General features: G+C 40.8%; 2 protein-coding genes across 4 annotated transcripts; both read right to left on the reverse strand.

The window, feature by feature from the left end:
- Positions 1–20,042: 20,042 nt before the first annotated feature.
- Positions 20,043–25,572, reverse strand: PENK (proenkephalin). 3 transcript variants are annotated; one of them, XM_058668379.1, is made up of 4 exons: positions 25,348–25,572; positions 25,204–25,263; positions 24,626–24,820; positions 20,043–21,046 (listed from the first exon to the last, which is right to left on the reverse strand). In XM_058668379.1, exons 3-4 carry the CDS (start codon positions 24,761–24,763, stop codon positions 20,381–20,383), a joined length of 804 nt encoding a protein of 267 aa, XP_058524362.1. In that variant the 5' UTR covers positions 24,764–24,820; positions 25,204–25,263; positions 25,348–25,572; the 3' UTR covers positions 20,043–20,380. The 3 variants fall into 3 exon arrangements, with proteins under 3 accessions (XP_058524362.1, XP_058524363.1, XP_058524361.1); XM_058668380.1 differs by having other exon boundaries at positions 24,626–24,765; positions 25,207–25,263; positions 25,348–25,571; XM_058668378.1 differs by having other exon boundaries at positions 24,626–24,766; positions 25,348–25,571.
- A 23,104-nt stretch (positions 25,573–48,676) lies between these two features.
- LOC101535678 (hepatoma-derived growth factor-like) lies at positions 48,677–59,249 on the reverse strand. The gene is made up of 2 exons (XM_012925659.3): positions 58,539–59,249; positions 48,677–48,966 (listed from the first exon to the last, which is right to left on the reverse strand). The coding sequence occupies exons 1-2, from the start codon at positions 59,210–59,212 to the stop codon at positions 48,945–48,947; spliced, it is 696 nt and encodes a 231-aa protein (XP_012781113.2). The 5' UTR covers positions 59,213–59,249; the 3' UTR covers positions 48,677–48,944.
- Positions 59,250–72,089: the final 12,840 nt, after the last annotated feature.

Consider the following 72,089-nt stretch of genomic DNA (forward strand, 5'->3'; position numbering starts at 1 on the left):
AGACACATTTCACCAACAAAAATCAGCAGAAACTGTATCTCATAAATTTTAATTTTTAAAATTTTTGTTAGTGTCATCTCTTCAAAACACTTTCTTCTGATGAAATCATTCAATGACTTATGGATCATAGAGTAGCATCATTTTCTTCAAAAAGGTTATTAATTTTCTTTTCCATTTCTTCAGCAACATATTAGTCATTCAATGGCATGTTATTTAACTTCATGGTTGTGTTCATTTCTTTTTTCTTCCTGTTGTTGATTTTGTTTTGTGTCTTTTCATTTAAGGGGATGTATAGTAGCTGTGTAATGGAGACTCTCATATCTAGTAACATGTTATTTAACTTCATGGCATTGTAAATTTCTATTTTTCTTCCTGTTGTTGATTTTGTGACTTTTCATTTAAGGGGATATACAGTAATTTTGAAATGGAGAGTAACATATCCAGATGTGAGAATACAATATAGTATGCATCGCTACTTCCAGACAAAGATGGACTCCCAATGAAACTCTATATCTTGACAATAGGATGCTGGACTCTCTGCCATTGTCCACGCCCACAATGATGGACATATGACTGTGTATGAAGAACTATACTTTAGTAATGACATAGGTGAACTAGGTGGGTTAGGGGAATTGGGGAGGGATAAGGGAAATCCCAGGAGCCTTTTTAACTGTATCATAAAATGATAATAATAATAATAATAATAAATAGAATAGATTTAAAAAGATTTACTGATTTGTTTAAAAGGCAACATAATGGGATACCAGAGGTGACAGAGTTGGAGAGGACATAGAATAAGAGACAGAAAGAGAGATCTATCCACTGATTCACTTCCTAAATGGCTACAACAGGCAGATCTGGGGCGGGCTGAGTCAGAAATTTGAAACTTTATCCAGATTGCCCATTTGGGTCGTAAGGGGCCTGACCACTTTGGCCATCATCTTTTGCCTTCCCAGAAAAATTAAGAGATGAAGAGGAAACAGAGCAGTCGGGACTCAATCTGGCACTTCAATACTGGATGATGGAGTCCCAGTCACAAACATAACCCACAATGTCACACACAACAGACCTCATTTAAGGCTATTTTTATGGTGTTGCACAACTGTGCAGTGTGAGGTCTGTTTGTATGTACTAATGTCTTATTGTGTGTTTTTTAAAACTTCTGAAAATATTGCAAACTTACAGAAAAATTTTAAGAATAGTATAGTGTATCTCTTCCCCTTGATTTTCTCTCGCTCAGTCTATAAATAGCACACACGTGTATATACTCGCTTATTGTTAAGCTGCTTTTTTTCTTTTTTCTGCATGATGATGATTCATTGTTATCATTCCTTAATCCTTTAGTTTTTATTTCCACAAAACAATGACACTCTGGCATATCCGCAATACAGCCATTTAAGTTAGAAAATATTTCAGTATCTGACTGAGGTTAGTCATGATGGTGACAGAGAAGAGATCACATGGTGAGCCAAAAAAAGAGAGGGAGACAGAGAGAGAGAGAGAGATCCTAGGTTCACCTTGAACTCAAACAGTGATCAACTCTCTTACAAGAGCCATAAAGACATCCCAAGTGCCCCATCAGGACAATTAGATCAAGTCTTCACCTTTAATCCATCAGTCATTAACATTCAGATACCAGGGTCTAAATATCTGTGTTTTGGGACATGTTCTACTCAGTCTGTAACACTCCTCAGTTTATAATTCTTATGGATATGAGGCAAAATGTGGGTTCACTTCTACTTTTTTGAGTTACCAGATTTTACTATTATCATTTTTTTCTAAGTTCTGTTTTTAACATATGCCTTTATTGTGTACTAAATTCTCGTGTATATTTGTGTGGGGTTCTAGCTTTCAATTATTGCTCTTGCTTCATCTTTTTGTTTATGGGCCATGGTATTTTAAATATTGAGACTTTATATTTTTGTTTCGTTATCTAGCAGGGCCATTGTGTTCTTACTTAGTTATCAGATTGTTCTGTTCCAGGAAGAAATAATGTTGGTATTTTTATTGGGACCAAATGTATAAATTGGCAGTGGAGGGACTGACCTCTTTATGATGTTAGAACTTCTTATCCAGAGACCTGGCATCTTCTTTTTCAAATTTATTTTCCAGGTCTATCTAGCTTTGTATCTCCTAGTAATAATTTTAAATTTCCATTTACAGATTCTTCACTTTCTGCCAATGTAAAAGGTTAGGCAGTGCTGTGTGAAATAATAAAGACATACAACTCACAAAGTACCACCAGGCTTTGTCTCACTCTTGCAGAGACTGATACAGGTGAGGTGATGGTGTGGTGCATTTGTCTGTTTGAACATTTCCTTACTGTGTACCACCACCAAGAAAGTCATTTTTCAGTTACCCTTGAGTGGGAAAAGACAGCATGAGGATGACTCATTGCTCTCAATGTCTCTAGTCAACTCTAGTCAGATTTTGTCTTGTAGAATTCAGCACATGTTCTTGCCTACCTGCAGGAAGTCTGAAAAATAGAATTTTCATCTGTGTTCTAGAATGACGTAAATACCAAGTATAGGTAAGTGATGTGTTCCTTTGGTTATATCTTTTGATGAGTAGTTTATAAATGTACTATAGTATCACTGTCTGTATGTCAGTGATATATCCTTTCCCACTGTGATTTGTCAGTTGATAGCATCAGCTTTTGTAAATGTATGATATCATCTAAAGATATGTATTGTTTTACTTTTTCTTGTTAAATTCATTTTTAAAATATTGATTGACTCATTTGAGATACAGAGAACAATAAAAGGATTCCCATCTACCAGTTCATTTCCCAGAAGACCACAATAAGTAGAACTGCACTGGGTCAAACCAGGAGCAGAGAACCCCATGCAGGACTCCCCTGTGGGTGCCAGTGATCCATCTACTTGAACCATCACTGCTGCTTCGCTTCACAGAGTCTACATTAGCAGGAAGCTGAAGTTAGAAGCTGAAGCTATGTATTGAACCCATGTACTCTGGTATGGAATGTGGTCAAGCACAACTAATTGTCTCAATCTTCAAGCCAAACACTTGCCGTTTACTCTTAAGTTCGCGCATGTATGATTTTTCATGTCAAATAACACTGCTGAGTACATTTAGGGACAGTGCTAAATTTCAATGGGAAGGGCAGGCATTTTTGCTTCTTCCTTCCTGCCTTTCTTCTATATTTTCCCATTTGACCGGATGTTTTGCCAATAGCTATCACTCATGGGTCCAGGTACTCTTCTGTTCTCAAGCAGGGATTCTTTGCAGTCATTCTCCATCTGATGCACAAGATAGATATTGCTATCCAGTATCTGTTGTTAACATAATGAACTTAGAGACACTTAGATTGAGATAATTTCACTCCTTGGATTCCTATGCAAGCTACCTAAATCTAAATCAGAATGAGTGGTCATAATCCACAAGCTTAACCAATTAGTCATAAGCTGCCAACTAATTTCTAAATGGGAACACTCTACCTTAGCCAATTGAATATTCTCTTTCTCTTGTTTCCTGTAATACCTACCTCTACCCCCAGGAGTAGACCTGACCTACTTGTAGATTCTGCCCTTCTCGGGAACTGATATCTACCCATATAAACTCTTTAAAACTTTGATGCACCTAAGTGTACTTAAATTTATCTAATGAGCCCTGATATAGCCTTTCTTGTCAATCCTACCTTGAGATATATCACACTTGGAAACTGGGGCAACATCTGGACCATCTCATATATGAACAAAGCTGTGCTTCATTTTGGCCTTTCTAATAACACTGGTAACCCCAGAGGCTGTTGATCCAGCTGTATCAGCACAAGATGGGGCCAGAATTACTTATCAACCTTATTGCAAGTCCCAGGTGTGAAGGAATGAAATAGTTGCCTTGTTTTATTTAATTGTAACCCTTAGCATGCATTATGTGCTCAGTAAATATTAGTTGAAGGTTTCTGTGAACAGAAACCTGGTGGCTTGGGAACAGCTGCTATGTCTTTTTTTTCAGTCTGCATGTTCATCACACAGCAAGAAGCTCTTTGCAAACACCAGAGTGAGTCTTTAATGCTGAGATTACCTTGCTTAACAGTCAATTTAGTTTTCTGGCAGTAAACTCAGTGACTGCATATTTCTTTAAGAGATATCCAAAATGAAAACATGGGGGAAAGAAGGAGTAGCTAATCTAGTGATTTTCAAAGTATGGTCCCAGAACCTGTACAATCAGCATTTCCTAGGAACTTGCTGTAAATATAAACTATGGGACTCCCAACCCATACCTAAGGAATCAGAATCTCTGGGATGTTGTCCAGCAACCTGGATTTAGAGAAGGTCTCAAGATTATTTGATACATGCTCAAATATGAGACTCATAGGACCCATAATCTAAAGAGGACTGAGGGAGTGAGCCAGATGCAGAAAGAGAAAGACATATGGCCAGCACCAGAGCACAGATGTACAGTTAGGAGGTCTCAGGTCTTTGGGGTGAAGTGCAAAGGAAGAATCTCAACTTTGGAGAGGACTGGAGAGAGTCAAGCTTCCTTGCACCTGGGAATATACTTGGCATGTTAGTAGTAATGGACATTCAGGTGGAAGGATAGAACACAAACAAAGTCTCAAACAGAAAACATTATGACCCAATTCTTGGATCTGAACTGTAACATCTGGTTGGGTTAGCTTGGCATGCTACCTTTGCTTCAATTGAACCAGGTAGCATAGCGTGGGTTCTAGGCAGGTATTGTGTACATAATACTAAGGATTCCTTCTGATGTAGACACAAAATTTTCAAGTTACTCAATCAAACATGAGTCAAGATACTTCTGCAATGTTCTGAAGATCCTACATTATTTGCTTTATGTAAAGGGAAATTATCCTTGGTGGATTGGATCCAACTAGATAGGCCCATTAAAGGGAGATGAACTCTTGCTGCAAGAGACTTGAGGGTGACAGGGTTTCAGCATGAAGGAAATACCTCAGGCTGCTTTGAATATGAAGAGAGCTGTTGACAAGATAAGAGGGTGGGTGGCTTTTGAGAGGTCAGAGCTCCCCTGACTCACAGCCAGCTAAGTAAGAGAACCTCAGTCCTACAACCACAGCACCTGAAGCCTGCCATCCCATAAGCTTGGAGGAGGGCCTAGAGCACGAGTAAGAGTGCAGCCCTGCCAACACCTTGGCTCTAGCTTTGTTAGACCTTGAGCTCTCACTTATGTCTGATATAGTATGAGATTCTAAATAAGTGTGTGTTAAACTGCTTAAAGTCATCTCTCAGGCTGCATTTTGTGGCAGAGATAAGAAACTTCATGACAAATGCTGCATTTGATGACAGAGATGAGAAATCCCTAGTTTAAGAGAGCCGAGGATGGCCAGGATGCTGTTACACAGCCTGATACTATATCCTTGCCTTCATTTTGGTAGGAACAGGTGACCCTGATTTGCACCCTCTACCAGGTACGAAGACCAGCTTGAACAGGCCAAATAACTTGTTCAAGAACGGAAAGGAGGCAGATACAAGAGACATAGAAAGTAGTGACAGTGTGAGGTTACTGTGTTGGGGGTTACAGCCTAAATGTCTTGGCTTGACATTTCCATGTAGTTTGCTTCTAAACAGAGTTTCTGAAATCTTCCCTAGCTCTCCAATCCTGTGCCAACCTGGTTTATCCACAATCCCAGGAATAAGCTGTTATAATCTTAACTTTGACCCTTGCTGATACTTTCCACATCCTAGGATGACCTCTTTTCTCTTCCTCCACAAAATGAGTGACAACATCACCTGATGAGTTAGTGACAAGACCAGGTGACTTGTCCATGTATGCATCTACAAATGTAGACATGCCAAAGCAAAGCTATTAAAACTATGGCTTTAAAATATACATATTTAAGCAGTTTTATCTTAAATCCAGAACACATTCTTGTTTGTTTGTTTTAAAATATATGTATCTATTTTATTGTTCCATGATATAGTTCCATAGGCTCCAGGATTTCCCTTCCCCCCCACATACTGATTTATCCCATATCATTATAATGGTATAGTTCTTCATAAACAGTCATAAGTTCATCATTCTGCCATTTAAGTGTATCCAAACATTGTAGACATGGACAATGGCCGAGAGTCTAGACTGTTACTGTCAAGATACTTTCAGCAGTTTCATCGGAAGCCCATCTTTGTTGCAAGTAGAGATGCACACTGCACTGTATCTTCACATCTGTATGTAATTGTCTCTACTACACAGTTACTATAAATCTCACCGAATGAAAAGCCATAAAACAAAATCAATAACAGAGAGAAAAATAGAAAATTGAAAAAAATCATGGTCAAATAACATGAAATAAATGACCAATGTGTCTAAAGTAAAGAAAAAGAAAACCAAAGACCTTCCTGAAGCAAATGATGCCATTGTGTAATCTATGAGTCAGTGATGAAATCAATAAGGAAAAAAACCTTTTTTTTTGAATGAATGAAAATAAAAGCAAGGGCCCGGCGGCATGGCCTAGCAGCTAAAGTCCTCACCTTGAAAGCCCCGGGATCCCATATGGGCGCCGGTTCTAATCCTGGCAGCTCCACTTCCCATCCAGCTCCCTGCTTGTGGCCTGGGAAAGCAGTTGAGGATGGCCCAACGAGGTTCCAGGTTCCTGGCTTTGGATCGGCGTGCATCGGCCCGTTGCGGTTCACTTGGGGAGTGAATCATCGGACGGAAGATCTTCTTCTCTGTCTCTCCTCCTCTGTGTATATCTGGCTGTAATAAAAATGAATAAATCTTAAAAAAAAAAACAAAAATAGAGGGTTTGGGGAGGGATGGGGAGAACCCAAGTACCTATGTAACTGTGTCACATAATACAATGTAATTAATGAAGTAAAAATAATAAATAATAAAAAAAAAACAAATGGGAAAAAAACCAAAAATACCAATTCCCTGCGATGTAATAAAAACAGTACTAAAAGGGCTATTGAGCTTATATGTTAGTTTATATCAGAAAGAACATATGATATTTGTTCTTTTGGGATTGACCTGTTTTACTGAGCAGAATGGTCTCTAGTTGGGTTGCAAATGGTATAATTTAATTCTTTTTAATTGCTGAGTAGTATTCCATGGAGCAGATTTACTCCTCCTTTGATGGGCATCTGGGTTGTTTCCATGTCTTTGCTATTGTAGACTGTGCTATTGCAAATACAGGATTACAGATCCCTTTCTCATATGCAGATTTCATTTTTTTATATATTTTCAGAAATGGTATGCCTGGGTCATAGGGCAGGTCAATTTTTAGTTCTCTTAGAACTCTGCATATTGACTTGCAGAGTGATTATACTAGCCTACACTCCCACCAACAATGAAGGAGGGATACGTATTTTAGTCTAATTTTGATAAGATATGATTGCTAGATTTATTTAAAAAATATTAAATGCTTACTATCGAGGTGATGTGCTGTATAGAGTAGTTACTCTGTTTTATTTTAAAATTTTTATTATTTTATTAGTATGTTTGTCCATGACACAATTTTGTGCATATAGAGATTCCCCCATATCATCACAGTAGTACGGTTCTTTACTGACAGTCCCAAATTTAACATTTACCTACAATGTCATGTTCACAAAAGTAAGTTGTACCCAAAATTTTGAACCATATTTTTTCCCTAATATCAGATTTATTTTGTTCTTGATGATGTTTACATAGTTAAGAAGAATGCATGCTCCTATGGACCACAGGTTAGGGTGGGGAAGGTTGACAAGACAACTGTTTCAACCTCCTTTTGTCTTTCTGTACATGTGGAAAGTGGGGAGAGAAGTGGAGAGGGCTGCTTCCAACAACCCAACCACATCAGTGCCTGGGGATGGGGGATAGCTACCTGATGTCATACCAGGGTCCCCAATGTGGATCATCTTCCGAGAATATCTTTGGGGACCCTCCAACTGGATCACTAGATTTAGAACTCCAGCTATGGGGAAAACTACAGGATGTGTGGTCTGGCTGTAGAGTGCACATGTCAGAACTGAGTCTCCTCAGCTGTTGAAGCCTGTGCAGCAGAAGGCATGTACAGTTTCACATGGGTGCCATGACAACCAGTTCACTGAGGACATCTAGTACCAGGAGGACATCTAATGCCATGGAGGGCAGAACAAATAAGGCAACTCTCCTGGCCAAGCTTTGACAGCAAGTATCTGGGCAAGTGAATATTTTAAGGTGGACAGAATTAATCAATGGACCTTGTAAGGATGTTCTCCACCTTGAAGCAATGAAATCAACAGTACCTCAAAACTATCAAAACCACTTAAGCAGTACCCCCTGGGTCATCTTTTATGACCAAACATGTGGAAGAGGCAGTTATAGTGAAGACAAATCTCCATGCCTCCCATCACCCCTGCCTTGACCATGTCCAGAGGTAAGTGAGCAGTCTGTTCAAGAACATAAGTTCATTGTAAGGCACAGTGACACCTTTTATTTTGAGTTACTGTTTGGCATGTTCATCTTCCATTTTGATATGTATATTTATTTATATATGAATATATTTATTTTAAATATGTATCTTTAGTAGTAGGCATAAGTTGTTAAATGAAAGCTAATATTTTTTGAAAGTAAAACAGCGAAGAAAGCTGGCCCAAACAGATATTTATTTATATAAAAGAAAACAAAACCTTTAAATTAAAAACTTACATGTGTTAAAACAAGTAATTGAAAGATCAGAATCTATTCACATTTGTTTTCTGTTAACCCAGTAAAATATTTAGTCTACTACTCATAAAGAAAATGTTCATTTGGCTCACAAGTTTGGAGAATGAAAGTTCAAACATGAAGCACAGTGTGTCACCCCATGAAGATATAATAGTGGGAATATGTGCAAGAAGGACAAATTACATCTGGAGACAGAAAGTCAGAGGGTAGGAAAGGCCAGGTTCCACATTTAAAATAATTTTATCCCAAGATTGAGATGATCTTATGGCTTCTATTTTTCAGTTTATTGATATGGTATATCACATTTATTAATTTGAGAATGTTGAACTATCCCTGCATGCCAAGGATGAATCCCATCTGGTCTGGGCGAATGATTTGTTTAATGTCCTGTTGGATCATGTTGGCTAGTATTTTGTTGAGGATCTTTGTGTCAATGTTCATCAAGGATATTGATCTGTAGTTCTCTTTTTCTGTTGTGCCTCTATTTGGCTTTGGTATTAAGGTGATATTGGCTTCATAGAAATAGTTTGGAAACATTGCCTCACTTCTTATTCCTTGGAAAAGCTTGTGGAGGATTGGGGTAAGTTTCTCTTGAAATGTTTGTTAGAGTTTGGCAGTGAAGCCATCTGGTCCAGGGATTTTCTTGGTTGAGAGGCTTTAATTGCTGGCTCAATTTCAGCCTATGTTGTAGGTCTATTTAGATTATTAGTTGCTTCTTGATTCAATTTTGGTGGATTTTATGTGGCCAAAAATCTATCCATTTTTTCTAGGTCTTCTGATTTGTTGGGATATAGTTGCTTGTAATAGTTCCTAATAATTCTCTGTCCAAGGTATCTGTTGTTATATTTCCTTTTTCATCTCTGATGCTATTGCTGTGCATCTTCTCCTTATTTGTTTTTGATTAGTTGGGCTAGTGGGGAATGCATTTTGTTGATTTTTTCTTTTTCTTTCTTTCTTTTTTTTAAAGATTTATTCATTTTATTACAGCCAGATATACAGAGAGGAGGAGAGACAGAGAGGAAGATCTTCCGTCCGATGATTCACTCCCCAAGTGAGCCGTAAGGGGTCAGTGCGCGCCGATCCGAAGCCAGGAACCTGGAACCTCTTCCGGGTCTCCCATGCGGGTGCAGTGTCCCAATGCGTTGGGCCGTCCTCAACTGCTTTCCCAGGCCACAAGCAGGGAGCTGGATGGGAAGTGGAGCTGCCGGGATTAGAACCGGCGCCCATATGGGACCTCGGGGCTTTCAAGACGAGGACTTTAGCTGCTAGGCCATGCCGCCGGGCCCATTGTTGATTTTTTTCAAAGAATCAGCTCTTTGATTCATTGATCTTATGTATTATTCTTTTGGTCTCTATTTGGTTTATTTCTTCACTTATTGTGATTATTTCTTTTTCCCATAATATTGGGATTACTTTGCTGTTGTTTTTCTAGGTCTCTCAACTGTAAGGTTAGCTCATTTTCTTGATGCTTTTCTAATTTCATAACATAAGTGTTGACTGAGATGAATTTTCCTCTTAACACTACCTTGATTGTGTCTCATAAGCTTTGATATGTTGCATTAGTGCCTTCATTTGTTTCAAGCAATTCTTAAAATTTCTCTTTGATTTCCTTTCTAACCCATTGCTCATTTAGTAGCATCTTATTTAGTCTCCAAGTACTTGCATGTCTTTCTGGGTGTTTTGACTTCTTGGTCTCTAGTTTCATGCCATCATGGTCTAAGAAGATGTATTATGCAATTTTGATTTTTTTGAAATTTTGCTGAAGCTTGTTTTGTGGCTTATAACATGGTCAATATTGGAGAAGTTTCCATGTACTGCTTAAAAAAAGTATATTCTCTGTCTGTAGGATGAAAGGTTCAGCAGATTTCAACTAAGTCCATTTGTTTTAATGTCTGGGTGAGTTCTGTTGTTTTCTTGCTGAGTTTTAGTCTCATTGATCTGTCGATTAATGTTAGAGAGGTATCAAACTCTCCCACTATTATTATATTGGAGTCTATTTCTCCATTTAAATGCATTAATATTTGTTTCACATGCTAAGGTACCCTGGTACTGGTGCATATGCATTTATTATGGTGATCTCTTCTTGCTGAATGTGTCCTTTGATCATTATATAGTGCCCTTCTCTGTCTCTTTTAATGTTTTTCACATCAAAGTCTGTAACATCTGATGAAAGAATGGCTACACCACACATTTTTCCTTATCATTAGCTTGGAATATCTTTTTCCATCCTTTCACTTTCAGTTTTTTGCTGATCTTTGTTGGTGAGATGTGTCTCTTGTAGGCAACAGATAGATGGGTTTTGTTTTTTGATCCAATCTACTAATCTATAATGTTTGATGGCTGAGGGTATAAGGGAAATCCCAGAGTCCTATGGAACTGTATCATAAAACGATAATAACAACAACAAGGAAACAATTAAAAAAGTGAAGAAGCAACCAACAGAATGGGAGAAAATTTTTGCATTCTACACAAGTGACAGGGGACTAATATTTAGGATCTACAAAGAGCTTCAGAAACCCAGGGATAGTGAAAAAACAAACCCTGTAGCAAAATGGGCAAAGGAAATGAACAGACATTTCTCAAAAGAACAGATTCAAATGGCTAACAAACATATGAAAAGATGCTCAGGCTCTCCAGCCATCAGAGAGATACAAATGAAAACCACCTTGAGGTAGCACCTAACTCCTGTGAGACTGGCCTACATTCAGAATTCGAAAAACAACACATGCTGGCGTGGATGTGGGGAGAAAGGTACCCTCCTTCACTGCTGGTGGGAGTGTAGGCTAGTACAATCATTGTGGAAATCCATATGGAGAGTGCTTGGAAAATTGCAAATAAACCTGCCATATGACCAAGCAATCCCGCTCTTAGGAATATACCCAACAGAAGTAAAATCTGCATATGAGAAGGGAATCTGTAATCCTATATTTACAGCAGCACAATCTACAATAGCAACGACATGGAAACAAACCAGATGTGCGTCTAAGGAAGAATGGTTAAAAAAACTGTGGTACATCTACTCAATGGAATATATTCAGCTGTCAAGAAGAACGATATCATTCTATTTAAAACCAGGTAGTCCCAACTAGAAACCATTGTGCTCAGCGAAATGAGTCAATCACAAAAGAATAAATACCATATATTCTCTCTCATATAAGGAAGCCAACATGGAAAGAGTAACTCCAATAGTCCAATCCATACTGTTTTTTTTTTTTTTTTTTGAGCGTCTGTTGGCTGTTTTGGCTGTGTCTCAGATGTTTTGATGTTTTTATGTTGGTTTGTTTGCTTCCAAATAATTTCTTTTCTCTAGTGGAGTTCATCAAGTGCCCATGGAGTATGCAATGGCAACATAGTTCCTAAGAGACTTCTGTGTTTCCTTTTAGTTAAGCATGTGCTGCCTACTCAGTGGCACATTACTTAATCAAGGTGCTACAATTTGTTGTTGACGTTGTTGCTGTTGTTATTCATGCTGTGATTGATGTGGCTGTTATGAAATGATGTCAATCCGAAAAATAGTTAAAAAAATGTTCCAGATATGAGAAAAAATGTCTTTGGGACATTTTGAGATTGCAACAAGCTTGTAAATTGCTTTAAGTACGATGGCTATTTTGATGATATTAATACTTTCAATATATAGGAATTTGATTTTAACAGATAATTTTGTACTATGAATGTTTACTGTTAGTACCAGGTGTGAAATATGGCTTTTTGTTATTGTTATACTTTTGTTTTCAAAAGATTAATTTTTCTGGCCGAAAGTCTTAATTATTTTAGAGGTAATCTGTGACTACTTTGCCATGTGTGTGTTTTTCCTTTCTTCCTGTGTGTTCCATGAGGAAGATATTCTGACTTTGTAGATGAAACATGCTTATGCTTTATTGTACAAGAAGTCTTATGTTTTTAAAGCAAATAAAGGTGTTTAAAAAATGATAACAAAAACAACAACAACAATAATAGTTTGAAAAAGAAAGAAAATGTTACTTTTAGCTTTCCTGTGATATTCTTTTAATATTTGCATTTAATCAGGAGTGAAGTATTTGCTAGATACTTTTCCTTAATATTATTTTCTGTGTGTACTATAGAATTTTATAGTATTATTTACATCAAACAGAAATGCATTTCTCTCTATCTCCTCATTCTAATTATTTTTTTTTCAGAAATAGCTGTTTTTAGTGAAGATTCATGAAAAATTTCCCATAATGATGTCAACAATATTGCAAATCGAATGGCTAAGCTGGTAGGTAACTTGGCTCAGATGCTGCTTCCTTTACTGCACCTTCTTTCTCCAACCACCTTGAGCAACCTGCTGTCTAGGTAAGTCATTACGATCATTTTACAGCCTCTTTCAATTGACGGTAGAGATCTACCCCTATCTGAGGTCAATGGCAGTGGACCTGGTTCCTTTATCTGCCTCTTGTCTGCAGATACCATGATGAAGTAAAGGAGATGCCTCCAACTTGCTTTTGACCTAGAGCCCAGGACCTTAACATTTCAGCTCCTGCCCAATGCAGTGCTTATTGTCTGTTGTTTCTTTGCTGTACATAGGGTCATGACTTTTTGTAATCACGTCATTTAAAAAATTTAAATGGTTTGCATATTGGTAATATTTTATATATTACTTTTCGGATGTGAACACAGACTCCTTAATGGTATTTACTGAATGCCTAAGGCAAGCAAAACAGACATGATCCTAACTTTTCTGGGGTGGTCTACGTGTTAAGGCAGAAATTAATTGTAGTAATTAGCAAATAGTTAAAAAATGAAGTAAGTACTGGATGGCAAAACCACAAGAATTTGCTAAGGAAGAAAACTTTTCTAGGAGCACTATGTTAAAGAAATCATACCAGAATGGGGGAGTCTTGCCCCATTTCCTCCTGTATTATCACAATAGTATAAGTTTCAAGTTTAGCTTTCTAACATTTAAATGTATCATGACATGATAACTTTAAAATTCTCACTAGGGACAGGTGTTTTGATACAGTGGGTAAAGCTCCACTTATGACATATAGAAGTGCTGCTACATTTCTGATCCTGCTCTGGCTTGGTGCACCTGGGAAGGCAAAGAGATAATCCAAACCCCTAGGCATCTGACATCCTCATGGGAACCTGGATGGAGTTTCTGACTCTTGACTTTTTTTTTTTCTATTTTTTTTTTATTATTTAACTTCATTAATTACATTGTATTATGTGACACAGTTACATAGATACTTGGGTTCTCCCACCCCTCCCCAAACCCTCCCACCATGGTGGATTCCTCCACCTTGTTGCATAACCACAGCTCAAGTTCAGTTGAGATTCCCCCATTGCAAGCATACACCAAACATAGAGTCCAGCATCTTATTGTCCAGTCAAGTTCAACGTCTTCTTAGGTATACCCTCTCTGGTCTGAAGACAGAGCTAGCAGACTTTTGTCTTGCCCAACCCTGGGTGTTGTGGTCATTTGGGAAGTTAACCAGCAGATGGCTTCATTCTCTTTCTCCCTCTTTTTCTCTCTCCCTCTATCTCTTTTGGCTTTTCAAGTAAATATATCTTTAAAAATGAAAAGTAAGAAAATTAATGAATGTTGAATATATAAAATAAATTTTGATCTAGGAGCAAAATTGTGACAATCAGCTCCTTTCACGTAGCATAACCTTTAGGAGATTAATTGATGTTGCATGAATCTGTAGCTTATTCCATCTCATTTGATGACCCATTGACTGCTCCTCCATTCTTTTTCTGCTATTATTATTATTATTATTATTATTATTATCATTATCATTGATTTTAGTGTGGAAGTCTGGCAAATGAAAGTTGTCATGGAAATTTCTGTAAAATTCTTTGTATGGACACAGGCTTGCCAGAACGTGATAAAATAATATTATAAATAAATGCTGATAAAATCTTTTGACTTTCTGCCCTTGCTAGAGTATCTAGAAAGATCCTGAATGATATGTAGTCAGTCATATAAAATTCAGATGTTGTATAATTTGAAGCCATTCAGGCATAGTAGATGATGGGACTTGGCAATTTTTCATCTACTGATGTTTCAGAAAGTCTCACAGGCTACAAATCAAAGAAGTCTTATTGTACAGACCATTTCTGACCACTTTTGCAGCTTGGTGTTTCTCTGTTGAAAGCTTCTGTGTCTTCCATTTGCTATAGTAGCCATTACTAGACCATGCTGCAATCTGAGAAGATGCCTTAGACAATCAAACATGGCTTAGTAGCAGATTATTCTGTAAGATAATTTATTGGTGAAAGAAGTTGACACCAAAATCTTCTACTTCATACTTTATCATGCACAGGATAATTTAACGTTATAGTTGTCTCCGTCAGGAGACATTAGGCATGTTTGTTTTTGGAGCAATTTCCCACGTGCCTCCCAATGATGTGATTCCTGACATTGAGAAAAGTAGAACTCTAGAGCTTTTCCAAGAGACTTAAAGTTTGCAGCAATTCACGTGCACAGTGATAAAAAGCATGAGGTACACGAGGAAGAAGAACTTCAACTTCCTAGTCACAGAATCCAATAATATTTAAAGAAGAAATCATTATTTGATGCTCCATGTTAAAAAGTACCTGTGCACTAGTTTTAAAAAAGACAATAAATAAAACAACAAATTTAGAACAGAATGTTCAATAATCATAAAATGAAGCTCAGACTCACCAATGCATAGAGGCTTGACATAAGGGAACATATTATTTTACTTAGTATAATAGCAAAGTTAAGTGATTAAAACTATTTCACACTAGCAAGAGGGTGGAAACCTATTGGCTCAGGGAAGATGGAGTCTCACTGCAGAATGGCATTGAAGTGTGTATTTTAAAATACTCTGATAATGCTGTGGCATAATGGGTTAGGTCACCACCTGCTGTGCTAGTACCCTTCCCATATGGATGTTGGTTCATGTCCTGACTGCTCCACTTTTGATCCAGATCCCTGCTAATGTACCTGTTGAAGTAGCAGACGATGACTCAAGTGCTTGGGCCTATACTTCTACCTGGAGGACATGGATGGGTCTATGCAATTCCTGTTTTTATCCTGGCAACCAAACACCTGATAATGGTGAAATGAATTGGTGGTATTTCTACACAATGGCTATACCATATGGCAATAAAATAATAAACTGCATTTTATATACACAAATATGGATGAACCCAACAAATAAAATGTAGAGCCAAACAGATATTTAAAAAGTATGTTTCTGTTTACGTAAAATTTAAAAATAAGGAAATAAATCTGTGACTTTGTGAGTCACAAGAGTTGTTATCTCAGAAAGGTATAGGAGAAGAGAAAAACTAACTGGGAGGGGAAGGGAGTGTGTGGGACTTCTGATGTGCTGATGCTACTCTATTTCTGCATGCTGGTTCAAGACTCAGCTTGGTCTGCAACAAGCCTTTGAGATACACACTTATGATGTGTGAAATTCTCTGTTGTGCTTGATAAAGAAAGCAAGGAGGAAAATGGCGTGCTCAGAGCACGCATAAACATGGGAATATCATTGCCAGGCTCCTTCTCAGGGTGAATCTGTCTCACAGTCTCCCTGCAGAGACACGCTTTCCCAGCCAAGAACAAAAGAATTGTGTGTTTTGTCTTATTTATCTTCATTTTTCAAGGCAATGGAGTATAAGTTTTGATTCTTGGTGTACAAATTATTAAAGGACATCTATTCATGTCATTGAATTATAAAACACTACAAATTTCACGTAACTTATTTTCAGGTGAATACAGATATCTTGATAGTTGCAAAGTGATGGCAGGTGTGTAATGTGCTTGTCTTCAGTAGGATGAGGAGAGAGAACTTGCTCTTCATGGCAAATAGAAAAGTTGAAGCACATCAATATTTTATATCACTCACTGCTCTTAGCTTCAAATGGTTTTCTGTCTGATTGAAAATAGAACCCTAAACCCTAATCATGGCCTATGCCAGACCCCACAGGTCTGGTTGCTCCTCCAGGAATTCTTAACATTTTCATTTCAAGGTACTGAACTCATCTTTCTCTCCATGCACAATGCTTTTCCATCAGATAATCATGCAGCATTTGAAGTGAAAGGATTTATGGGGGGTGGGGGTTAGGAGGTGTTTCTGTACATCTCAGGGAAAAAGGACCAAACTCCCATAAAACGTATGTATTCAGAGATTTACAACCCTACTGCATCTTCTCCTAAGAAACAATCATTGAAACTCAAAAATAAAATGCTACATGCTCTTTATTTATGCATTTTAATTTTTATGTAAGTGAAGGATAAAGCAAGAGAGAGAGAGAGAGAGAGAGAGGGAGGAAGATTCCATTTGTTGGTTCACTCCAAAATGCCCACAAGAGTGGGTGCTTGGTTAGGGCATAGCCAAAGCCCAGGCAGAGGAGAAGCATGCTATGTCATCGTGCTGGCCCCATAAACACTTCATTTTTTTAAAGAGTAATTTAAGGTTTGCAACAAATTTGTTTGGAAAGTATAGGGATTCCCCTTCTGCCAGCCAACAGCTCTCCACCTGTGACATCCCTTATAGAATGGTGCAGTTGATGAGAATACCTAACATATGCAAGCCTCTATTTCACATTATGGCTCACTGTTGGTGTTCTGCTGTGTATGAGTTGGGTCAGATGTATAATGTAGGTTATACTTCGATTGCAATTGTTCTATAGATATTTATTAGAAAGTTGAGAAAGTGAAAATGAGTAGTAAGGGGTACTGCCTGAGGAAGGCACTTTCAGGAAAATAGCCCCTACCTGATGACCTGGGCAGGATTTCACAGTAAAAAAACAAGGTGACCCACAGCAGTCTGGGGAGAGCCCAAGATCTAGCTGGGGGAAGTTGGGGTAGAGAAATGGTGGCAGCTAATCCTCCAAGTGCTACCTGTGGCTTAAAGCCTTTAGTGCACCTTTACATGCTTGCTATTTACACAACCGGAAGAAATGCGCGAGAAGACCGGATGGCAAGGAGTGCTTCTGGTCCCTAGTTCACAGGTGTTAGCTGTCAGTAGAATCCTGTTTGGGGACTGGAGCTCTGAGGCGGCACAGGAAGGCCCTAGAGAACAAGGCCAAAGGGGAACCGAAGTAACCAGAACAACGGAGGGATGGAACAGCAACGCCCTCTGCAGGCAGCATGCAGCTTCAGTCACTCCTCAGCTGGTCCCATCCTAAAGTTTCAAAACAAAGCTATGAAGTGTTAGAAAGGCAGGATTTCACTTTTTTTTTTTTTTACTATCAATTGAATGCTTTATTTGCTAGAATATTAAGAATGTAAATGTAAAATGTCATTTCAAAAATAATAAACGAAATATTAAGTCTTAAAACAGAGGCAAGCTTTTATTGGTGGGTTTTGACTGAAGGCAAGCAGCGTGGAGATGTTTGGGGACGAAAGGAGGCCACAGAGCACCATGTCACCGTTCATGGTTCATGGATTGCTGCTCCTTCTCACTGTCGGGTCGTTTGGGTGCAAGCACCCGTGTGGCGTGATGTGAGCCAAAGGAGACATCGCATTTCCCTGCCTTTTCCTCCTTCCTCATTGCCCTGCCTCCACTGCTCCTTCCTCTCCTGCACAATTGTGAAGATCCCTTTGGGTTTCCTGATTTTGCACCAGGAAAGAGGAACTGTGGAACTACAAGAAGGTGAGACACTGTCCCATGCCAGGCAAGCTGTGCTATCAGGGTCTCTCAGCCTGGCGAACAGTGCTGAAGTGTGATGGGGATGGTGGTCACCAGGCCCGAGTGTTTACAGGGATACCTTATAATAGGAAAGAAATGATTCCTACACAGACTAAAATGCTTGCTCTGGAAAAAATACTGTCTAATGGTGTGCTTGTATTATTTTCTAACATACTGTAGTATGCATATTTATGTTAATTTATAATAAGGAAAAGTGTATTATTACCTTGTCAAGAAGAACAACAGTATCTTCCCTTCAGCAGCTCATCCTGGAGGTTGGATTTCTTGTGTCGGACGTTTAGAATTCCGTGTTTTTTTGGAGAGAGAATGAAGTGACTCCTATTTCCCAATGCCTAGCTATTCTTCATCCTACAGCTTAAATCTAACTTGAAGATACATTTTGTTCAACTCATTCTGTTTTTAAATGGAATAAACAGTCTATATTAGAAAAAAATGCTTGAAATATTATCTTTAAAAATCTCAGTTTTCTTTGGAAAAGTCTGATGACACTGGGCTGGCTTTTGAAAAGAAACAACAGGTTAAAGGTGAACAGACTTGGCAGCCCCGTGTGCCATGGGTTCAGCACTCCTCATTTCTTCTCACGTGGATTTCCTAGGGCTTGTCGCTGTTCACCATCTTGTTCCACACCTGCTTTACTTCCATTGTTTCCATTCAGTCTAGAAGTTATTGGGGTGGGTTGAGAGGAGGGGGTACTTTGTGAGGGTAAGGGGCTGTGATGACTTGCCCTGATGAGGAGACACATCTTCTAAGGGAGCATGGCCATGCAGGTGTCTGGATCCTGAAGGTATGAATTACTGACACTGCAGCTGACTCACAGAGCAGAACACATAGGACTGGACAAGCTCCGGCTTGCTCAGAGACGCACTCTCCACTTCCCTGGTTCATTTGCACAAGTTTTATTTTTGAAGAACCATCAGGACTAAGCTGGTGCTGATCATTTATATTAATCTGGACTTAGTGGATAGGAATTGAGCTGCATGTAGTTTCAATTAGAAATAAAGAGATATTACATTTCTTATATCTCTATGTTTCCCAAATACTTTTCAATATGAAGCAGTCATAAATGAATGCCTTGTATTTGGGGGCATTTGTTTTACAGAACATTCACAATCTCTTTTGTGATTTTACGGTGACCGAGAAATTCATTCATTCACTCCATGGACTGATTCGTGCATATATCCATGTGTCAGATATTGGAAAATCTATCACAGGCATGGTGTAAGGGTGTACCATGTGAACAAGATGCAGCCCTAAGTTCCTTCAGTTCTTACTGGTGACCTGAGTGGAAAATAAACGGACTGGAGTAGAAAGGACATTGAGTAAGAGGGGAAAAAACAAGGTTTAGAGCTTGTGTCCACCCTTCAAATGCTGGGCAACCTTGTGCCACCAATGCCTTCTTCATGGGTAAAATAAGGCAACAGTACCCTCGTTTAAAAAATCAGATTCTGAAGTACCTGGCTAAAGAAAAGATACATCTAAGTGTCATGCAAACACAGGTTTCCTTAACATCTGGGCACCGTAAGTGCCCTAAATGGGCTTTGCTTTTTGTTCATCTATCTCATCTCCAGAAACTGCCCAGAGGATCTGGTTATCCACGATTTTACATCTGAGGAATGGAATCAACATGTTTTCACAGTTTCTGGAGGAAAAGAGGGACGCCAGCGGCTATGCTGTCAAGCGCAAATGAGTTTACAATCTCTGAGTCCAGGACTGGCTATGCAAAGGTGGGTGAGGGCCTTGCAGAGGAAGAGACTCACACCAATGTTATGCCGTTGGGGTAACAAGTTTATTAGGTTTATATACAAGGAAGCATTGAGTGAGGTTGATCAAAAACAAGGAACAGAGTAACAGAACTATTTTGACAGGAAAAACAAGAGAGCGAGAGACAAAAGCCAAGCTTGAAGACCTTGGGGAAAAGCCAGCACGGCCAATGTCAATGGTCGGACGGCAGAGGTAGCCAGACAAGGCAAACACAGGGAACAAGCAACACATGATAACACCACACGATCCACGAGGTGGCTTCCCAGGCGGGAAGAGGGGAGCTCGGGCGCGGGTAGGGATGAGGGTGGGAAGAGGCTGGGGTCACCCACAGGAAAAGGGTGTTAAAATCGCATGAACCCTCCATATCGCTTTTCCATCTCGGGGACCTCTTTGGAATAAGCCTCACCTTCTTCGTCCGAGGGCAGGGCCTCGGCGAAGCGCTTGAGGAAGCCCCCGTAGCGCTTCTGGTAGTCCAGCCACCACTCGGGGCGGCCCACCCTGCGCATGAAACCGCCGTAACGCTTCTGCAGCTCCTTGGTCTCGTCTTCCACTGCGGGGCTTCTCTTCACGCCCCGCATGAAGCCCCCATACCTCTTGCTCACCTCTTCTTCGCGGTCGCCGCCCTCGTGCTGGTGGCCACTGTCGTGGCTGTCGCCTGTGGCCAGCAGCTCCTTCAGGAGGTTCGAGGAATTGGCCAGGGTCTCCTCCTCGTCCGCGTTCTTCTTCATGAAGCCCCCATACCTCTTGCCCAGCATCTCGCCTGTGTTGGTCTCGCCTTCCGGCTCCAAGGGATAAAACTCATCCGTTTTCTTCATGAAGCCCCCATACCTCTTCATGAAGCCTCCATACTTCTTGGCCAGCCAGTGGCCGTCATCCTGTCGGCTGCCTTCTCGGAGGGAGCTGGCTCCCTCCTGGGGAAGCTCGGGCTGGGTGGCCTGCAGTAGATCCTTGCAGGTTTCCCAGATTTTGAGAGAAGGCAGCTGCCCTTCACACTCCAGCGTGCAAGCCTGGGGGAAACAAGTGAGGGGAAAAAATTGCTCTGGGTTTCTTTTAGCCAACTTGTGTGTGTGTGTGTGGGGGGTAGTGGTGAGGGTACCCGATTCTCTTTGACTCCCATAAAATCAGCTCATCTCCACTGTCTCCTTGCACTTTTCAATCACCCGGAGTACAGCGAAAGAGCAGTGAAATCAGTGAAAATCAGAAAGGGGGCAGGAGGAACCAGGCGATGAACTGAATCCAATCAGAAATGTCATATATACGGTGCCATTTCCATGTTTCAGAAGCTGTTCCCCACTTGGTTTTAATTTGGATAGGCCGCTCTTCACAGGATAATGCCCTACTGCTGGAGTCATATTGTCAGAAGTTTTCTCAGAAGTTTCTATTTAATTTGGAACATTTCCTCAAATTTCTATCTTCTTTGTCTCACAGGTAGAATCATTATTAATAACATGATTAATATGATTTCTTGTGTCAATATTTATAAGAAAGCTATCCTAAATCAAAATTCTAGCAAAACTGTTCGAATACCAGAGAAAAATGATACATACAAACAAGTTTAAAAACCAAAGAAATTCTGAAAACTCAAATCTTATGAAGTATTTGATCCTAATAAGAATGATTTTCATGAAATGAAATTTTTGTATTTTTCCTCTATTTTCTTGAAATCATTTTTTCAAAGAAAATCCTATTATTTGATGGCATACCAATGATTAGTTCAAACCTGTTTCCTTTTGATTACGCCATAATAAGATCAATCCACTGGAAGATTTAGTACATTCTAATAATGTGATATTAAGATTTACTTGATTAGACAAAAATATTAGAAAAAGTACTAATATTATATGAACAATTATAAACTCTATTTGCTGCTTCTCAGCATTTTAGAAATTTTTGAAATGCATTCATGGAAACTAGGCTATTGACCCTTGCATTAGCAAGAAAACTCTGTCTCTTTACTGGTATTTAATAATATATGGGTATATTAGCTCATATTAAATTCATGTGCAATTTCACAATGAAAGACAACATAATATTCACACACCAAAATGTCTAGGACATCTATTGAAGCAGCTCTGAATGGTTATTTAAGTTTTATGTCTAAGAAAATTAAAGGCCTAAGTATGCAAAAGATTATCTAATTAAAATGATCCTGTTTTAGTTCTAATGTCTGATTAAGAAGTCAAATATCATTAAAAAGCTTAAGATGTTCAAGGGGTAAGGATATTTCCATTCCAAAGGCATATTTACATGATCTTGTTGCCAAACATGAATGGTGAGCATACTACCAGCAAGGCTTTGAATTTCTTATGATTTGGAATTCCATCAAAAGTGATTTATGACAATCAGAATCACACACTCAAACGAAATCAGGGATTTTTTTGGTATGACCTCTACATCCTTCTGCGTGTCTTCTCCCATGTGGTGTTTACTGTACTCCGAATTCTAGAAATGGAAGATTCTATTTGGATGCAAGCCATGGCATGCCTGCTCATTTCTGCGTCCATTACAGCATGAAACTCAGGTGTCTTCCCCATGGTAAAAGCCCCATAAGTACCTCTTACATTGATTTTTACACAGAATGTTTTTCCTAGTCAAGCTCATTTCTGTTTTGTCTACTGCATCCAAGCAAAAAATTCCAGAGCTGCTCTAATTCTAACATAGTCTATAACTCAATCTTTTTTCATTGAGAAAATTACAACACCAAATGTAGTTCCAACACAGAAACAAATTATTTATTATTCAGAATGCTAGATTACTTTTTAAATTGAGGGTTGCTTATTGTTTATGTCTTTGCAAGTTGCTTATACTACATCTGCTCTCATCTGTATCGAAATCAAAGCAATAACAAAAATTTTCAAAGAGCCATTAGCTTTTCTTTGCATTTCCCCAACACCAACTCCTACCATCCTTTAAAAAGATGAGGGGAGAATGGGAGGAGGGAGAGAAGACACAATTTCATTCACCCCCAAACTGCTGCCTAATGTGTTCTGCTCAAGGACAACAGTAAAGGAAGATTGGCAGCATTTTGGGAACATGGCGAAGTAAGCAGATTGAGTATATAATGGGCATGAGAACAGGCATCGCCAAATACCAGTCTGATAGCACTTTGAGGCCAGACGGTGCAAACTGAAAAATTTTGCTAGAGCACACATAACCTATATGTAGATGACAGAGGGCACTTGGTATAGGGCTGAGCCACATGCTTGTCCAGGAGAGGGCAGAGGCAATTACATCACCAGGCGTGGCATCAGCTGCATGGTCTGTATAGAGCTTCCCTCCTTCTATATACAGAATTCTTTCCACCTAGGGTTTCTCCTCATGGTGGAAGTACTCCTTCCGTTTCTAGACATGGTTTGAGAGCTCCTGACTACATGAGAAAGAAGATGGGAAGAGGGGGGTTGCATCTTCTAAGATGGAACATTTTTCTCACTGTTCAAGTAAACAATTCTATCAGGTAGGTGCCTTCTCTGTGAGTCCAAGTTCATACACATCAAATTCTGAAACAGATCTGGTGACCCGTATATTCAGAGGAACAAACATTTCACTTGCACTGGAGATGGTGGAATCTGGCTTTCCTTAATTTTTTTTTTATCTCCGTGACAAGCAGCTACACAATGCAAAATGTTTTTAAAGGTTCAAGTAATGCCACAGTCAGTTTGGATTAATATGCCCTTACTCCCTACTGAATTTTAAAGTCGTCACACACTATCAACAGCAGTGCAAAGGAATCCTCCAGGGTGCTCGGTAAAAGGAAGTTTTCCAGGTCTCCAGTTCTGGTTCAGTGGCACACCAGGGAGGACTCAAAGGGCCCCTGGACCGGGTTTAGAATCAGAGTTGCTTGTCCTCACCTCGCACTCCAGATTCCTTTGCAGTATACTTGAGCTTTGGACTGTTGTGCCTCTTTGGATGCTGGCTATCTCTGCGTGTCCTTCTCACACCTCGATTAATTGCAATTCATTCTTATCACAGAAGTGCAGTGGAGACAGGAGCTGCATCTCTGCCTTCACTTGCCTGTAGGGCAGGTACGCCGTTTCCTCCAGTCAGCTGGTTTCCACCTCCTCTCCCCATCTCCGTTCCTACCCTTTGCCCACTCTCATGCCCTGGCGAAGGTAAAGCTGCGACTGAACCTGGGTTAAGTGTGCCAAAGAAATACAACACCCCGAACAGAGACGAAAATGTTACTAACATAAAACTTAAAAACAGTGTTGCAGAGAAGGCAAGGGAAGATGGTTGCGTGTTGGGGGCCCCCCAGGTTGGCTGTGTTGGGAGTCGCTGCCAATGGTGTCTGAATAGAGTCCAACCGCGTAAAAAGAGCACCTTTCGAGCTCCCGAAGCTCCAGGATCAAAACTTGCCTGGTACGGGGGCACTGCCGCCCCGAACGATTTCTGGATGGTCGCGGGTCGCCGAAATTGAGAGCCCGGGAGGGACCCGGGTCAACGTTTTGGAGCAGAGCAGAGCCATCAGGGGTTCCCGCCGCAGCAGCTCAGACAGCGTGTAAGAACCATAGGCACCGCGCGACCAGCCCCGGGCTGCTCCTGGACTGTGGCACCCACTTACTCCCTCGGTCCAGACGCCTAACACTCACCAGGAAGTTGATGTCCCCCGGGCGCACCAGGCGGTAGCTGCAAGTCGCGCAGTCCTGGCTGCATTCTGCTCTCACGGTCGCCAGGAGCCCGGGGCTGAGAGCCAGCAGCCAAGTGCAAAGTCTCAGGAACCGCGCCATGGACTGAAGAGAGAGAAGGACGCGCGCTCGCAGCCGGTCCAAACGCGGAACCTGTCCCTTGGAAGCAACAATTGTCACGACAAACCCGGCTGGGGGCGTCGTTGAGCAAGACCCCGGAGGGACGCTCCTTCCAGATCCCTCGACCCCCACCCAGAAGACCATGTAGGGAGATCTGAGAAAGGCTCAAACCACCTCTCAGGTCTCAGGGAGGCACGGCTGTTCCCTAGGCACCTGCTCTCCTGCGCGTCCGCTGCCCATGGCCGGATTCTGGTGAGCACGCACGGGATGGAGGGCTAGTGAGCACTCCTGGGCAGACATGGCATTGGCCGGGATGAGAGCAACGAAGTTGGGGAGCTCGTGCAAGAAAACGAGGAGTAAAGCAAAGCAGGTAGACACCCCCCAAAACCCACGCCACGAAGGTGACCTTTGGGCAAACTCACTTAAGCTGACGCTCTTCGAATGGAGCCGGCGGGTTGGAAAAACGGGTTCCAGACACCACTCTAGAAGGAAGACAGAAGGCAGGTGTAAGCAGGGCAGGCGTCGGGGGAAAGCTGGCTGGGGCGTGCCGCGCGGCCGGGCCTCACCGTCGCGGGCCACGGGCCGCGCTGCGGGGCTCGAAACGCCTGCCTCGCTGTCCCGGGGCCAGCCGAGGCTGGAGTCACTTTATAATTGGCCCCAAACCGAAGGAGGCGAGTGTGCCCCAATCGCCGGCGGGCTGCAGCTGACGCAGGCGCTACGCCAGCCCCGCGCCGACGCCCGGGCGGGAGGGGTCGCCCCGCGCCGCTGCGGCCCGCGTGCGGGGAGTTGAGAGGGGGGTGCTTCCTGGGGAGGTCATCTGGCCTCCCGTGAAGAGCTCCGGGCAGACAGAAAGTCGGTGGGGTAGACGGTGGCGAGGGACTAAGTCAGGTTTCCCTTCAAGAAGTCACAGAGATTGCATTGTGGGGGTGTAGGCTACAGGGTGGGCTCCGAAGTGGGGGCGTATGGGAACGGGGAATTGACTGGTCCGAGACCACTGGCACCTCCTCCAGGGGGCACCGTGGTGGGTCCTGTGGGTCCCCACAACCACAGCCATCCCCCGTGTCGTCATTGAGCCGTCTGTGAGCCGTTTTGATTTCGAGTTCTTTGCAGTTGGAGCTAACAGTGTCAGCTAGCAGTGGCCGTAGAAATACATGCTTGAAACTTTCTGGGAATCTTAACATTTCTCCTTTCCTGTTAGTGTGGCCCTTGGCTAAAGAAGTGAACCTGGAAAGAGGTCCCTTTGGGTAGGCGGGAGGGACCGGTCAGTTCCCTGAGCCCTGGAGGGTTTCTGATGAGCAACAGCAGGTGCCTGGCAGCTGTGATGTCAGCGCGCCGGGAGTGCGGTGGAAGGGACGCGGTTCCCGGGGCGCCAGGGCTTGAGTCAAGGCGCCCAGCCTGCGCACAGAGTGGGAGGAAGGGGAGAGGGGGGAGAGCCGACGGTGAAGGCTGGGACTCCCCGCCTGCCCCTGCTCCGACTTCCTGGCTCTGCCAAGAATTGCGAACAGGAACGCTGCCTACGTTCTCTGAGGCCTCGGTGGTCCCATTTGGAAAATAGGGACAGTTAATATATCTCCGTGTTCCGGAGACAATCACATGAAATAAGCGACGAAATCACTTAGCTTTGTGTCATTCAGCAGGCACTCAGAATCGTGTTTCTAGTCATCCACATTTCCGTGTGTCTGCCTCCTTAGGCCTATCCATGATCTAAGATCTATATCTATTACCTATTATCTATATCTGCCTATCCGTCTTCATCTTTCATCCGTCTGTATCTATTTATCAGTCTATCATCATCATCTATATCTTACTGTGTATCTTCTTTCTCATCTGTCTCTTACCTATTTATTATCTATATATTTATCTGTTTCGTGATCAGCTATCCACCCACCCACCCACCCACCCACCACCCTGCCTCAGAACAGTGGAAAACCAGAAACCGCTTCAGAGCTTAAGGAAAGAATACCAGGATTTTCTGGCTCCCCTCAAAGGACCTGCCACCATTTCAACCGTCGCGGGAACCCGCAGTCTCCTTGGCTAGCTGCGGCCACTCTGCATCTTCCATGTCGGTCACTAGAGGGCAGCGCGCTCCTGCGTAGGTGGGTGGCGCGCACAGGGATCTGGCTTGGGTCTTGGGGTTCCCAGGGGGTTACAGGGTGCCGAGGCTGGACACCGCACCTGAGGGCGGCACCTGGCCCTAGCAATGGGGGCGTGAGAGAGACCCGCACAGTCCCAAGGAGCCAGCTTTATCTTTTTTACCGGAAACGCATAACGTTTCCCTTGCAGCTTTTAGGCCCTTTCTGTTAGGAAGGCTGATGGACTCCCATCCAGTGGCTAACCTGGTTCCAGCTCAAAGCAGAGCCTGTACCTGTCTCCAGCTAAAGCTCTCCTCCACGTCGTGACTGGGCTTTAACCAAAGCCAAAGCCACTGCACTGCTGTGCACATTCTATGTTAAAGAAGATCTGCTAGATTTGACCTAGTGCATACTTCAGGAAAGCAACGGCAAATTTCAAAAAAACATAGTCCAGGGCAGGAGGCCGAGGGGTGTGTGTGTCCATGTCAAGCGGTGCTTCCTTAGTGTGCACCGGCCTAGACACACTGGACACACAAAGGTTCCTTGGAAAAGTAGAAGTCAAAGTCTGGAAGGAATCTTAAGGCTGACTTAATCCTTCTCAATTCATAGATGGGAAAACCTGAGACCCAAGGGACACCCTCCCTCCCTGACCCATTCGGGCTGGACAGCAGCAGCTATGCCCAACCCAGTGATGTCTTCCATACTGTTCTGCATGAGGTCTTTCTTTCTTTCTTTCTTTCTTTCTTTCTTTCTTTCTTTCTTTCTTTCTTTCTTTCTTTCTTTCTTTCTTTCTTTCTTTCTCTAGACTTATATATTTTTATTGGAAAGTCAGATATACAGAGAGGAGGAGGAGAGACAGAGAGCCTGATCTGAAGCTGAGTGTCAGGAGCCAGTAGCCTCTTCTGGGTCTCCCATGTGGGTGCAGGCTCCCAAGGTTTTGGGCTGTCCTTGACTGCTTTGCCAGGCCACAAATAGGGAACCGGATGGGAAGCGGGGCTGCCAAGATTAGAACTAGTGCCCAAAGGGGATCCTGGTACATGCTAGATGAGGACTTTAGACACTAGGCTACCACAATCGGCCCTCCCTTGAGACTCTAAATGTCAGAGAGAAGGGAAGAAAAAGACAGGCTGCGGTGCAAGGCTGCTTAGTCTTGGATTAACCCAGAAGCCTAGACTCGGCACTGACTGGCTGAGTGAATCAAGTGGTGGGCGTTGGGCCTGATTCACACACCCTCGCATCACTGGTAGTCTTCTCCAGCACTTTCCTGGATCAGCCTTTAAAGAGAAAAGTCAGATGCGCTTTTGTTTCCTTCTTCATATTTGGTTGGTGGCAAGGAGTCTTAACAATTCAGTTTTTCATAATCTTTTAAAATATTCAGGAACAAATAGAGCTTGCAGTTGTGTGCTCTTGAAATCAAACTCAGGAGAAAGCAGAGAATCTGTGCTAAAGACTCTAATCTAGATGTTTCAGATCCTTGGGTCCCAAGCATTAACCCTGTGTGCTCAGCCCAGACAGTGCCTGTTGAGGCTCTGAAGGTCCTTATGAGAAGTGGTGGTTTGCTCAGGTTTCAGGCGGTTGGGAGCCCCATGGAAGGATTAAAATCCCCTCCAAGTGTCCTCTTCCTTTCACTGGGTGACAGCCTCCAGGGTCCCCATCCTCCTCCGACCCTTCCCCTTGCTGCCCCACCACACCTGTCTGTCACCCATAGTCATTTCTCCCTCCACCTTGCTGTAGCAGCCAGAGTGGAAGCCGACACACACACACACTCTGTTTATTGCATAATGGTTCGGCATAAAAGCATGCTCTGGTGTCTCTGACATTTGGAATCACGTCAGGGGCAGGGAGAAGGTGTCTGTTTTCAGCTGTAATCCTAGGTACACAATTTTTGAAATGGGGTGCTGTGAGCTGGATACATTGCCGTGATGTGTTGCTGTAACTGGGGCTTTTTTTTTTCCCCGACTGCTTTGGCACAGGGCAGCCGCGCAGCTGTAAGAGGAGTGGGGACAAGCGGCTTTGAGGGTGTGATATAGCTGTGTGCGCGCATGACCTCCTCATTTCCCCAAAGCCAGGAAACACAGCATAACCCCTGAAAGAAAAGTTAATCTGCAGTAGGTTGCCTTAAATGGAACTTAAATCATAGAAAATGTGTGAGTGTGTCTGAGAAACAGCGTTCGCTCAGGGGAGAATGAGAGAGAAGCAGACGAGGGCTGTCAGACATACTGACGGCACAGTGTAACTGTAGAGAGAATCAGTACAAACTTCCTAAATTTGGTCGCAGCTCTCAGGCACGGACAAGATCAAGTTTGCTAACATGCACAAATAGCTAGATAATGAATAAAGCAAGACATATTATGATCTATTAAATTAAAAGAAGATTTGACTATGAATCCAACCAAAGACAGGATTTCTTCAGTAGTATGATTTTTAATCATAGTTTGGGGAAGTTTCCTGAGGAATTTTTTTAGCCACAAGAGAAACACACATGTTAAAGGTTGTATTGCTTTTTGGGGCACTAATCTTATATAAAAACTTGGTCTTGATTTTTCTTTTGGTCATTTCTAAAGTCATATTTCAGATTCTGCTCATCGGACCAACATAGAAAGAACTCAAAATATTAATCAAGTTAATGAATGGGAAAAAAATCACCTAAGAAATAATTTGCACCTCTGAAGCTGTGCTAGAAGGAAGTTCTAAACAGATTTTGAGTGACAATGGATCACTAGAATGAAACACAATGACTCCAGTCAACAGATTCTTAAGGATTTTTTTTTTTCAGGTTTCTAAGGGAATTTTTTTTTGCATATGATCCATAAAACAAAAATTTGTGTGGATTGCCAGCAAAATCCTTCTTTATAAAAATGACATTCCTGCCTGTCACTACATCTCTTGTAGCTCTATTGTGCCTAGGACGGATTCAAAAAGTCGAAATGTTTTCATAAACTTATAGAGGGAAAGAGCCCAGACATCTGCTGAGCTTGAAGGGAAAAAGCTGAACAAATTACAAGAATTTTTTTTTCAAAAAAGATTTATTTATTTTTACTGGAAAGTCAGTTAGACAGATAGAAGGAGAGACAGAGAGGAAGATCTTCTGTCCGATGATTCACTCCCCAAGTGACTGCAATGGCTAGAGCTTCGCTGAACTGAAGACAGGAGCCAGGAGTCTCTTCCAGGTCTCCCACCCAGATGCAGGGTCCCAAGGCTTTAGGCCATCCTGGACTGCTTTCCCAGGCCACAAGCAGGGAGCTGGATGGGAAACGGGGCCACCGGGATTAGAACCGGCATTCATATGGATCCCGGCATGTTCAAGGTGAGAACTTTGGCCACTGGTCACCAGGCTGGGCCGCAAAGACTTCTTAAACTTATCGGAGAGGTGGAGTTCACAGAGAAGACCACTACTGGCTTCCTGAATTGGAGAGGATCTGTGTTGAAGTCTGTGGAGAAGCAGAACTCCCTTGCTCTGAAGTGCAAACCTCCAGGACACCAGTGCTGACATGGCTACCACTGTCACCCTCCTACCTCCTCACAAACTCCTGGAGGTTCACGGGTGACAAACCTGAAATAAAAATTCCGGAGACACCCAATTGGATTGTGAGTTTTGTCCCCAGGAGCTCAAAATTGTCTTCACAGTGAATATTGTGGAATATTTCCTTTACACTTCCAGGAGGGGAGGGAGGAAAGAAACAGTTTTGATAAACTCCAAAACATTCTGATTTTCTTAACATTTGCCCATAAAATGAAACTAACCTGAGTGCAAGGGTTTTATCAGAAACTTACTGTGGCCAAATGGTAAGGAGAAAGCCATCTCCAGCCCACCTCAGCCACTCTGTTCCACTGAAGACAGAGCAGCTTAAGCACACAACAACTGCAAAGCCTACAAGCAAGCAAAACACAGTGCAAAGAGACAGAGTAGCGATAGAAACCAGACTCAGCATGTTAGGGACACTAGAACTGAAAGATCAGGAATTTAAAACAAATGTAATTAAAATGCAAAAAGAATCTAATGAATGAGATAGACAACAGGCAATGTAAGCAGAAAGAAATTCTATGAAAAAAATGAAATGGCAGAGGTTATAGGCACTGTAATAGGAATGAAAAATGCCTTTGATTGCTGGACTAAAAATGGCTGAGAAAACAGTCTTTGAGTTTGCAAATAAACAAATAGAAACTGTCAAAACTGAAAAAACAAAAAGGCTGAAAAGAAAATCTTGAGTATTCAAGAACTGGGTGCCCATAAAAAGTTGTAACACACATTTGATGAGAATTGCAAAAGAAGAGAAAGAAAGAAACACGAGATGTATTTTAATAATCACAGGTGAACATTTCTCCAGTTTGATGTCAGATGAGTATTAAACTATGGATCTCAAAAGGTCAGGCATCATGGAGCAGCATAAACACTACAGAAACTACAGGTAAGCGTGCTACTTTCTTTTATTCACTGATCTTAGCCAAAATGCCAAGAAGCAATATTTTCTTTTCTTAAAGATTTACTTATTTTAATTGTAAAGATTTTCATAGAAGAGGAGAGACAATGGGCTGGTGGCGTGGCCTAGCGGCTAAAGTCCTCGCCTTGAACGCGCCAGAATCCCATATGGGCTCCAGTTCTAATCCCAGCAGCTCCACTTCCCATCCAGCTCCCTGCTTGTGGCCTGGGAAAGCAGTTGAGGACGGCCCAATGCATTGGGACACTGCACCCGTGTGGGAGACCCGAAAGAGGTTCCAGGTTCCCGGCTTCGGATCGGCGCGCATCGGCCCGTTGTGGCTCACTTGGGGAGTGAATCATCGGACAGAAGATCTTTCTCTCTGTGTCTCCTCCTCTGTGTATATCTGGCTGTAATAAAAAAAAAAAAAAAAAAAAAAAAAAAAAAAAAAAAGAAGAGGAGAGACAAAGAGCAAGATCTTCCATCTGCTGGCTCACTCTCTAGCCGGAGCTGAGCTGATTCAATGCCAGGCGTCAAGACCTTCTGCCAAGTTCCCCATGCAGGTACAGAATCTTAAGGCTTTGGGCCATCCTCTGCTGCTGGGGAAGTAGAGCGGCTGGATACAAACCAGCGCCCAACTGGGATGCTGGCACTTGCAGACAGAGGATTAGTCAGTTGAGCCATTGTGCCTGCTCCAGTATGCTACTTTTAACATGCAGAAAATCAAACATAAGAAAAAATTTCTGAAAGAAGCCAGAAGAAAAACCTACTTAACAGAAACAAACAGGCAAACAAACAAACACAAAAGTAGAAATTATGCCTGACTCTTTTTTTTTCTGAAAAATCATGCAAGGAAACAACTGGAGCACAATATGTAAATATCGAAAGAAAGAAAGAAACTCTCAAAATGTAGAATTCTGTGTTCTGTTATCTTCCTATTAAAGTGAAATTCAGAAATCAAGTCCTTACCAGGCCAACACAAATGGAGGGAGCATGTTGCCAGCAAACTTGCCTTTTGAGAAATTTTAAAAGAAATTTTAAAGAGAAGGAAATTTTTGAAAGTAACTTTTGGATCTACAGATCGGAGGATTTCAGAGAAGGAATAAATGAGGACATCTTTCCTCATTATTAAAACTTATTATTTTCAAAAGTTTGTGCATTTATAATTTATTTATTCTTAAGCTTTTTGAATTATTCTTGACTAATATGATAGCTAATAGCCTTTTAAAAAAAGATTTATTTATTTTATTACAGTCAGATATACAGAGAGGAGGAGAGACAGAGAGGAAGATCTTCCATCCGATGTTTCACTCCCCAAGTGAGCCGCAACGGGCTGGTGCACGCCAATCCGAAGCCTGGAACCAGGAACCTCTTCCAGGTCTCCCACGCGGGTGCAGGGTCCCAAAGCTTTGGACCGTCATTGACTGCTTTCCCAGGCCACAAGCAGGGAGCTGGATGGGAAGGAGGGCCACCGGGATTAGAACCGGCGCCCATATGGGATCTCGGGCATTCAAGGCGAGGACTTTAGCCACTAGGCCACGCCGCCGGGCCCATAGCTAATAGCTTTTTAAGAATAGTAGTAACAAGTCTTTGAGTACATATATTTATGTATGTACCTAAATGTATGTGTAAGTTAAATGACAGCAGCGAGAGAGGAATTAGGATTATATTTTTATCATAAGGTCCAGAACCTGTGAAATGGTGTGGTGCTATTTGGAAGTGAGTTTGGATTGGTTGTAAATATAATATTGAAGAACCTGGGGCAAATGTCAGGAAAATCATTACAGGTATTTAACGGGGCAGCGAATGGACTCAGTTGAAATGCTCAGTTGAAACTGCAAAGGGCAGAAAGAGAACATACAAGAAGGCAACAAAGAGAAAACAATAAAAAACTTGGTAGATACTAATCCAAGAACAACAATAGTTATTCTAAATACCAGTGTTCCAAATGTGCTGCTTAAAGGACAGTTTGTCAGCTATATTGTCTATAAGAAATCTGCTTTACATATTCAAACATATGGGTTAGAAGTAATCAGGTAAAAGAAGTTTTTGAAGACCCCTTATAAGCACATTTTCATTTTTTTTTTTTGTGGCACAAAACTAAACGTATCTTTTAATTCTATTCTATAGGAACTTTTTTGATTGTCTTTTTTGATTAATCATACCACAAAAAGCCGATAAAGACATGAATTCACTACAGAGAAAAAAGCAAATAGATTGAAAAAATTACATGCAAACTAATCAATAGAAATTGGGAGTAGCTGTATTAATTTCTGTCAAGGAAGGCTTCAGAGCAAGGAGACTTATCACAGATAAAGAGGGACAGTAGGAGGCCAGCACTGACATGTGACAGGCTAAGCTTCTGTCTGCCATGGTAGCATCCCCTACAGGCATTGCATCAAGTCCCGGCTATTCCACTGTCCATCTAACTCCCTGTTTATGACCTGGAAGAGCAGGGGAGGATAGCCCAAGTCCTTGGGCCCCTGAATCACATACAAGACCTGGAAGAATCTCTGGCTTCTGGCTTTGGATTAGCTCAGTTCTGGCCATTATAGCCATTTAAGGAGTGAACCAGTGAATGGAAGATCTCTCCCTCTGTCTTTCTTTTTGTAAACTCTTCCTAATAAAAATAAACTTTTTTTTTAAAAGCGGGACTTTAAATAATGATCGAATAGTGATTTTACCAAGAAGGCATAAAAAAACTTAATGTGTTGCACATCAAAATACATAAAATAAAGACTGACAGATCTACCAGGAGAAGTAGAATACACTTATAGCTGGAGACTTCTACACTTCTATGTTAGAAATAGGTCCAGCAAGCAAAGAATCTGCCAAGACTTGGCTGAGCTCTACACTACCATCAAGCAACTGGATATAATGAACATCTACAGATCAGTTCATCCAACAACAGCAAAACATACATTCTTCTAAAGCTCACATCCAGCATTCACAAAGGAAAACCACATTCCGAGTCATAAAAAACACATTGTAAAAATTTCAAAGAATAAAAATTACAGGGTCTCAGCGTGTTGGCCTAGCAGCTAAAGTCCTTGCCTTGAATGTGTGAGGATCCCATATGGGCCCTGGTTCTAATCCCAGTGGCCTCACTTCCCATCCAGTTCCCAGCCTATGGCCTGGGAAGGAAGTAGAGGACAGCCCATGGCCTTGGGACCCTGCACCTGCGTGGGAGGCCTAGAAGAAGCTCCTGACTCCTGGCTTCGGTTCAGTCCAGCTTTGGTTATTGCAGTCACTTGGAGAGTGAATCAATGGACAGAAGATCTTTCTCTCTTTCTCTCCTATCTATATATCTGACGTTGTGACAAAAAATAAATAAATCTTAAAAAAATATATGGAAAGTTTTTCTCAAACCATAGTAAAATTAAATTAGTGGTAACAAAATGATGATAAACTTTAAAATATTTAGAGATGGAACAATATGTTTCTAAGTAACCATTATGTAGTATTAATTTCCAGTGCTTCTGTGTTTGGCAGAAGGAACAAGGATAAGTAAGAGGTCCCAGTCATGCTGGCCCCTGGACATGTAGAGGCCTCACAGGAGGGCAGAATTTGTATAAGAGTAGAAGACAAGAGAGAAGCCCCTGGGACAAAGCAGCGTGATCAGAAGGAGAAGATTGTCAATGAAGGAAGTGGTTGATATGAAGGGGATATGGATAAGAAATTGGTCTGACATGAGAAGTCCCTGGTGGGATGGAGCAGAGGCAGCTGAAGAGCAACAGGAAGGAAGAAGAGTGCTGATTGACTCAGACCTGTAGGTGGGCAGCCTCCTGGGCAGCAGCAGAGAGGCCAGGGACCTCAGGAGAGTGGCCTTCCAGGCACCTGTTGTCACTGTGCTGCTTTACCTCTTGCTCTTTTTTGCTGTCCATTTTGGGCTCTCTGATATTGCTTCTTCATCCTTAAGCATTCTCAGAAATTCTGAACTTGCTCATCTGCCCCTGCCGTTTACAAAAATTATTCCCGAGTCTATACTGGCTTTCCTCTTGGTCCTCCTTCTATACAAACTCTGTCCTCACAGCCAAGATTATAGTCAGATAGTCTAACTGTCCTATTCGCCCTCTAACATCTCATAGGAACTACGGGTTCCATTAAAGATTAGCTTTCATTCTTACCATGTTAGTGAAATTAGACTTTAATAACATTTTGATAAAAATCCAGTAATCTGTTTCAGCCCCTTTGCCATTTCTTTCTCTTTAGGACTGGTTACTACCACCCATTTCTCTTTCTAGGCATCCCCCCTGTTGTTTTTCAGTGGCCTTTTGGGTTGTTCCTTTTTATTCTGTCTTGGATTTTTTTTGCCTCTATCTGCTGCTGAAATGTTCCAGAGGGATATTCCCCCCCCCCCACCACTGCCCCGCATGGCTCATCTCAAGTGACATCTTAGAACTTTTTTCTTTTTTGAGTATAATTCAGTCCTCAGTCTCTCCAGTTCTGGCTCCTTCTCTGCCTATTAGAATCTCTCTCGCTCTCACTTTATGTGTGTGTTCCTCAGTCACCTCAAACACAGCACATGCAAAACTACTTTAATCATCTCTTCAAATCTTCTCTTATTTCTGTATTCACTCTGTGAGTGAGAGCCATCTGGAAATTACACTTTCTCAATTTTTACTCATTCTGATGTGTGTGCAGTTGGTAGTACATGGTTTTAATGTGCATTTCCCTAATATACTATTAATGTTGGGCTTTTGTGATATACTTTGTGATAATTCATATGTTTAATGTTTTTACTCAAACATTTTTCCTGTCTTAATTAGATTGTTTATCTTTTCATGTCAGATTTTCCTGAAGTTTATTTTAAGTCTCACTGCAATTCTTTGCTATAAAGGCATTTTGTGAATATTGTTTAATATTTTCTTAAGCATGTTTTTTGAAGACCAGAGTGGTTTTTTTTAACCAAGTCTGCGATTTATCAGATTTCCTTTTTATAAATCAAGCATTTTGAATCCTATCATCTATTGCCAAGTTGTGAAGATGCTGTTTTATTTTCTTCTATTTGTTTTATACTCTTAATTGCTATGTTTAAGTCTGTGATATATGTCTAGTTAACATTTGTGTTTGGTATTAGAGAAGAACTAATCTTTTTTTTTTTTTCAAAATAGGTATGCAATGTTCTAGAAAAGGGTATTTTCTCCAGGTAATTATCCTAGGAACTTTGTAAGAAAATATCAGTTGACTACACACGTGTGAGTCTGTTCCATTGCTCAGTATGTCTTCATTCCCATGTTCCACACAGAATCTTGATTAGGGCAGCTTTATACTAGACTTTACAGCCAAACTGCAAATCTGCTTTTTAATGAATTCTCTATTATAGATTATTCATACTTCTATATTAATATTAGAATCAATTCATCAATTTCTACAAAAATCGTGCTAGGGCTTTAACTGGGTTGCATTCAAACTGCAGATCAATTTCAGGAGAGCTGAAATCTTTATAACCGTGTATTCCAGTTACGAACATTCTACATCTGCTAATTTGCTCAAATCTTTGTTTTATTTTAGTAATATCTCATAGTTTAAATTATACAGGCATTGTGAAATATACCTCTGAGAATTTCACAAATTTAGGCCCAGCATAATGGTTCAGTATGCTAATCCTCCCCCTGCAAGTGCCAGGATCTCATATGGGTGCTGGCTTGTGTCCTGGCTGCCCCACTTCCCATCTAGTTCCTTGCTTGTAGCCTAAAACAGCAGTGGAGGATGCCCCAAAACCTTTGGTCCCTGCATCCACATTGAAGATCTGAAAGAAAGTTCCTTGCTCTTGGTTTCAGATGGGCTCAGCTCCAGTTGTGGCTGTTTGGGAAATGAACCAGCAGATGGAAGATCTTTCTCTCTCTTCCTTTCCTTCTCTCTGCAAATATGCCTCTCCAATAAAAAGTTCTTTTTTATTTATAAATTTTATTTCTGATGTTTACATACTTGATCAAGGTGGGAAGGGTTGAGAAATAGCAGAAAGTGGGTGAAACTATTGTTTTCAATTTTTTTCTTCTTTCTGTGTCTGGGAAAAGGGAGAGTTGTGGGGTTTGGGGAGGGGAGCCACATAGAGCCTCCCAAACACCTCATCACCTGGAGATGGGGATCAACCAGCTGATATCATCCCAGGGTGCCCGATGTGGAGTATGCTCCAAGGGTTCTGCTCAAGTAGCTTCGATAATTCTGAAATGCTGCCATCTTGCCAATCCAAGATTAAGGTCCATTGCCTAACATGGTCTACCTTAGAGTCTCCATTCACCCAGATATTTGCTGTCAGTACTTTGCCAGGGTAGTTAACCAATTCGTTCTGTGTTCCCTCCTCTGCTATTGTACCAGATGTCCTCTGTAGGCCCAAATGAACTGCCAGATCTTCCATGTGCATCTGGGAATGCCGCCCACTGCTCTAAGCCACTGAAAAGACCCAGTCTTAAGAAATAAGATTTCACAAAGATTTCTCCTTTTGAAATGGTATTGTTTAAAAGTTTATTTCTAATTGTTACTCATTCTGTCATATTATTACTGAAAGAAAAACTCTTAGAAATATTAATGCTGTTCTAGCTCAGATTGCAGTGATTCTGCATTCCTCTTCATATGTATGAATGGATCCCTATGCCATTCCACTTCATTATCATCGTGTAGGCACAGGTGCTGTAGGTAATAGGCACTCAAGAATAATTTTTGAATGAGGTATCACTTTAAAATCAAGTTGATTTTAGTTTAGTTTACAAACCGTAGCTAAGAAGTGCTCAGAATTCAAACTCTGGGGATTTTCACAGCTTGAACTACATCTGAAAATCAGAGTGAAGTGATTTGACAATTATTTGATATGAAAAATGCGAACCTTTTCTACACTTGATCGGCGTTCAAATTATCCATTGTTCTTCTTAATAAGAGAAGTGTCAAATCACATTCTCCCTGTGCTTTCTCTGGAGGGAAAGCTCCAAAAAGAGAAAAGGGAGTGGTGACTACCTTTTATAGAGCAACAATACTCAGATGCATGGGGCTGGGAGCTGACACACCTCAGGATTGGGACAACATTCACAGGGGAATAGAATCTAAGGGTCACAGAGAATCCTGGAAGAAGAAGCATCCAAGAATTAGAGGGACAGTTGGAAAGAATGAAAGTGGGTTCCTCTTCAGTCTTACATTTCTATGGTACTTGAGCCAGACTGTGAATTTACCTTATTTTTAATAAGTAATCTAGAGAAGACATTCCTTATCTCCTATAACTGCACATATGAGACTGAATAATTTATGAAGAAGAAATATTAAGTTTTTAAAATTCTAGAGACTGGGAAATCAAAGTGCTGGCAGGCTTGGTGTCTGGTGAGAGCTTTTCTACTCTGTTTCCCAAATGATGATGTGGCCTCATGTGACAGAAAGGCCAAGCAAATTCTGTGAAGGCTTTTTGTAGTGGTCTTCATCCCATTCATGAGAGAGAGGTCTTCCTGACATATCTCTTAAAGGCCTTGCCTATTAATGCCACTTCATTGGAGATGGTTTCACTAAGAATTTTGGAGAGGACACAAACTTCAAACCATAAAACTCGGTGAGCAGTGTCACCAGCAATTGATGAGGGTTAACCCTGGATGCTCCAGGCTGCCTCCAGCCCTACTCCTTCAACATATTATACTTGCTCTATGCAGTATTGATAACAAAAAATCCACATTTAATAGTCAAAATTAATAATGAGGCATCCTGATTATTAAAGTAATACATTTTGTAAGACATTTAAGATTTCTGCAAGCAAAAAACTGTGGAAGCTTTTGGCCTTCGCTGTGACATGGCACCAACTGGCTGGCACTGAGTGGTTACTCTGCGTGCCTGTTCTAGTTTTCCAGTCAGCACTATCCTGGCCCTCTCTACTTGTCACCTGCTTGGCCCCTAGAGGCATGTGAACTTATGAACTCTGTGGCTTAAGGGTTCAAATACAAAACTGTCCATGCTACCCCTGCCTCTTTAATCTCTACATCCACCCAGCATTGTAGTGCTTTCACCTCTTTAATGTCTCTGGAACCCATTACTTCCTCTTGGTCTATGTCTTCAAAGGAGACTGTCACCGCTTCTTGAGTGGTTTACTGCCACCAGTTCACTTGTTCTGTATTATAGCATCGTTAATGAGAAGAGAGAAGAAAGAATAGGTGGTGAGAAGAAGATCTTTCTATCCAAAAGGCAGCAGCAATATTTTAAGAGCAATATGAGCCAGGGCTTCTGTGTGGCTTGGGTGTTCCTCAAGGATTTTTTGTGTTTGTGTAGTCTTCAGTGTGGCAGTGGTGAGGTGAACAAATCTGTAAAAGGCAGGAGGCTTAGTGGGAGCCAATTAGGCTACTGGGGGGAAAATGACCCTTGGGGTGTGTTAACGCTCTTCTTGCAGAATGAGTTAGTTCTCCCAAGAGAAAGTTATAAGACCAGATTTTTCTTGCTCTTGGGCTTCCTGTTCTACCTTGTGATCTCTCTTCTGTGCACACACCTGCCATGCTGCCATCTGCTATATTGTGATGTGAATGGTTGCCCCTCATCAGAGGCTCAACTAATGGGGACACCTGATTTTGGGCTTTTAGCCTCCAAATTGTGGGCTAAATACATCTCTTTCCTTTATATAAAGTATCCAGCCTTAGGCATTTTGCTACAGCAATACAAAAAGCACTGAAAGATGTTCCCCCGAGAATCATTTTTTTTTTTTAACACTGAAAACTGCACCCAGGCTTGGGACACGGATGATCACTTGTACAGAAGAGAAAATGTCCTGAGGTGTGCATTGCATCTTTAATCTATGTTGCAACTTTGGCTTTGTCTCACTTGTTCATTATTATTAAGCTGTTTATTATAGGGAAGTTTACAACTGGGGAAGTATGGCTTTCCAAATTCTTTATTTGTGGAAATGTGTTTGAGAGATGGGTGTCAGGCTCCAGTCCATGATTGTTAAGGACCACCTGTTGGAGGTGCTGTCCAATCAAAAGCATCTGCATCTACAAAGTCTTATTTGTAATGTCAGGGATAATCCATCTGAGCCAGAGTGCCATTAAACAAGCAAGGAAACCTCAGATGCCCCTCATTTTAAAAAAGAAGAGGCCGATTATCTTTTACCATAAGAAAACTCTCCACTGGCAGCAGTGCTTAGCAGTTTATGTCACATTGGAAGCTACAGCTGATCCTATGGTTCAGTTAAAGACTGGGGAACGTTTCTGGAAAGCTTCATGTGCTTGTCAGATGGACATGAATGCAGAAGCTGAGAACATAAGGCATATTGCCTGTTGGTCCTTGTGAGTTCACTTGAGTGTGTGACTGTGCTTGTGTGTGTGTGTTGGGGTGCATGATTGTGTATGTGGGAGCATGACTGTGTGAGTGGTGAGCATGCACGGTAAGGTGACCTGCCACTTTCTTATGTAGTTAATGCCAAAAATAATTAAATAATATTTGCTATATTCAAAGTCTTTCTCTCCTTGTGTCTTGAGTATATTCATGCAATTGAGAGAGTAGAATTCCATTAGCTGTTTCTGCAGTATTAATTGCCATTAGTTTTAGTTAACTTTAAGCAGAAAATATAGTTTAGTGTAGCAAGATATTGAGGCAGGGAGATTAAAAAACACAGTTGCACAGTATTTGTCATAATTGTTCTATTTGTTCTTAGCTATTGGTTAGTTACTGTTGTTACTCCCTTACTGTGCTTAATTATACTTGATTGTAGTTATGTACATTTAGGAACAAACTCTTTAGGGCTGCAGGGCTTGTTATCATCTGTGGTTTCATGCATCCACTGAGGATATGGGAGTGTGTTCTCTGTGCAAACAAGACTCCTTACCTGGACCACACATGTGGATGTGCAACCTCCACTGGCAGCACTGCCTCTGTCCGGAGAGCATTCACATCTGCAGCTGGGCAGCTTCCAAGGCTCCTGCTGAGGCTCTGCTGAGGGATACCAGGACAGGGATGCAGCAATGTGCACTGTGGCCTGGCCCCCACTGTGATTCTCATGTTTTGGACCATTAAATTAAACTACATGTTATGGACCCAGGCTGAGGGTTGGACCGTGGGGCCGCAGACTGTGGGCCGCAGACCATGGGGCTGAATCATTTTCTCTTAGTGCCACCTTGAAAGTCATGCTCACAGTCATGCATACAAAGAGCACATATGTACAACTCCTAAACACACACACCACGTACAAGGGACACACATCACAGCTCAAGTACATTGCATGTATGTGCACACAAATACCAAACAACACGAACCTCAGACATCCCACACCACATTTCACATATTCACTCCATATCTCAAATACATGTGATATATACATGTCACATGCCCCTACATATTGCATATGCCTTTTACATCTCAACATACTGCATCTGAAATGCCTACCACATACACTACACTGTCACTCATGTAAGCTGCCCACACACATTGCATAAACACTCATCACACATTAGATACAAGCATGGCATACACACGTCACTAGCCACGCACACTTACTTCCCTTACCATGCCATGCACATTATCTGGCATGAACTAATCCTAAGATACACACCTGTATCACACAACTCTACCTCTTACACACGCCACACGATGGATTTTTTCATATAAAACGCAGAGAAAACACTGCTTTACCAAGATCCATGTGTTAGAAGACAGAGGTCATTTTCTCCAGGTGGTTTGAAGTCCTCCAGAAGAAAATACCAGTCACAGAGGTGAGCTCAGTGTGCCTCCCTGCACATGGGAAAGGATGTATCGTTTACAGAGGGAACATAAGAAAGCAGGACGAAACACTGCAAGTTGGAGGAGGGAAAAGACTCTGGTTTGGGGCTCTTTTGTGTTCAAAGTATCTGGAAGTTTGGCCCAGCTCTGCTCGTTGTGGCCTTGGCACAACCGTGTATCCAGCCAAGCTTCGTCTGCAAGGAGTGCATTGGTGTACTTCCTTCCCTAGATTGCTTTAAGGATGAAAACGCCAAGTGCTTATGGGGGAGTGAGAAACAGAGTCAATGTCAGCCTGCTTATGCACTTTTTCTTTACCCTATCCCTCCATGTCAATGTCTATTTCATCTACCTCTCAGTGACCCCAAAAAGAGAGAACAGAGCTGAGAGATAAGGCAAGGAGGAAGTGGGACGATGGTGGAAAGGAGCTCTGTGGAGGACCCTGAGGGATCTTTCCCGGTGGTCAGTCTTGGCTTCTTCCCACCACAACGTCTGACAACGGATCCCTAATGGCCGTGTTCTGTTGCATGAGCCAGGCCGTCAACTGTATGCTTTGTGATCTTCAAAGGTATAAAGACTGTTTCCAACTGCTGCTTTTCATCAAAACAGATCTCAGCAGTGAACATTTAATTTCAGATGTCTTGGACATTGGGAGCAGCTTTGAACAGAGCTTGTTTTCTTTTTCCTGCATTCAGGAGCCATAAAAACCAGCCAGGAGCAGGCCTCAGACTGGTGTTTTATGGTAGATGTTGCAAAATACTGACCAGAGCTTGGAACTTGGCCCATCGATGTGTTTTGTTTGGCTCATGTGATGTGTTCCACAGTTTTGACTTGATTTCCAGCATTTAAGAATCAGAGAGCTTACATAAAATTTAGATTTCCAGCTTGTTTTAGAAATCAGATCTGGCTTCCACCTGGGCTGCTATGAACGTTTGGCTGTGCAACTGGGGACTGGATGTGGCCATCCTGATGGGGGTCATGGCAGTAAAAGCTTCTGGACCACCTGTCTTGTACTGTCTGTTCTTGCCTCTAAAAGTTTATAAAGCATCTGATATCAATGTTTAGAGAGGCTCTGTCTCTTTGGCCTCAGTTTACCCTTTTGTCAAATGAGCTAGACACTGGCACTTCTCAAGATTATCCTGGTAGTTGTGAACACTGTATTTAGCATGGGACTGATAGATCAGTGTCACACTTACCCATTAACTCCTCATTTTAAAATTTACTTAGTTGAAAGACAAAGTTATAGATAAAGAGGCAGATAATCTATTTCTTGGTTCACTCTCCAAAGGGCCACAGCTGTCAAAGCCAGGAGCCTTTCAGATCTGGGTGGGAAGTCTACATGGGTGCAGGAGTTATCATCCACTGCTTTCCCAGGCACATTAGGAGGGAACTGGATTGAAAGTGAAGCAGTAGTGTCTTGAACTAATGCCCATTTAAGATTTTAACATCACAGGCAGTGGCTTTACTCACTGTACCACAATATCAACTCCCTCAATCTCTTCTTTTGAAGATCTATGTATTTGAGAGGCAGAGTTACAGAGAGAGAGATAGAAAGAGACAAAAGAGGGAGAGAAAGAGAGAGAGAAAGAGAGAGAGAAGGAGAGAAAAGGAGAGAAAAGAGTTACTTCAACTTGTTGGTTCATTCCCAGATGGCTGTAATGGCCAGGGCTGGGTCAAGTTGAGGCCAGGAGACTGAAATTCTATCCAGGTCTCCCACGTGGGTAGCAGAGACCCAAGCCCTTGAGTCATCTTCTGCTGCTTTCCCACGCACATTAGCAGGGGTTTGGATTGGAAATGGAACACTCTTCATAGTGGACACTAGCAGCTTAATATGCTGCACCACAGCACCAATTCCTAACCTCTCTGTTTCTGATTGGCTGTTAGATCTGTGCAGACTATATGACTCTAGAAATGTCCAGGGCCAGGCTAGGAAAAGCCTCTGGTTGACCCCCAACAGTAACCCATCTCCCACTGCACTTAGACTGTACAATCTCATTGCAGTGCTTGCTACTAAATTCTATTTTTGTCCTCAAGATTAGACTTTCTTCCATACTGCAAAACAAGCGTCATCTTCTGGCAGATACTTAATAAAGCATAATGAACAAGCACATAGGAGATTGTTTCTCTTCAAACCAGATTGCCAAAATGAGAAAATGGAGCTTTTGGCTGGTGTTCTCTGAAATAACAGCAACAAAACACAAAACCCTGGTTCATGTTAAGCAATAGTTACAGTGTATTTTTTGTTAATTCCTGTTTGGTGCAAATAAAACATTTTGAGTGTTCACCAGCATTGCAAAAAGAGAGCTATGCCTCAAGAGGCATCTGAGTTTTTAAATATTACAGCCTATTTCCCTATGAAATCAACAGGTAATTTTTGAGTGTGTGAAAATGAAACACAAACTTGACTTTCAGACACTAGACTGTAGAATATTGATGGATTTGAATGTTTGTGACCCACCATGTTCACTGCATCATGCAAATACAGGAAACCAGGGGGACTGATATTTGTATGATATTTACATGCTTCCTACCAAGATAGAATGGACACATTTCCATGTCTTAAGAGCTCTCATTGTTTCAGGATTACACGTATATTGTGCTACTCATCCTCCATATAAATTTCCTATCTCTGTCCTCAGAGAGTCTCTTTTTTTAAGTGTGTGAATATTTTTATCTTAAAATATTCATTTTTTATAGTCATAAAACTTACATGGTTCTGTTTTGATACTGAATAGTATCACGCTGTCTGCGTCCATCTGTTATTGTTATGATTTTGAGATTTATCCATGTTAATACAAGTAAATCTAGTTTAATCATTTTAATTGCTTTCTGGAGTAACTACAATTTATGATCATTACTTTACTATAAACATTTGTGTTACTGCTATTATGAATAATGCTAAGGAAATGTCCCCATATGGATTTCATTAGAAAGTAGTTCAGGAAGTATACGTACTTTGATTATCACGTGCAAGATATGGGCACTTCGAGCTGTACCAGTTATTGGCAAACACTCCATGCAACAGTAGTTCCAACTGAAATTTGCAACTACAGTCATGAAAGTTGTTACTTGTAATGGATGTGAAATGACATCTCATTGTTGTTTTATTTTGTACTTATGTGAACAAATGAGTGGACACCTTTTCATGTATTTATGGATCATTCGAACTTATACTTTTCTGAAGTGGTTGTGCATGTTGACATGTGGGGAAAGAACTACTGGATGATTTCTCTGTCTCTCTACCTCTGTTTCTCTTTCTCAAATAAAAAAATAAACATTAAGGTGTGCAGTTCACTGGTATAGTCAGTGTATGAATGTATCCTAGCATATTCATAGAACTTTGCAACGACCACAACTACTTTAAAAGCAAGAACTTTATTAATTTAATTTTCAAATAATTATATGTAATACAAAGCAATCTATTAATCTTTTCCTTATAGTTCTACCTATTTTTGTGTCTTAAGAATCCTGCCCAAAGCTCATACCCAGGTGATACGTTTACCTGCTATGACACAATGCCTACTGCCAAAGTCTTTTTTTAATAGGACAAGTGCTTCCTCACTATCCTTTTTAAAAAGTCTTGGCTATATTGTCTACAAGAATCTTAAGTAGTGTTTATAAAGCTTAACATAATAATCTTGTTTGGATATTGGTTATTATTCTAATTACCCAGGATAAATTGAGTTTCTTATGCATGGCCATGATTCATCTCCCCATGTATTTAAAATTTCTTGGACATCTTTCCACCAGTATTTTTTAGTTTCTTCACATAGATCTTGGACATCTTTTGTTATATATATTTCTACCTAATTGTGTTACTGCTACTGTGATGGAGAGACATCTGCATGATAGTAACTTTACTTAGTGATTCAAGTTTACAGGACGTCAACTGATTTTGTTTTGCTTACTTTGTAGACAGCAATCTTCTTGGATTCTTTTATTAGTAGTCCTATTTTGTGACTAGATTTTATGAAAATTTTCATGTATTATATACATAATCACAATATTATTTTCCCTTTCTAAACCTTATCATTTTACTTTATTGTATACTTCTAATATTGTGCTATTGTACTCAGAGGTGACAGTCGTCTTCTTAGCTCTTGACTTCCAGGCAAGATATTCATACTGATGAATATCCATATCCATATTCATAGTGTGATACTTTCTGTAGGTTTTTTAAATAAAGATTCCTATTTCGTTTATTTTTTAAAGATTTATTTACTTATTTGAAAGTCAGTGTTATGTAGAGAGAGATAGAAAAAGACATAGAAAGACATAGATCTACTGGTTCACTCTACGAGTAGAACTGGGCAGGTCTAAAGCTAGGTGTCAGGAGCTTCTTCCAGGTCTCAAGGTCTTACACCTGAGTGATCAACTTCAATTAACAATATAGCTTTGTATTTCTAATTGATTCATTGTTTCTATTTACCCATCTAAAACAAACACCACCTAATAGTTACAAAAATGCATTATTACTTGATGGATAGTCAAAAATTATTTATTTTTAAAGCTATTCTAGTTAGCAATTTAGAATAGTCTCTCCAGCCCTGAAGCCTGGATCACTTCATTGTGAGTCAAAATCAAATTAAAAAATCACACATTTTAGTAACTAGTTTAGCTAGAGTATAAACCACTGAAGTATAATGACTTGAACATTTCCTAAAATTATCATATTTAATTATTACTAAAAAATGCAATAAATAGGTTTATTAGACTATTTGGATGGGCCAGATCAATACATAAAAAAGGTAAATTGAAATTTAGCTTGCTTGATTTGGAAGAGACAAAATCACAACTAAAATGAAAACATTCTATGATTTTTCAACAGCCCATGGGAGAATGATTAACTGTAGATTATATCAGTTCTTATGCCCCTTGGTCTTGGGTGTGATTCCTTGGGATCCTGTAAAGCTTTGAAAAAATATTAGTGGCAATGGGTAATCCTTGAAACCTTGTAATGTAGAGAATGTATACAGATATCTTCTGATACTCCATTGAGGTCAGTTACCAAATTTAACGATTGGGAAGTTTGGTGGTAGCTAAAAGTCTTAAGAGGGGAATATTAAGAAAGAAAAGAAATAAGAGAATGAGGAGATATTCATAGAAAAAATGCAGTTAATCTAATGGAGCATCTAGATCTTCATCTGAATGTTTTGTGAGGAAGCGCTCTACTGCTTAAGTTCCCTACTTAATCTATGAGTCACATAATTTTTAGGAAGGAATCATTTTACTATGTGCTGTACTTGGCAGAGATACTTTACAGAGTGTTGGGGTCAGATCTCCATTGGCACTTGATTCCAAGGATACTGAATTCTAAGCTTATTTACACTGGAGAGCATGCAGCCACAAATGTATCTGCTGGAGTTGAAGGATATTTTTAGTGGACAGTTTTGAGGCATTCTTGACTAATGTGGCTTTCACTGGAGTCTCTGTATGTGCAGTCTTCTAAATACATATCCCACAGTGGTGTATATATTATCATACACTCTTCATAGAAATTCAGCTTGCTTCTGCTTATGGTCCCCATTTTTGTTTTTTGATAGCATTTGATAAAGTCAACCAAACTCAAATGCAGTGTTTAGAAGTCCTCTAGTAATAATTTTCTGTCTCTGCATCTTCCTGGGATGGTAGAAATATAGAGCCTATGGTTCTTACCATTATGACTGGAGGTGAAACTTTTGGACTTCAGTAGTTTTATTTAATCTTATGTGATTTTTAAATTTTTTCTAGAGTTCTTTAGAAGTTTCTGCCTAATGAATTGTTTCATGAACTTTTAACATATATAATTATCTTTTAATCACTGGAAAATATTGAATATATTCTCCATGCATAAAGCAAATACATTCAGGTGCTATGGTTTGGATAGCAGTTTGGGTGTTCACCAAAGGTTCATTATGTTAAAGGCTGTGCTCACAAGAATTATGTTATTAGTTAATAGATTAATGCTAATGATTGATGGATTAAGGGTGCAGGTTTGACCTCACTGTGATATCTGGGAGGTGGGCCTGGTGGGTGGGTCCTTAAGTCACTGGGGATGCATCCTTAGAAGGGCTGATTATAAAAGCCTGCAGGTTGGGCCCAGCAGCTCTTTGTTTCTTGCCTGACTATGTGATGCCCCTAGTGCCCATGCTTCTCACTCCACTTTTGCCACACTCACCAAACTACTGGGTACATCTTATCTTGCATTATTCCAAAGCTTATGTTGAAATCAATCTCTTTCTTTCATAAGTGGCTACTTTCAGATACTTGCTTTGGTCATGAATATCTGATTCATACAACAAGCATTGTAAAAAAATTTTGAAAGTGTAACTTTAGTAGTTTGGTAATAAAGGAATTCTGATTAAATTGGGACATCTATTAAAGTATATTTAATATTTATTAAAGTATATTTAAAGTTTGAAGCAATGAATCAAATTCATTCACTTTTAAATGAGAAAATGTTCATTGGACTAGGGTTGGGGGCTTTGCTCTATTTTTTATTTTTCCATTAGTTACAGAAATATTTACTTACCCATCATGCCTCTTGGGAAATTTTTTTCTAATAGTTTTGAAAAGTTTGTGTCTTGCATTACTTTTTGTTCAACAACAATGAAAGATCAGCGATTGACTTTAGTTGACTTAATGAAGTACAAACGTTGAAATAATCTATTTCTTGGTTATGTAAACAGCTGTGTCTCAATACGGCTTTATCATTCAGAAGTCAGATTGAATAACTATTTTACAATACTAGCAAGAATTGAAACAGTACTTTTTATTTAGCAAATAGCTGGGATATTTAGTTTAAAATATATCTTTAGATATCGACTTTTAGAAAATTGGAATAGACATGTTTTTGCTATTCTGATAAGTAATCTTTAACACCATGGACACCCTATATAAAACAATATAAAATTAAGACCCTGACGGTAGAGAAAAGACGTCGGATAGTCATGGGCCTCCAGACTTGGGGATCACATGACAATGAGTGTCCTGGGCTTTCTGTTTCGTATTTCTCAGAATTCAAGCTGAAGAGTTCACCAATCTGGAAACACCAAAAGGCTTAAGTTAAAAATAAATAAATAAACAAATAAATAAATAAATTCCTTTCCCAAACCCCAACAAAAGTTTATCTTTTTAGTCAAAGTCCCAGCAAAGAAGCAGCTAAGAAGAAAATATATTGTTCATTACCATCTTACTGCAGACAAATAAACCATAGAGAACTGTAGACCCAGTGGGAAGCTTAGACTTCTATCTTCCAGAAGCTCAAAAAAGCACCTTCAAATCCATGCTAATTTTGGTTTCACAGTAAGTTAAACAGATGAGGCAAGGAGTACTCCACCCTGTCTCCACTGGGTTATATCAGAGGAAGATTAGTAGAAAACCAGTACTTTCACCATTACCTAACAATATTAAGATCATCACCACAACTTTGTGAATGAGTTGACACTCTTGCCCCTTGCTAATGAGTAGCTTCTCCCTTTGGGTGCCAGTTGAGGACAAATGGAAAATCTGGATTTCTTTGTCATGATGCTAACCTTTACCTGTCCTGTTTGGAGTGATGTCAGAGAAAACTGGCTAAAAGATAAGGTCTAAATAAGTACCGGCATCTCAAAACACAAGAAAAAAAAATCTGGTTTAGTAGAAAACCACATATGCTACCAACAACTAGGAATTGCTGAAGCTAAATGAACACAGGAAATGAACAGATATCCGCATGAGAATCACAGAGATTTTAGAATCTAGTCTAAGCGTTGTCCTGGTTGATTTGTTTGGAGGGCTTTGAGGGAGAATATCTTCTGGCCTGTCTATCTAGCTTCAGATCATTTTTTTTCTCATTTGATATGTGAACATATTTGTGTTTATGTGGTATTCTCCACTGTGTATATGTGTGTGCAAATGTCATATTTTGTGAAAGTGTTTATCCATTTTTATTATTAAAAGACATAACTATACACATATATGGGGTGGAGGCAAGGGAAAGAGAGAGAGAGACTTCCATCTACTGGTTCACTCTCCAAATGCCCACAGCAACTAAGACTGAACTATAATTGCAGGAGTATATTCCTGAAACAAAAAAGTTGCTTTGGCCCAATTTTCTCTATGTATTTTGCTTGTATTCTTTTGTCCTTCTGCCACATAATGAGGCAGTACAATGGCTCTTACAACATTCCAGTGCCATGCTTTTGGAATTTCATACATCCACAATCACAAACCAAATCAATTTCTATTATGTATAATTTACCCAGTCTGTGATATTCTATTATAGCAACAGGAAATGGACTTGCCTCTTCCCAACAGGAAATAGGGGTTTACTTTACTCCACTATGATTCCTTCTTAACTAATTACACTTGGAAAAACCTTGATTCTGAGTAAGTTACATTTCCAACATATTATGGGCTAGGATTTATATATATATAGATTTAGGACTTATTTATTTGAAAGGCAGTGTTAGATAGAGAGAACAAGCTATCTTGTATCTGCTGGTTCACTCTCTAAATGGCTACAAAGACAGGGCTGGACTAGGATGAAGCCAGGAGCCTGGGATTGCATCCTGGTCTCCAACCAACTGGCATGGGCCTGAATACTAGGGCAATCTTCTCCTGTTTCCCCAAGTGTATTAGCAGGGAGCTGAATAAGAAGTGGAGTAGTTAGTCTTAGAATAAGCATTCATATATTCGGCAGTGTCACAGAAGGCAGTTTACCACATTGTGCCATGATGATTAGGAATTTTAATGCTTAAATTTTAGAGAGATAAAATTTTAACATGTAACATTAAAAAATAGAATATCAGCAAATATATAAAGAGGAAGCAAATACAAATTTCATAATGGAAAACACAGTAACTAAATGAAAAATCTGAGTGGATAGATCTGTATAGGTTGTATACATGTTCTTGGTTTAATCTTGGTAAGTTATACGAATTCAAAACTGTGTCCCTTTTTTCAGGTTTTTCTGTATATTAGCATTGCATTCTTTGTAGTAGTTGTTTACAATCCTTTGTGTTTTTGTTGTGCTGGTGTGGCTTTTTTCCTCTTTGATTTTATTTAGAGTTTTTTTTTTTTCCTTTTCTGTTTCAGTTTGGCTAAATCTTTGTCCATTTTATTTATATTCTGAAGCAACCAACTTTTTCGTTGATCTTTGTAGTTTTTTTCTGTTGTTTTAACTTTATTTCTGCTGTGATCCGTATTATTTCTCACCTCTTGCTGATTTGGGGTATGGTTTATTCTGTTTTTTTCTGTCTTCAAGAGGCATCATTAGATCCTTGAGACATTTCTCTTTTAAACATAAACATTTAATGTTATACACTTCCCTCTTAACACTGCTTTTGCTGTGTATCACAGGTTTTGATATGTTTTCATTTCTTTTATTACAAGAAAGCTTTGATTTAGGCTTTAATTTCTTCAGTGACTCATTGATCATTATTGTTGTTTAATTTCCAAGTATTTATGAGTGTTCCTTTTGATTTCAGATTTTATTCCTTTATTGTCTGAGAAGACACATCATTTGATTTCAATTTTTAAAAATTTTCTGAGACTTATTTGTAGTCAAATATGTGGTCTATCCCATAACATGTTCCATGTGCGGATGGAAAGTATGGCTATTCTGTAGTTGTTGGGTGAAATGTCCTGAAAATGTCTGTTAGTCCCATTTTACATGATGGTATGTTTCAGTTCCAATGTATTTTTATAGTTTTTTTTTTTTTTTTGGTCTGGATTATTTGTCCATTGCAGAGGGTGAGGTGCTGTAGTGACCTACTATTTTGTATTGAAGTATATCCCTTTAAGTCTAGTGTATTTCTTGCATATATCTGAGTGGACTTGGATTGGGTGCATAAATACATGATTGTTGTTTCTTCTTGCTGATTTGAACATTTTATTAAATATAATGCCCTTCACAAAAAACTAGGACAGGGGCTGGGGTGGCTAGACAGAGAGGCACTCAATAACATCCGTGAGGGCTGGATAGTTGAGCTGGTTAGATGGAACTAAGCTTCAATACCGTTCGACATGTACGAGAGCCAAATGGGATATGGGGCAGACTGGACTAGCCTGCTACACATACTGACAAACCAGGGTAGGGGCGGGCCTGGTGGAGGTTACTGTGGGTCACTCTGACTGGGCTGCAGCTCCTACTGGTTTACGTGAGGGCCGAGTGTGTGCTGGGCAGAACCAGGCTGGACTGCAACACCCATTAGTTCCAGTGGAAGTCGGGACTGAAAACAAACCAACCCAGCAATTGCAACCACCAGCTGATCGAGGCGATGGACTGTGCCAGGCCCTATACTTGCTAGTACATACAAGAATCTGGTCTGGGAACACCTCAAAGTTTCTTTTGGGGATCTCCCCAGTCGAAATGCCAGACTCAGAACCCTAACCAAGAAAAGACAGAAGACAGAACAAGTCAATCCACCACCTCAGCTATATGTTGGCAGTGAAATACTGGACAAATAGAGACTCTGTGATGGACTATGTCAATCAGTGGATTCTTCAACAACCTCATCGTGCCTGGAGTGGCGAGATTGGCAGCGATTCATAACTGGTGAACTATCAAAACCACTTGAGCAAGGATCTCAGAGCATGCCCCACATCGGGGACCTGGGATGGGTGGGAGACGGTGTGGGGCTTCTCCCTCAATATTCCCTTTACCTCAGATATATGAAGGAAACAATAGGGAAATAATAGTCTTACCCACTTCCCTATAGCCCTTGTACCTTTTTACCCTAATTAACAATGTAAAGATTGTCAAAAATATAATTTAAAAGAAAGAAAATGAAAAAAATTAAATATAATGCCCTTATATATTTCCTTTTACAGTTTTTGATTTAAAGTCTTTTTATTCTGGTATCAGGATAACTATATCTGCTCACTTTTTGTTTCCATTGCCTGGTATATCTTTTTCCAGTCCTTCACTTTTGTGTATACCTTTGTGAAGTGAGGTTTTGTACATAGCGATATAATAGGGTAGTGTTTTTTATCCTTTAAGTCAGCCTAAATATTTTGGTTGGTGAACTTAATCCATTTACATTCAATGAAATTATTTATAGACAAGAACTAAAGCTTGTCATTTTGTTGACTGGAATTTTATTAGCGAATTTTGTTGTGTTATGTGTATCCATGATAACTTTTTTAAAAAGATTTATTTATTTTTCTTGGAAAGTCAGATTGAGATAGGGAAAGATTTTGCATCCTCTGGTTCACTCCCCAAGTGACCGCAATGGAATATGTCATCTCACTCTCCTCTGGATGGGCCTGTAGCAGTTCCACCAATAAGTCTGATGGTAATCTAATTAGTTTTCTTTTACATGTAACTTGATCCTTTTCTTTTACTATATTTTGATGTTTTTGATGCCTTGAAGAAAGCCTTTTTTGGTTGAGCCTTCTTGGGGTTCTTTGACCTTCTTGTGTTTGAATGCCTATGTCTTTTTCAATTTAGCAGGCTATCACATTTTTTCCTTTTTCTTTTCCTTCAAGAATACTTACAAGTATTTACTTATTTAATGGCAGCTCATATTTCATGTCGACATTTTCATTCTTTTTATTGTTTTCTTGTTGTTATTGTCAGATTGGCTTATTCCAAATTTTTTGTTTTTGAGGTCAGGAGTCCTGTCTTCCACTTCATCTGTTCAGCTGTTAAAGCTCTTAATTGTGATTTCATAGCTCATTGATTGAAGATTTCATCTCCAAGATGTCTATTTGGTTCTTCTTAAAAATAATTATTGGAAAGGCAGAGTTAGAGAGAGAGGAAGAAATTGGGGGGAAGGAAAAAGGGGGAGGGAGAGAGAAGGAAGATAGTCTAGAGACAGAGAAAAAGGAAGAAAGGAAGGAAGAAAGGAAGGAAGGAAGGAAGGAAGGAAGGAAGGAAGGAAGAAAGAAAGAAAGAAAGAAAGAAAGAAAGAAAGAAAGAAAGAAAAGAAAGAAAGAAAGAGGAAGAAATAACATGTCTACTGTAATATTGAAGGCTGGGCCAGGTCAAAGTCAAGTTCTATCTCCTTAGCAATATTTTCATTCATGGTGCTCATTAATTTCCTCATTTCTTAAATCTGTGTGTACTCTCTTGCAACTCACTGAGTTACCTTATTTTGCACTTGTGTCTGTCATTTCACAGATTGTCTTCATTTCAGGATCTAATGCTGGAGAGTTTTTGTGTTTTGGAGGTGTCATGCTATCTTGCTTTGTGTCTCCTGTGTCACTATGTTTACATCTTCTTGCCTTGTTTATTCATCCTTCTTCTTCATGGAGTAGATTTTATTATGAAAGAGTTTGCTTAGCTGGATTACAGGGTTTCCCTTAGTTTGTTGTGTTGGCTTTGGTTCTAGATGAGTTCAGAGGTGCAACGTCTGGTTTCTTTACTATAAATCAATGTCTGCTGTGTCTATAAGTGACACAGAGGTCTGGTCTGCTGAGGTTCATAGGCATAGAAGTATGGCTCTAAGATGAATAAGGATTTCCTTGGGTATTTATCTTTGATTTACATACAATTTGCTGTCTCCCTGGAAAATGTGGCAGTCAGGATCTTGGTTCTTTGTGCTGAGACTGGGTGGCTGCCTTCCTGTCCTCCCTGCAAGCCAAAGAGATGCTTGTGGCATCAACTTCTGTGGATCTAAGACTGTGTGATATGGATGGGCCTTTCCTCAGGTCCTGCTAGGACAGTTCCAGTCCTAATTCTACAGTTCTAGTCTTAATCCTAGGGGATGTGAGCGGAACCCTATTCTAGTCCTATTGCGTGACTATAGGGTATATAGGACAGTTTATCCTGGAGCGTGTGAGTCCAGAGAGATGGAATGCAGGTAGCCTCTTTCCTGTGTCCCCTGGGTAAATTCTAGTGGCACCAAGAAATTTAGAATGTCTTGTTATAGTCCTGGTATTGGAAGGTATAGTGGGGTCAGATTTGCCAGGTGAGAGTAGATTTTTTTTTAAAATGGCTGCTTTTGGGTGTTAGCACACAGAAGCTAAGGGGAAGGCCACTGGTTTACGTAAAGTGTGTGATTTTAGCTCTGGGGATAATGCCCCCAAACTCCCACAATTGCAGGATACAGGTGATCTATCTTTTGCCATACACATTGCTCTGCTTCTAATCATGATGCTGACAGAAAAGCAACAGAGGCACTCTGCAGTAGTAGTGGAGAGGAAGGAAGCAGGGCAGTTTCCCTGCTAGAATCCTGGTAGTTGCTCAGATCCCAATCAACTTTCCTGTCTGAAATTAAGTCAGTGGATGGCTGTGGAACCCTCTTGGCTAAAACTGTGAGTGGTGGGGTGCACAGCAATTTCTTTCTCCCTTGATCTGGTAAGATAGTGACTCAAGCTAGTTACACTGAATGGTTGGCTGCAGTTCTATACCCTTTTCAGCCAGTTTTGCTTTTAAGAAGCAAGACTTTTTTACATCGTTTGAACTGCTAAATAATGACACTGTATTTTACCACATAGTATATGCATTACAATGAAGGGTTTTTTTGGAAAGGGTAGTATTAGACATATCATTCCAAAATTGATATAGAAACACAAAGGAAAAACTATGAGTAAAAGAACACATTGGAATGAATCAATCTACCTAATACTGTCAGATTATCTGAGTTAGAGTACATCACAACATTTTATGGGAACATACTTACAATCACATCATGTATACAAACAATACTTTAAGTATTCTTATGCTATGGGACATTTTACAATTTTTTACTTTCACTGGAAAGGTAGTTAATCAGAGATCTTCCGATCAATGGTCCTCTCCCTGATGTGCTCACAAGAGCCAGGTCTGGGCCCAGCAGAAGCCAGGAGACAGGAACTCCATTTGGCTCTCTCATGGGGGTGACAGGGACTCAAGTACTTGAGCCACTGTCTGATGGGGTATACATTAGTGAGAAGCTGGCTTGCAAATAGAGACATGTGTCAAGAGTATCATATTAGAATTTTCTATATTATAGCTGAAAATCAATCAAAACAGAAAGTGAGGCGCTTAGCGTCTGAAAAGCTCAAGACTGCAGCACTAGGAGTTTCTTTTATTGAGAAGGGAGAAAAGGGAGCTGGATTTACATTAGCAATGTGTTTACCAGGTACATGGGAAACAGACAATGAAATAAGAAACCTGAACAGTCTGTACTTCTTGAGAAAAGTGTCCCTACTTTTAATCTCTTTTTTTCCTCTAGACACAGTTTGGCTTTTTTTTTTTTTTTTAGTTTGATATTCTGTAGTCTTATTTATGCTGCTCAGAACTTAATGTACTTCTTATATCTGAAGAAATACTTAATTTTTGTAAAAAATCAGCTATTATGCCTTTCGTAGCTGTCCCTTCCCACTCACTCTGTTCTTCACTTCTGGAACTTTACTGGATGTGTTGGAACTTCTAATTCTACAGAGTGTTTACCAAGCCAGAAAACAAATATATGTGCATCTTTTAAAGATTCAACCATATTGAGGAATAACTTAAGCATGGGAGTTTCCTTCTTTTGGTGCTTTCTTCAATGAGTTCTGGCAAATAGATGCCCTCATGTTGTGATGATGTAGAATATTCCTTTTATCCCAATAAATTCCCTTGTGCCTCTTAATTCTCTCCTTCCACTCCCAAGACCTAGAAATCAGTGATCTCTTTCCCTGTAGTTGTATCATTTCCAGAATGTCACATTATGAAATCAACAATGAGGTAGCCTTTTGTATTTGGCTTCTTTCATTGACACAATGCTCTAGAGGTTTGCCCCAACTGTGGCATATATCCACAGACCATTCTTTTCATTGCTGACTTGTGCTGTATTATGTCAGTATTTCACAACAGGCTTATCTGTTCACTAGTAATGGATATTATTTTGTCTCTAGTGTTTTGGCAATACTTTGGAGAAGAATTTCTGGGATGTTATGGTGAACTCTCAGGTGTGAGATTGTTTATGGATGTTATAAGAAACTGATGAACTGTTTCCCAATGTTGTACCATTTGGTATTCCTTTATCTGACAGTTCCACTTTTGTGAATTCTTGCTTGCTGCTTTTATTTCAACTCTATTTTTTCAAGTTCTTGGGTAAAGTATCTGTTCAAGTCTTCCCCCCTACTTCCAAAATGAGGGGATTTTTTTAAATTATTGAATTAAAAGAGTTGTTTGCCATGTATATGTATATTCCTTATTACCATGCTTTGCAAATATTTTTCAAAGTCAATGAATTTTCTTTCCTTTTTTTTTTCACAATATTCTTTCAAGGGTTTAAAGTTTTCATGCTAGTGAAGTAGTGATGTTAAATTTATCACTTGTTTTCCTTATATGCTTTGTCTCTGAATTCCTAAGAAATCCGCAAAATCCAAACCTATTTTTAGTTTTTTTGTTTTGTGTGTTTGTTTAGAAATCAATGGGTTTTATTTTCCTGGAGGTGAAATCATCTTTGATTGTGGGCTAATTTTTCAAAGTTGCAGTCAGCAATTTTCCATCAGAGACAACTGGAGAAGAGCAAGTGTTAAAGAATGAAAGACAGATGTGGAAAGACCTTAGCAAGACTGGGAGCTGACACTGATTTCTCTGTCCTCTTGGTGGCTCACAGATCAGATCTGCTACCACCACCGAGTGAGATAAACTGGGGATGTGGATAGAAAGTGACACCCAAAGGTACACTAGGGCCGCATCTATAAAAACAAAGTCATCAGTCCCAAACAGAAGAGGAGCTTCCTTGTGCATTCTAGAAATGGCAGCAATGATGGGAAAGAAAGGAGCAGAATGGGGAGCACATGAAAGGGTAGGGGATCTTCAAAAAAATTTTTTTTTGTAATTTTATTCAATTAAAAGTATTCTAGAATACCTGTCTTTTCCTTTGAGTGACACACATGACTACAGGCTAGCCTTGAGCATTGTGGAGAAGGATGGGGTGTCACTGATGCTCTCAGCTCAGCTCTGACTCCTGAGAGGGGACAGATGTTTGACACCTCGCTTGGATAGGTGAATTCTACCCTTCAGATCTCCTGTCCTTGACTCAAACAACTTGGAAGCCCCTGATGTTTCTGATGATAAACTACAACTCCCAGAAATCCTGGGTCAGCAAAAGTAAGAACGGATGTTGTCACAATTAGTAGAGCTTTATGGAAGCACGCCCTTCCCTGACAAGCTGGTAAAACAGATGTGGGAAGAGGGGAGAGGAGCTAAAAAATATTCTCACTCCGCTCCACTTCTATTTGAGGCCCCAGACATCCACCCTGTCGTTTATGTTTGGTCCCATCCACTTCCGCCTGGGGGAGGAGGAGGAACAGCCAAAGCTGGGCCCAGCAGAAGCCCTGGGAACTAGCTCCAAACACGATGCGACACAAATGGCCACATAACTTCCCAGGGAACTGAAGACATGACCCTGACTGATCTCAGAGGTGTAGGGACCTGAAAGTGAAAACCAGCTAGCCCTGTCAAGGTCTATCTCCAGAGGCTGAGCACCAGCTGGGGAGTGGAAGGCAAGAGCAGGTTGGTGTGTGGAAGGGCTTTGCGCTTTGCAGGCCATGGCCAGTTCACCCAGGAACACCTGCACAGCATCCGAAAGGGGGCGTGGGCTTCTCCTGAATCACTCATGGATACGGGGAAAGTCAGAGAGGAGTAGGATTACTTATATCCTTGGAGATCCCACCACAGGCCTTGCTCCTCCCAGTGGACCCTCTCACCTCTCCTGCTGGGCCTCAGCCTCCTTCTTGGCGACATCTTTCTCCTCCTCTTTCTCCTGAGGCAGCTCAGAGGCCACGCCGTTCTCTTCCTCCTCCTCTTCCACCGGCACTGGCTGCTCCACCTCCAAGATGGCCACCATCGCCTTCTCCCCTTCAAGGACTTCCGCAGCCTTGGTACGTTTAGGGGATTCCTCCCGCAGGTCCCCAGCTCTCCTCTTCAGCGCCTCCTTCTCCTTCTCCGTGGCTGGCTCATCGATGATCATGACCAGCGTTCCCTCTTCATCACAGCTTCCCTCCACGTTTCGCTTCTTATCTCCATCGCCATCTGTGGGTGTGGGCTGGGCCTCTATCTTGTCGCTCTTTTTCTGGGCTAAATTGGAGCCAAAAGCCTTGACTGTGGGGTCGTTCTCAATCTCCCACAGCCCCTCGCCAAAGCCTTTCCTCTTATTGGGCTTGCCCAGCTTCTGCTTGGACGCCTCATAAGGAAACAGGTCTTTGGGCCCCAGGAAAGCCGTCTCGTGGGTCCCGAAAAAAAACACCTGATATTTATTGCCTGGGAACTTCCCGGTGGCCTCAGGCACCTCGTCAATCCGGGCCGGCCAGTGGGGGTAGCCCTTCATCTTGGCAAATACCAGGTCCCCACGCTTGTACTCCTGCCGGTTGGGTTGGGACATGGTGGGGCTTTGGTCGCCTGGGGGCAACGGGCTGACGGCGCGAGCCCGAGTAGTTACGTTTTAAAATAATTGGATCAACATGTTTTTCTTCAGTTTCTAAGCGGACATCTTTTGGAATAAAGAAAAAAATCTGTAGATTTAAAGCAATAATTATGATTATTTATCAGAAAAAAAGTGAAGTATGTACACTATTTTTTGTGTACTTCCTCAACTTTTTTATAGTAATGTGGTTTTTAGATTAACAAATGGACTCTATTTTCTACTTAGAGATCTGGTACATAACTATAAGTGCTCCAGTTTTGACTAATCTTTTATATTTTCTGTCATTTCTTGAATCTTTTGAACTCAGGGTCTTCTGCCTGTTTTCTTGGTTTTTTTTTTTTTTTTTTTTTTTTTTTTTTGTAATCTGTTTCTGATTTGTTGCATCCTGTTCTCTGGGTTTTGCTGTAAAAACCTTTAAAAACCTGTAGAAACCTTTAGGTTGCTGAGTGATTATTTTTTAGAGTCTCCACTGTTTCCTCAAAAGGTCTTGTTTGGTTCTTGAAGGACTTTAGTCATTTTTTAAAAATCTTTTATCACTTAAAAGAAATCATGTTGAATTTCACCGAAACTTTTTCAATGAATTCATCTTTTTGGCGGTGATACGTGTTGTATGAAATGACTCTCCTTTGGTAACCGGTCTCCTTGTGTGATTCATAATGTTACATGGTGACCTGCTGTTTTTGTAGAGATTATAAATGCTAACTAATTAATGTTTCTTGCTTGGGAAGGCTTCACTCCAGAAAAGTGGTATTCAACTATAGTTTTGTGCTGGTTGACTGATGAGTGAGGTCCTGGTACCAGTGCTCCTGGAACAGGGTTCATATTCATGTGTTGAATTGTGGGTTGCATGTCAGGAAGATATTGTAACTGTAGAACTCTCCTTGTATTGCCAGAGCCTGGGGATGAGGATGATCTCCATTCTCGTCTCATGTTGAAGAGGAATTACTATGTAGACAGGCACAGAGAGCAAAGCAAAATTTATTGAAAGTGAGAATCTTTTGGCTGCGCAGTCAGGTCAGAGATTTCAAGGGAGGAGTTGCCAGAGAAGCTACTAGTGTTTACTTTTTAGACATCAAGTGACTGTTTCTAAGTGGTCCTTTTATGAAAATCAAGCCTAAATGTAACCAATTGGGAGGAGCAGAATGACAGCTAATCAGAAGGCAGGGATTACAATCTTGTCTAGCTTTCATAAAAATTAGGTGTACATATCTGACCTAATTGCCTTCTGACTGACCTAACTGTCCATTGGCCAGTTCTGATTTGTTGCATCTAACACCTCATACCCCTACCTTTTTTTTTTTTTTTTTACTTGGTGGAGGTTTACGGGTGCCTTCATTCAACTTCAAGACCTGCATACAGAACATTACTGCTGTTTCTAAGACTCTGTGTGTGTGTGTGTTTGCAGGAGCCCCTTTTTGGTTTAGAATCTCCGCATTTTCCCTTAAATCCAAATCCTCTTTAATGTTTAAACTTTTTTTCATACATTTTGTTTTGTAAAGGTTTATTTAGTTGTTTAAATGGCAGAGTCAAAAGAGAGAGAGGAGAAAGAGAAAGAGAGAGAGATCTGTACATGGATTCACTTCTGCCATGACTGTAATGAGTACATTAGGTTGAAACCAGGAGCCAGAAATTCTTGCTTGGTCTCCCACATGGTGCAAAGGTTCAAGTGCTCAGGTCATCTTTTGTTTATTTCCAGAAGAATTATTAGGGAGGTAGATCAGAACTGGAGCAGTTGGGACTTGAACCGAGGTTATATATGGGATGCCAGGAACTTTAGGTTGTAGGTTAACCTGCTGTGGAACAATTTTGATCCACTGTTTTCATTCTTAAAATCTGCCCACTGGGAATTTCTCTGTAGCTTTTTATCTATCTATCTATCTATCTATCTATCTATCTATCTATCTACCTATCTATCTATCTACCTATCTGCCTATCTATCTATTTATATTGGAAAGGCAGATCAGATTTAAGGAGAGAAGGAGATAAAGAGAAAGATCTTCTATCCATTCCCCAAATAGCTTCATTGGCCAGAGCTAAAGCCAGGAGTCTGCTGCTTCTTCTGGGTCTCCCATGCTTTTGCAGAGTTCCAAGGTTTTGGGCCATGCTGTACTGCTTTTCTAGGCCTCAAGCAAAGAGATGGATGGGAAGTAGAACAGCTGGAACATGAACCAGCACCCATACGAGATCCTGGCACTTATGAGGTGAAGATTTAGCCGTTGAGCCATCGTGCCGAGATCGATTTCTCTATGTCTTCAGCTTGGTCATAAGTTGAGCATACTTTTTATATTTACTTTATCCATTATTCTATATATATATTTTAAGCAGGAACAGGGCCTCTTTAGAATAGACCTACCACATTGCCAAAAATCCACCCTTTTTGAAGTTTCCTTCTGATTAAAGTGTCATTTTACAATTTAGTCTATGGATTAATTAATTTGGTTTTGAGTGTTCTAAATGAACTGCCTAGTTGTTTTCCAAAGAGTGGGAAATGAATCTTTCTACATGAAGTATTTTTTTTAAAGATTTATTTTTTATTACAAAGTCAGATATACAGAGAGGAAGAGAGACAGAGAGGAAGATCTTCCATCCGATGATTCACTCCCAAAGTGACTGCAGCGGCCGGTACTGTGCCGATCTGAAATTGGGAACCAGGAACCTCTTCCAGGTCTCCCAAGCGGGTGCAGGGTCCCAAGGCTTTGGGCCATCCTCGACTGCTTTCCCAGGGCACAAGCAGGGAGCTGGTTGGGAAGTAGAGCTGCCGGGATTAGAACCGGCAGCCTATATGGGATCCCCGTGTGTTCAAGACGAGGACTTTAGCTGCTAGGCCATGGCGCCGGGCTCCATGAAGCACTTTTAAAAAAAATTTCCCATAGTTGCATTCCTACCATCTGAGTATTTTTTTTCTACAAGTTTCAATTTCCATTGCCACTTATACATCTTGTACATTTTATACCTTTGTCCCCCTTGTGGAAACATTCTCACAAATGATCAGGAATTTCCTTATTGCATAGTGTTTCCTTTTCTCAAATGATTAGTGTGAAATATCCCAATTACCTCTGCATTTTCTTCATTATGAGCTTGGAAAATTTCACAGGAGAGAAAATCAGTTGTTATTGGAGCACCACCTGTATATCTGGCCCTATTTTCAGCTGAGTGATATGTAGAAGTTGCCAAATAAGACTGGCTCACAAGGGTCTCTTTACCTAAGGAAGAGGATAGAGGTTTGTTTTAAGTTGAGGCGCCAGCCATTTATTCATTTGTTTGAGAAGCAGTGAGAAAGAGACAAAGAGGCCTACTGTCTGCTTTTAGATTCACTCACTAAATGCCCATACACGGCTGGAGCTGCACTCAGCAAAAGTTGGGAACCAGGAACTCGATCAAGGTCTGCCACATGGGAGGCAGGGACCTGACTGAGCCATCCCTGCTGCCTGCTGTGCGCGTTAGCTGGAAGCTGGTTGTGAGCAGAGTTAGGATGTGAAGCCAGGCACTCCATCCTGTTGGGGGTCCCAACAGGAGGTTTATCAAACAGGTACTTTGAGAAAAGAAACTTACGAGGAAGAAATATATAAAGATCAACACATAACAAGTGCAGCAACATGATAAGTAGTAATTAACTGTGGAGGGAATCCAGGGATCAGACAAAGCTCTCCAGAAGTCTGAGTCAGACCCTGGTGACCACGAAGGATTTCAAATGACAAGAAAGGGATGGAAGTGTTCTGATGGGGCAGCAGCTTCCTCAAAATAACAACGTTCAGAAGAGGGACCCACGTGTTTCCCACTGCAACCACAGAGCAAACAGTATGCAAAAAAAAAAAAAAAAACACTTCTGCAAACAAAATGCCTCAGTAATTCTCCTGAGGGGACATACAAGGAGTTGTTTCACAGGTGATGGTGAATTGGCAGCTACATGTTTTTCGTAAAGTAAGAATCAACACATATAACTCCACAATCGAAGAATGTAATGAAGGCCATACCAGGAATCAAGGAAAATGAACGGAATGCATTTCTACAAAAGAATGCAGGTAGACATATATCTAATTGTAAGATATTGTGCCTTGATGAGGCTCAGTGCTAACATGGCTAGGGGAGGTTTTGCACGTCATCTCAGGGAATGGCTGATTCCTGTTTCAATTCACAGTAATAGGATGTCAAATCTAAGTATTTTACCTGTGAATTTTACCTTTTTGCATTTCTCAGCTGTATCTACCTTTCTCAATAAAACTTGTGTTGTAAATCATTAGTCAATCATACATAAGAGACTGATTGCTTATAATCACCTGAGATTGTTAATGTCCTTTTTATCACTGTTATTGCTACCTCTCATAAGTAATGATGTTCTAGTCTTTATTGTACTTTGATTAGCACTACATGGGTCACACGATAGCGTCTATTTCTACATGAAGATTCTTGACACTCTTTTTCATCACCCTAGCATCACGTTGATATCTTTGTTACATGTTTGTTAACTTTATGTGGATGAAAGTTCACTACTTATTTTTTAAAGATTTATTTTATTTTTATTGGAAAGTCAGCTACAGAGAGGAAGAGAGACAGAGAGGAAGATTTTCCATCCGACGATTCACTCTCCAAGTGGCCGCAACAGCCGGAGCTGAGTCAATCCTAAGCCAGGAGCTCGGAGCATCTTCCAGGTCTCCCAAGCGGGTGCAGGGTCCCAAAACTTTGGGCTGTCCTTGACTGCTTTCCCAGGCCACAAGCAGGGAGCTGGATGGGAAGCAGGGCCACCGGGATTAGAACCGGCACCCATATGTGATCCCGGGCATGCAAGGCAAGGACTTTAGCCACAAAACTACTGTGCTGGGCCTGAAAATTCACTATTTTTCTCCCTGTTGTGGGCTGTGCACATTGGCTCTGCATTTAAGGGGATACATAATGGAAATATAATGGAAACTGATATGTTCACAAGGGGAGACGGAGTGAAGTATGTCTCTGTACGTATAGTACAAGGATAGGCTCCCAGCGAGATGGCTGACAATGGCCTGACTATCAGATATTGGACTCTGGCATTGTCCATGCCTACATTGTTGGGAGACATCTCAGTGGCAGTATGAGGACTGGTGTAAGTTCATGAAAGACATACATTGTAAACTGGAGGGGAAGTCATTGGGGAGGGGAGGGAAGTTGGGGAGAGGGAAGGGAAACCCCAGGGCCTATTAAATTGTTTCATAAAACAAAATAATAATAAAAACAAATAAAAAAGAAAAAGAAAAAAGAATCAACAGGCAAACACCATTTAATGATATTCACTCAGAAATATCTACAATTACAACATTTCATTTTCTCCTTCTGTAGTTTTCAGTAGGATGAAGTGGAGTTTTCCCTTAAAAAGGGAAAACCACTTTTATTTTCCAGGATACATTTTGTTATTTGCTTGGGAAACAAAGCATGAAATCCATGCAGGTGGCTGAAACGCAAGGAGTGTCACAACAGTCCCCAGCAGAGGTCCCTTCTGGCATCTGTCCTCTGCTGAGTCTCTTGTTCTGGAACAATTCCTCTTTGAGCAGTCCTTGGAAATTAATATTTCTGTCAAATAAACTTAGCTATATTTGACTCCTGAAGCTGCACATTTACTGTTCCCAGCACGGCCTGCAGAACAAGGGACCAGGGTGCTCACTGTGCAGGGTTATCCTCATGGCATTCCGAGTATTCCCTCTGCTACCACCACTCCTACCTCTTATCCACACTGTAGTCAATAGGAGATCCTCATTCTGCCTTGGACTCTGAGTGAGTCTCTTCTTTTAAGGGCAGGAACAAACTGCTGGCAAACTATTGCACATGTGTTCATCATCATTGACATTTGCATTATTACAAATAAAAGATGAATTCTTCCTACACATGTGTGGTAAGAATGGTCAGAAAAATCTGTTTTGAGTTAAGCTTTCTCTCTTTGATATGTGTTTCAAGTTGCTAACCAAAATCTGCTTTAATTTTGTTAGTAGAAAGCTGAGCTGACACCAAGCAAACAAGGTCTGTTGTTTGAATGGAGTTCTGTACTTGATATCATCAATATTCAGGCATCTGGAAAGAAACCACCAATTGGATTCAAGAAAATTCAGTAAGATGATGCCTTTTTTTATGTGCCCCCAAATAGAGACTTAATTAGTTGGGAGACAGTGCTTTTTCATGGAACTTAAGAAAAAGATCTTTATTATAAATATAAAAAATTAGTAGGACCTGGATGACAGTTTTGTAGTAGTGCTATGGCAAACCACAGGCCCTGCCTGCCATGGTCAGCTGTAAGCAAAGCCTTTCCGTCTTAACTGTCCATCTCACTATCCAAAACTAAGCTAACACAGTGCAAGACATTGGTTCCTTAATTTCAAAGTTCCCTCTGAAACTCAAATTGATTTGATTGCCATTTTAAAAGGTTTGGGGGCCCGGCTGCGTGGCCTAGCGGCTGAGATCCTCGTCTTGAACGCACGGCGATCCCATGTGGGCGCTGGTTCTAATTCCCATCCAGCTCCACTTCCCATCAAGCTCCCTGCTTGTGGCCTGGGAAAGCAGTCAAGGACGGCCCAAAGCTTTGGGACCCTGCGCCCGCTTGGGAGACCCGGAAGAGGTTCCAGGTTCCTGGCTTCAGATTGGCGCAGCACCGGCCGTTGCGCTCACTTGGGAGTGAATCATCGTATGGAAGATCTTCCTCTCTGTCTCTTCCTCTCTGTATATCTGACTTTGTAATAAAAATAAAATAAATCTTTTAAAAAGAAGTTTTGGGAAATGGAACTTAAGAAGAGGTATTTAGGTCATAAAGGTCCTGCATTTGTGAATCGATTCATGTTCTTGTTGGTGGAATGGGTTATAGATCTCAAGAATGGGCTTGTTATAACAAATTCAGTCCCTTCTTGATCTTTCCCTGTTTCACATACTCACCTGTGTTATGATGCAACACCAAGGCCCTTACCAATGTTAGCACAAGGTTCTTGGCTTTCCCGCCATCAAAACATGAGAAATAAATGGCTATTGTTTATCTTCAGTCCTTGGTGTTTCTGTTATAGCAGCATAAAGTAGACTAAGATACCTTTCTCATTATAAACTGAAACTCTGTCCCATCTATCAGTATAGCTTCATTTTTATAATTTTTTAAAATAGTTTAACTTGTGTATTACAGAGAGAGAGAGAGACTCCCATGCACTAGTTCACTTCTGCAAACATCTGCAACAGATGACCCTGCACCATGCCAAATCCAGGAGCTGGGAACTCATTTTAAATTTCCTGTGTGTAATCAGGAATACAAACACTTGCATCATCATCTGTTGCCTCCTAGGGCATGCATTGTCAGGATGCTGAGGTTGGGAGCAGAGGCAGGACTTGCACACAGGTGCTCTGATAGGGAATGCAGACATTTCAAGGAGCATCTTGCCTACTTCACCAAATATGTATAAGCCACCAGCGCATTATTTGTTGTATCAGCTTTTTTTTTAACCTGTTTCTTTTACTCTCATTCCATTTCAATTCTAATAATTTGTTTGGGGGATTGTTCTTTACCACTGTCCTCTTGCTCCATAAAGAATGGGGGAGATTAACACCATCATTAATTAATTTGGCGTTTTTATTCCTATTGGTCTGCATCTAGGTTTTTTTAATATGAAGATACCATAATTTTCCCCACACTACTCATCCTAGGCTCTTTTGTCAGAAACCAGGGTGAGAGGATGGAAAAGAAAACAACCAAATAGTCAAGCCAATTTCTCAAAGCTGTAGAGATTGAGAAAGCAAGGTTCCACCTGGAACAGTCGTGTTCAATAACCGGATAAGAAATTTCCAAGTTTATTTGATTAGAATAAATTGGGATAACAAACTTTAAAAGAGTTTCTCTGAGTTCATTTGGGTTTCAATGTGGTGAAAAATAATCAAGACATTGACATGGATACCACTGTAATTAAAAAAAAGAATATTGGTATCTTGGCTTTCATTAGCCGACAGATTGATTATCCTTTGTCAAAAAATTGATAATCTTTCTACTATTTTTCACACAGATTCTTTTGTGTAATTATAATCTGCCTGAGTTTCTTTGTGGCTATTATTATGGATGACAAGCTAGTTGAATCCATTTCAATCTTATAACTAAAATTCATGGCCAAACCAGTAAATTTTTTTTTTTTGTGTTCTATTCTGTGGTGTGTAGCGTTTGACCTATATGTTGGGTCATTTCTTACATGTTGATATGGAGAGCAGTGGGGGAGAAACCAGATCTTTCACAGATAAGAACTACCTTTTTTCCCCCCGATTGGCAATTGAATTCTTAACCCTAATATGAAAGACAAGTGGAAAATTTTGCTTCTAATCTCCACCCTTCTGTTCTATAGGTTGATGTAAGAGAGGATAAATGTATGATACTAATTTTTCATTTTTGTTTTTCATAAGTTCATTAATTCACACAGTCACTTTAGATTGTATATTGTATGTAGAGTACTGTGTTTTTTTCTGTAAAATTCCCAGTTCCCAGCATTTAGCCATTACAACGTGCTAGACTCATAATACTTTGTGTCCTTGAGCCCTTTGAGATTCCTTGCATTTTGGTTAAAATTATCCTCTTACTGTTTGTGGGACCTCTGCAATGACATCAATGAAGTTTAAAGCTCAGGCCTTCATGTTGGGTTGTGCCAACACGTCAGCTTGGTGCTATTACAAGAAGCTATCAGGAAGCAGCTCTCATAGGATCAGCATGGCCATTCAGTAGAGCCAGGGACAATAGAATGAACACAGGGTCTGGGATCCCAGAGGCTGCTCTTGGCAGTACTGAGCCATGCTTTCCTCCTGTTCTTCTTGGTGACTGTCTTAGGCAGAGCTCTTCAATACCTGTCTCCAGATCATCTATGACCCTGTTGGCTCTAGGATTCACGACTTGGAACTTAGTTATGAGTCACATGCAGATTCTGCCTTTATGCAGAATCGGAGTCATTTTTATGTGGATTAGCCCATATGGCTACTCAACAGTCCTGGCTCTGTTATTGTTTAAGAAATACAAGGCAAATCACATTGCCATGGGCTTTTTCTTTCTTGCAATTAGCATTTAAAATGACTTTGCTCTTGTTTGATGGTTAGCAAGCGTGTACGTTATGCTAAACATTTTGTGGAGCATCTTCATGAAGGATATCCTCTCTTCAGCATCTGAAACATCTGTAATGAGATGAGAATTTGGATTCAGGGCAAGACTGCTATATGAGCCATGCTCTGTATAATCTACCAATAATCTCACAATAGTCTGAAGCCAGCATTGCTGCAAGAAATATTTAGCTGGACCACTTTGTTGTGTAGATGAGGATATTGAGACACAGAGAAAGATAACGATTTGCAAATGGTTACAAAGATGTTTATTGGGAAAGCAGGAGTGGAATTTAGGGACCAATAGTCTTTCCTCTGTGATTCTGAGTCATTTTGTAGCAATACATTGCTTTGAACTGAAATGATTGCATAATATATCCTCTTGTACAGGTGCTGCATAATATAAAATTTTTCATTATAGAAACTTTCAACCATACACAAGTACAGAGAATATATAATTGAACCCTTAGGATGGGTGTTTAGTCTAGCATTTAGATCAAGTCACATTTAGATCAAGTCCAACATTTGAAGTGCCTACGTGGGACACTTGGTTTTGTCTCCTGTGATAGACAAGTAGTTGAACTCCTAGCACTCGTATAACAGCCCTGGATTGAGGTCTCGATAAAGATTTATTTATTTATTTTATTTTGAAAATCAGAATGGAAGAGTTGGGGAGAGAGTGACAGTGAGAAAGAGAATCTTCTATCCATTGATTCACTCCCTTAATGGCTACAACAGGCCAGGAGTCTAGAATTCCAACCCTGCATATGGGTGGCAGGCATCCAATCACTTGGGCCATCTTCAGCTTCTTCATAAGGTGCATTAACATGAAGCTGTGTAGGAAGCAGAAAAGCCATGACTCTACCCAGTGTGAGGATATGCAATGCTCTTCTTGCAGGCAATGGCCGCTCATAAACTTTTAAAAACATCCCTAGCATGCATTGATTTCAAGAACTAAATTTCCTTTTAATTCAATTTCCCACAAACTTTTGAAGTACCATTGAATAAAATACAAATATATTACTTATTTATAAAGTCCACAAAGTTTTCCAAAACAAAACCACTTACACTGTAGATAATTAGAGCCATGTACATATTGCTAGAGGGAGAGCTAGATGAACAAATCTTATATCCTCTGCCAAAAACTACCTCCTCCTTGTCTAGTGGAGAAGAGGACAGAGAAAAGAGAAAAAAAATATATAGATAGAAAGAAAAGAAGAGGAGATAATGCTTGTGATGGTATAGACCTTAAGGCTGGAGGCAAAGAGTAGATGCTCAACTTTGACAGGTGACTTGTCTGCAGCTTGTTTTTGCTTGCGACAAATTTGCCTCTATCTTCTCTAATACAAGCATCAGGTACCTTACAAATGAACAGAAGGGTTGGACAGGGGCATTTGTTTTCTCTGTATGCAAAATCCTGCATCACCAGAGACCTTCATCAATTATGTGACCAGCACTTAAACAGTGGACATTTGATAGAATGATACCCATTCCTCTTATCTTCATGTTTTCAAAAGTCAATTTGTTTCTAGTCATTGATTCTGTTGTTGGCTTAAAAACACAATATTTAAGGAAAAACTTTGTAGAAGACAGAATATGTGATTCTTTTATATACATATAAATTCCATAGACCCTGGAATTTCCCCTGCCCCTCCATCACCCCACCAAATTCACCTATATTATTACTATAACATAGTTCTTCATAAACAGTCGCATGTTCATCATTGTGGGCGTGGACAATGGCAGATAATCCAGCATCCAATTGTCAAGATACAGCTAATAGTTTCATTAGAAGTCCATCTTTGACCTGGAAGCAGAGATGTGCACTACACTGCATCCTCACATCTGGACACGATAGTCTCCATTACACAGTCCCCACACATCCCTCTTAAATGAAAGGCGACAATACAAAATCAACAACAGGAAGAAAAATACAAATTTACAACACCATGAATTTCTCAGGAGGTTTTGATAGTTCAACAGTCCTGAATTGCTGGCAATTCCACCATTCCAATCATGATGAAATCTCTCTTGAATCTACTGGCTGCTATAGTTCACCTTAGTGTCTCCGTCTGCCCAGATCTTCACTGCCACCGATTGGCTGGGGTAGTTGATCAATTTGTTCTGATCCTCTGTCCTCTGCCATGGTACCAGGTTCCTCTGGAGGCTCCGATGCACTGTCATATCCTTCATGTACATTTGTATATGCTGTCCACTGCTCTGTCTGAGCCACTGAGGAGGCCCAGCTCTGACACATCTACTCCCATAGTCAGCCCATGGAATCAACAATTCAGTTGGTAGGGAATTGCCCAAGAAACCTCATCTGAGGCCATCCCAGACCTGATTCTTGTGTGTGTTTGCCAATACAAGGTCTGGCACAGTCTGTCACCCAAATCAGCCTATGCACACACTAGTAGTTGCAATTGCTGGGTCAGTTCTGTCTCTAGCTACGTGTTTTATGAAACCCAATGAGTATTGGAGCCCAGCCTGATCCTACCCACCACACACCTAGCCTTCACGTAAACGAGTGGGAGCTGCACCCCAGTCAGAGCAACCCAAAAAACCCCCACCAGGCCTGCCCCTGCCCTGGGTTCCCATGCTTGGCAGTTTGTACAGCAGACTGGTTCTGTCTGTCCCACATCCCATTCAGCTCTCATAAAGTGGATGGGCATTGAAGCCCAATTCATCCCATCCGGCCCCACTATCCAGTCCACAGTGGTGCCAGCGGGTACCACCATCTGTCTAAGCCATGCCTACGCCTGACAGGATTTGGCTCCTGTGCCAGCACCTGTGATGCTGTGGCAAAGCCCAATCAGTCCACACTGACACTGGCTTATGCATGTACCAGAAGGTGCAGTCAGCTCAGCCTGGCTTTTCCCTGATCCAGCTCACACATGGTTCAGCAGACCTGGACTAGCCCATCCTATACCTACCCTGGTTCTCACGAGCACCAGTGGGTGCTGGATTCTAGCCCAGTCTGGTGCATTCCATACCCAGCCCGTACACATGCCAAGGGATTCTGCAGCTATATCCAGACCAGACTGCAGCCCCTACCCTGGCCCTTGCACTCTCCAATCGGGATCACAACCTGGCCAGGGTGTCTCTTTTGCTCCCCAGCCAGGCCTGCTCCCCCCCACAGATCTCATGTGTGCCAGTGGTTGTTCTGGCCTGGCCTGGCATAGCCCCCATCTATCTTAGCCTTTGCCTTCGGATGCTGTAGCCTGGTTGGACATAGCCAGCCCCCAGTCCCAAGTCTCGCTGGTGGGTGCCTCAACTTGGTTCTGCTCATCATGTTCATGTCCATATAGCTGCGACTGAGGGAGCTTAAAGCCATGAACAAGGAAATAAATTTAGATTTCCCATGTGTGTGGAAGGAAGCCAGATACTTCAGTCATCACATATTGACTTCTATGATATGCAGTGACAAGAATCTAGATTGGGAATGGTGCAGCTGAGACTTGAACCAGGCTTTCGATATAGGGTACTTACATAGCAACAGTGGCTTAACCTGCTGCATAACAAGGCTGGACCCTTCAAGAACTTTTTGAAGTACTCTCTGTTGAACACTTATCTCTAATATGCTTATACTGGAGTAAGCTTATTTTATGAAATAGTTTGCATTTTAATTGTCAAAAATGTGAATATATTGAGGGATATGTTTTGTGGTCCACCATCATCATTTCTCCTAATTTGCTTGGGGAAAAACCCACTAAAAATATAGTTATGTACTTTCTACCTTTTGGAGAAACACAGGTATTGTTATTTGTTTCAC

This window comes from Ochotona princeps, chromosome 9 (genome assembly GCF_030435755.1).
Source record: "Ochotona princeps isolate mOchPri1 chromosome 9, mOchPri1.hap1, whole genome shotgun sequence".
NCBI classification, from domain to species: domain Eukaryota; kingdom Metazoa; phylum Chordata; class Mammalia; order Lagomorpha; family Ochotonidae; genus Ochotona; species Ochotona princeps.

Coding starts and splice junctions, on each gene's coding strand:
- PENK (XM_058668379.1), bottom strand. CDS start 24,763: ATGGCGCGGTTCCTGAGACTTTGCACTTGGCTGCTGGCTCTCAGCCCC. Junction 21,047..24,625: donor CGGGGGACATCAACTTCCTG/GTGAGTGTTAGG, acceptor TGTTTCCCCCAG/GCTTGCACGCTGGAGTGTGA.
- LOC101535678 (XM_012925659.3), bottom strand. CDS start 59,212: ATGTCCCAACCCAACCGGCAGGAGTACAAGCGTGGGGACCTGGTATTT. Junction 48,967..58,538: donor GCTGAGGCCCAGCAGGAGAG/GTGAGAGGGTCC, acceptor TGGTGTTTCCAG/ATTGGTGAACTCTTCAGCTT.